This window comes from Schistocerca piceifrons, chromosome 8 (genome assembly GCF_021461385.2).
Source record: "Schistocerca piceifrons isolate TAMUIC-IGC-003096 chromosome 8, iqSchPice1.1, whole genome shotgun sequence".
Lineage (NCBI taxonomy): Eukaryota > Metazoa > Arthropoda > Insecta > Orthoptera > Acrididae > Schistocerca > Schistocerca piceifrons.
The window spans coordinates 293,409,640-293,481,728 of record NC_060145.1 but is presented as its reverse complement, the minus strand read 5'-3'; positions in this window follow the sequence as shown (position 1 = coordinate 293,481,728).

Here is a 72,089-nt window from a genome sequence, read left to right as displayed (position 1 = left end):
AGCGGCAATCATTAAAACAAAGGTGTTTTTGGTTGCGACGGGATCTTCCCATGAAATTTCAGTCACTAGTTTTCTCCTCCGATTGTGAAAACATTCTGTTGGCACCCACCTCTATAGAGAGAAAAAAATCATCACGATAAAATAAGAGAAATCAGGGCTCACACAGAAAAAATTAAGTTCTCGTTTCTCCCGCGCTCCGCTCTAGAGTGGAACGGTAGAGAGACAGCTTGAAGGTGGTCCATTGTACCCTGTGCCAGGCACTTTATTGTGAATATAGAGTAATCTCGTAAATGTAAATGTAAAAATTATGCAGGTGAACCAGTTTCTTTGGCTCTTCAGTGTATTACCGTGACTAATACGGTGCGAGAAACCCGTTGGCATTCAGACAGGTTTCAGTTGTGTCGGAATGAATAAATACAGGTCCTGTAAGATCTGCAAGGGAACCTTATACCATTCCTTCTTCAAAATAGTAGAAAATTCAGGTGACGACGATGGAAGTGAATAGCGGTTACGCACCCTTCTCTGGCGACCATGGTGGCCAGGATTGGTGTGACAATTCGTCCTCGTGCTCACTAAACCAGTACTGGGCAATGTGATGTGTGTGAACAGGGGCCCTGTTTTCTTGTAGCACATAGTCTTCACAGGGAAACTAAAGTTGTACCATGGGACGGACCTCATCATCCAAGCTGGTCACATAACCGTTGGCACTAACACGATCTTGTAGCGTAACCACGGGGCTCACGGAATACCGCGATATGGCTGCCAAATAATCGAATCCCCATGTTTCTCTCTTGGGACATAAGTTCTCCCAGAAGATGGAAACAGTGTGAAACAAGACTCGCCCCACCAACTTACACTCCTCCATTGCTCCACTATCCAGGATTTACGCCTTTGGAACCATGTGTTCCTGTTACGGTGATTTGATGAGTGGTTTTGAAATTCCAGCTGGCCCTGCAGTCCGCTACTTATGTAGTTCCCTACGTGTTATTTTGGCTCTAACAGGGTTTTCGCGACTGCGACATTCACTTCTGCTGTGCCAATTAGAGATGCTGTCGCTTATTTTCCGTCACAATTCTCTTCAATGACCGTCCGTCATGATCATTGAACACTCATTTTCATCCGCGTTGTGACTTAGCGGATGACGTTTTTCAGCTTTCCTTGCAATCGATATAACTCTTCGATACGGTGCCTCTTGAAACACCAAACACGTTGGTTACATTAGTTTCGGAAGCACACACAACAAGAGCACGAACAATTTCCCGATGTACGACATAATGTACAAAACGCTGTTGTACCCGCGAGTGACACTCGCCACATACTGAGGACGTTGCGCAGGTGCTGTTTGTGATCAAATACACTCATGCTCATAAATTAAGAATAATACTGATACATGGTGAAACAATACACTGGTGGGCGGTTTGCGGGTTTAAATTACCTCGGGGTATAGCTATGCGTGCATTTGAACTACGGTCGTCGCACGGTGGCGCTGGCAGCAGTCCACATACGCAGAAGTGTTTTGGTGCATGTCAGAGTACGGTGCAGCGAGTAAGTGTGCAGACGTTTTCAGGCTTGCTAATGGTGACTGTGTGTTGAAAATGGCTCAAAGGACACATACTGATGACGTTATGAGGGGTAGAATTCTAGGGCGACTGGAGGCTGGTCAAACACAGCAGCTCAGAGCACGGGCCCTCCGTGTGTCACAAAGTGTGACCTCAAGATTCTGACAACGATTCCAGCAGACAGGAAACGTGTCCAGGCGCAACAGTACGGGACGTCCACAGTGTACAACACCACACGAAGACCGATATCTCACCATCAGTGCCCGCAGACGGCCACGGAGTACTTTCAAAATGGTTTAAATGGCTCTGAGCACTATGGGACTTAACTTCTGGGGTCATCAGTCCCCTAGAACTTAGAATTACTTAAACCTAACTAACCCAAGGACATCACACACATCCATGCCCGAGGCAGGATTCGAACCTGCGACCGTAGCGGTTGCACGGTTCCAGGCTGTAGGGCCTAGAACCGCTCGGCCACAACGGCCGGCGCCACGGAGCACTGCAGGTAGCCTTGCTCGGGACCTTACGGCAGCCACTGGATCAGTTGTCTCCAGACACACAGTCTACAGACGACTGAACAGATGTGGTTTATTCGCCCGGAGACCTGCAGGGTGCATTCCCCTGACCGCTGGTCACAGTAGAGCCTGTAAAGCCTGGTGTCAAGAACACAGTACATGTTCATTGGAACGGTGGTCCCAGATTATGTTCACGGACGAGTGCAGGTATACTGTGAACAGTGATTCTCGCAGGGTTTTCATCTAGCGTGAATCAGGAACCAGATACCAACATCTTAATGTCCTTGAAAGAGACCGGTACGGTGGCCGTGGTTTGATGGTGTGGGGTGGGATTATGACTGGTGCACGTACACCCCTGCATGTCTTTGGCAGAGGAACTGTAACAGGTCAGGTGTATCGGAACATCATTTTTAACCAGTATGTCCCACCTTCTTCCTGATGGACGATAACGCACAGCCCCACTGAGCTGCCATCGTGGAGGAGTACCTTGAAACAGAATATATCAGGCGAATGGAGCGGCCTCTCTGTTCTCCAGACCTAAAACCCATCGAGCACGTCTGGGATGCTCTCGGCCGACGCATCGCTGAACGTCTTCAAACCCCTAGGACACTTCAGGAGCTCCGACAGGCACTGGTGCGAGAAGGGAGGCTGTATCCCAGCAGCACCTGATCCAGAGTATGCCAACCCGTTGTGCGGCCTGTGTACGTGTGTATGGTGATCATATCCGATATTGATGTCGGGGTACATGCGCAGGAAACAGTGTCGTTTTGTAGCACGTTTCGGGGCGGTTTTCTCAACTTATCACCAATACCGTGGACTTACAGATCTGTGTCGTGCGTGTTCCCTGTGTGCCTTTGCTATTAGGGCCAGTTTTGTGTAGTGCTACGTTGTGTCTCACCACTTTCTGCAATTATCCTTAATTTATGAGCATTAGTGTACATCGGCGCGACCCGCAGGCTTGTCTAGTATCTTCATTAGCTTTCTAGTGTGCCTTTCTCCAAATGTTTCCATATTTTTGTCCAACCCCTGTACGCCCTGAATGTGGCACTAAATGATTGGTAGCAGTAGTTTTCACTTAATATACATGTAGCAAATACATTCAAATATCGATCGTACATAATTTGTTGGTTGGTTGGTTTGAGGGATAAAGGGACGAAACTACAGGGTCATCAGTCCCGTACATAAATGGTTTAGAGTTAAATGTCTTTTATGTGTGGCAGAAGAGAATATCTAGGCATCTAAAAATCGCTGTTATTACTCGTTAGCCGTTAGAGCTGGAGTACACCCCTTGTTAGTGAACAAAACAACGAAGTACGAGCTTTCGAAATAGTGGACCAACTTCGTGACTGGAGAAATGTTTTTCAAGCAGACAGGTCTCAGTATGTCGTTTTTAGCTGTGTCAAATCGTCCAATCTACATGAGTGTTAAAAGCCATTACAATTCATGCTACGCTGTATATAAAGAGCTTGTCTCTGTGGGGCTGTTAGCCACTGACCCTATTGTACACAGGATCATTAGGACTGCAGGAAACCGCAGAAAGTTGCAGGAAAATCGGCAGGGGATCGGTGACTGGCTCACCGATTGGCAGCCGACACTCGCGTAAATACATTAGGCGTATTCTAAGGCCACATCTACATCTACATACATGCTCTCCAAATAACTGTGAAGCGCATGGCAGATGGTACTTAGCGCGGTAACACACACATGGGTTCCTTCCCTTTCCAATAGCATAGACTGAAGCGCCTAGAACCACTCGGCCAGACCGGCCGGTGAGAGATTATTTATCGTCGTAATTACCACGCCCGTTCCCCACTAACTGCAAAAATATATCGTTATCGGCTCTCGACATATCGAAGACAGGAACCGATATAACGGAGAATTAAATATCGATGCACCGGCTTATAAAAGTATTGGCTGCGCATTGTAAATATAATTCCAGTTTTAGAGCTGTATATTTAAGCACTGATTTTTATTAGACATTTTACACGTCAACAAGCTAGCTGCCTGCCTATCCCCACTAGAACATGAATTGAGAGGAAAACGATGCACGTTCACTCTTGGCGATAACCCCTTTGCTAACAATGGTAACTGCATGTAAGTGGCACAATAAAATGTGTCCGTCGTTCAGTTTCGTCACCTATCAGATTTGTATGGAACACTTCATGTCGGCATCCCTGTTTTTTTCATTTCTGCCAACGCCAGCGACCTAGCGTTTGTAGTGTCAGAAATGCGTCTTGAAGTTAAAACTTTCCGTTTTGTTGGTATCGTAGTGCACAGATTACATCAGCATTTCAGACGGCCGGGGTGGCCGAGCGGTTCTAGCCGCTTCAGTCTGGAACCGCGCTACCGCTACGGTCGCAGGTTCGAATCCTGCCTCGGGCATGGATGTGTGTGATGTCCTTAGGTTTAATTAGTTCTAAGTTCTAGGGGACTGATGACTTTAGAAGTTAAGTCCCATAGTGGTCAGAGCCATTTGAACCATTTTTGAACATCAGCATTTCCCCTCACACGCCGTCCCCCACCACAAAGACAAGTCTTGTAATTTAGATTTTTGCTCATCATTTTCAACAACTGTTTTTGAATAATGCTGATGTGAAGAAATAGAACGCTGGTTCGTTAATTTTTATTTATTTATTTTTTGACGCAATTGGTGTGCTACTTCTTCACGTCGGCAGTTTTGTTTTTCCACTCACACTGCCACGCCCCGTTCATCCGGATTCCTCCTTTCTGCCACCTACACTTGCTTCACACAAAGGGAAAGACTGGAAGCGATGAAAGCTCAAAAAGCAGTAAGACTCGTTCACGCAGTGAAAGTAAAATTCCCTTCTGCTACTATTTCAAAAACACAATTTCAAATATTTTCTAAAAATTGCGAAAAAATACAACACAAAATAAAAATATCGGCCCTCGATGGAGCTAATTCCATATCGATATATCGCGGGAAAAGTACCGCAGGTATATACCGATATCTCTTTGGAAAAAAATTATCGATCTATTAATAATCGGTATTTTATCAGCAGCCCTAGTTAGAACGTCTACTTCGGTCCAGACCCAAACGTCCAGAATCACTTCCTTCTGTCGTTTGCCGCGAGGAGCGGCCGCGCGATTAGAGGCGTCATGCCACGAATCGCGCCACCCCTCCCGCAGGAGGTTCGAGTCCTCTCTCGGGTGTGCGTGTGTTGTCCTTAGCGTAAGTTAGTTTAAGTGGTGCGTAAGTCTAGGGACCGATGACCTCAGCATTGTGGTCCCTTAGTAATTCATACACACATTTGAACATTTTCTTCTGTCGTTTCGGCTCTTGAGGAGGAATGGGCTGCCACTCCTCCACACCCATTTAGACATCTGACTGTACTCCCGGCCGTCATAAGGGTGAAGGTTGGACACTACCCATATTAATGTCCACTAATAGGTGTCCCAATACCACAGGTCAGATAGTGCAACTGTAGCGAATGCAGATATTAGACTGAGGTTCATTGAAATAATAACAAATAACCTCCTCATCCAGGCCATGAAGGCCCAAGGGAAGTCTACCGGCCACCGTGTCATCCTCTTCATTGCGGTATGGAGCGGCACATGGTCAACACATCGCTTTCCCGACCGTTCTGCACAGACTTAACACACCATGGAGCCGCTGCTGCTCGGTCAAGTAGGACCTCAAGTAGCATCACGTGGCTGAGTTACCCGGTACCAGTTCTCCCACGAATAAGAAGTCCGTGGCAGTAACGAGGATCGAAGCCGGGCCCTCCACAGGGCAGACATCTACGCTGACCTCTCAGCTGCAGGGGCGTAGACCACGTCTGATGCAAAAAGAGCCAACTGGTTTGCTACATTTGACTAAGTTGGAGGAAGCATGTAATATTCAGACTTTGATCCTGATGTGAAGGATAGCTATCTTAAGACGATCTCCGGTTGGATTAACAATTAGCCTCTAGCCCAAGGGCCATACAAAACACTTGACACTACCTTTCTGTCACCAGTAGAACCCAAGATATGAGTGCCGGAAGAATTCCGTTTTTAAGTGTGGCGTTTCGGAAGATATACGCACACAGCGCATGCTGTCACATACGCACCGATAAACACCCTGTGAGGCAATAAACGATTGACAGCTGAGGCGTTTACGAAGTGTGTAAATAAGGAAATGAGACGATTTTTTCAACTGTTTCAGTCCGATAACGTTACAATTTCACATTTTCCCACTCAAAGTACTTGCCCTGGTAAGCCACACAGCGCTTGAACTATTCTTCGTTTCTTCGTTGAAGTGCTGTAACTGGGCTACTGGAAGAACCTTCGTCTTGTTGGTTACAGATATTTGAATGGTACACAGGGTCCTAAAGCGATGTCCCTTGAGGCATGTTTTCAGCCTCGGAAAGAGAAAAAGTCACAGGGATTCCTGTCGGGCGAGGAGCCACAGGATTGTTCTTACTGGACAAAAAGCGGTTTACTGAAGTTGCTGTGTGACAACGCGCGTTGTCATGGTGCAACACCCAAATGTTTTTCATGTTTGGTCTCACATACATGACCCTTCTGCGCAGTCCTTCAAAAACTTCGCGGTAAATTGTTTTCTAAACCCTTGGCCTTGACGCACAAACACTTCATGAATGATTTCGTGACTATCACAAAAGCATATCAGCATGCACTTGATTTTTAATGTGCTCATTCTTGCGTTTTTGACCTTGGAGAGCAAGAAGTGTGTTATTCTACACTCCAGCGCCTTTTTCCGCGTTATAGTCAAACATCCATGTCTCGTCACTGGTAATGACGCGTTCCAGAAAATGAGCATTATTTTCGTTTGATTCCAAGAGGTCAATGCATCTGCCCCTCCTCATGTCATGTTAGTCCTTTGTGATGTTTCCAGGAACGAGTTTCGAGCAGATTTTCCTCATCGCCAGTTCATTGGCCAATATCAGATGAGCGGTGGTGTTACTAAAATTCAACTCTGTCCCAATCATTCTGACTGCCAACCGAGTGGATCTTCACGTGCGAGGTTCCGGCGTCAAAAACTGCATCGTTTCTTGAAACCGAATGTCTTCCACTGCAAGGTTCATCTTCAGCTGACTGTCTTGCACCTGAAAATGCTTAAACCCCCAAAACACTTGGGCACTTGCCAAGTCAAGCATTCTGTCCAAGTCTCAAACCCGATCGCACGCGGTTATTCGAGATTCCTTTCAATCATTGACAGAACGCACAAGAAAAACCCCCGTGACTAAAAAAAAAAAAAAAAAAAAAAAACATACAGACAACCAACGTAACTCTAGCTCGGTTCAGCATGTGCTGATGATGGTGATGATGTATCGTATGTTCACCTGTCTCCCCTCCAAGTCCGGCGTCACTAGCGTTGGTGGATCAAACACTTCGCTGTCGGCCCCCTTACTTTATTTACACACCTTTTAATTCACTGTTTATCGTTATGTGAAACACGATAAAAAATGGTTCAAATGGCTCTGAGCACTATGGGACTTAACATCTGAATTCATCAGTCCCCTAGAGCCTAGAACCACTTAAACCTAACTAACATAAGCCCATCACACACATCCATGCCCGAGGTAGGATTCGAACCTGCGACCGTAGCGGTTGCGCGGTTCCCGGCGGAAGCGCCTAGAACCGCTCGGCTACACCGGCTGGCAAACACGGTACTTCTTTCCTCCGCAGTAATACAGTTACGAGGTGATAGTAACGGCAGTCAATGATAATCGCTCAGTTTTGTAATCATGGTTGTCACAAATGATGGATGTGGATTTACTGTGTCGGTGTTTTGGGTGACGTGCAAATTTTGATAATGATGGGATGATGACGGCCAGTCATGAGCCCCATGATGGTAGCCATAGTGCTTATTCATTTGGTCGCTTCGTAAACAAGTCTGCGTTGGAGCCGTGCTTTCTACGATGTATTAATGTCCGACTCTGTAAATACGATTTTTGCGCTATTACGTTCCTGCTTAACCACGCACTAGGAAATCGTGACACATTCGTAGGTAAAAATCAAATTATTTATGTCACACAATAGTGTAAATATGCTTCCTATTTAAGCTGTACTATTAGGTTCCTGACGAACCACATACTAGAAAATCGTGACATATTCGTAGAGACACCACTCCACTATCTCATTTTTGAAATGAAATCGATCCTATATGAGTTATGAACGATCACAGAAACTCATTAAATGTTCTCACGAATAAAGAACACGCCGAAAAATACGAAAATACCTGACCTTAAAATCCATCGTGACCAAGTTAGCGTACATAATCTTGAAACAATCCATCTCGAATCGAGGCTAACGAACTACCATCTTCCTCCGAAAAAACGAACAAAACAAGAAATATACATTCAGCAGATATCATTACCTACTGTGGACTCACTGCATATGAAAAAAAACAAACTAAAAGATTGTATCTAGCATAAAACCTAATAGTACAGCACTAATAAAACTCAACATAAATTATAAATTCCTGCGAGGCAAACAAAATATTAGCTAACTTTATTTACTAAACCGAGGAAATGAAAAACGATATTCTCATTGATTATCAACACGACACAAATAAAAATTGTTTCGTTTAGGAAACGAAAGAAATGAAGAACTACATTCTCAATGGCTATCTCCATCTGGGTCACGATTGGCCGTCTGATTGCGCCGTTAGCAACATCTACAGGTAATAAAAGACTGTGATTAAATTGGGACCTAAAAGCGCAGCTTAAGTTGGTACTAGCGAAAAGAGCAGCAATGAAATTTATAACCTTCGTTATACCAAATATTTGACTGTTTTCTTCCGAATGTGTTACCATTTCTGAGATATGGTTATGTTAAGACCTAATATCTCAGCTTAAATTGCTGCAAACGAAACAAAATTCTAGCTAAATTCATTGAGGAATTATAGGAAGTTTGCCGGCCGTTGTGGCTGGACGGTTCTAGGCGTTTCAGTCTGGAACCGCGCGACCGCTATGGTCGCAGGATCGAATCCTGCCTCGGGCATGGATGTGTGTGCAGTCCTTAGGTTAGTTAGGTTTAAGTAGTTCTAAGTTCCACGGGACTGATGACCTCAGATGTTAAGTCCCATAGTGCTCAGAGCCATTTGAACCATTTTTATAGGAAGTTTAGAACGAGCAATGTGATCGTCTACCCACATTCGACTCACGATTCGCTTCGCATCATTCATTACACTACTAACAGCAGCACACAACTCAAAAGCCGCGCACACCGTGAGTGCACTTCACGCTGTTCCGGTTAGTTGAAACTTGTTTCTGATGACCGTTTACTGTGACTCTGACCATTTCTCTCTTCCCTTTCTGTGAGACACGAGAGTATTCAAGGAGCTGGTATTTATACACTCCAGGAAATTGAAATAAGAACACCGTGAATTCATTGTCCCAGGAAGGGGAAACTTTATTGACACATTCCTGGGGTCAGATACATCAGATGATCACACTGACAGAACCACAGGCGCATAGACACAGGCAACAGAGCATGCACAATGTCGGCACTAGTACAGTGTATATCCACCTTTCGCAGCAATGCAGGCTGCTATTCTCCCATGGAGACGATCGTAGAGATGCTGGATGTAGTCCTGTGGAACGGCTTGCCATGCCATTTCCACCTGGCGCCTCAGTTGGACCAGCGTTCGTGCTGGACGTGCAGACCGCGTGAGACGACGCTTCATCCAGTCCCAAACATGCTCAATGGGGGACAGATCTGGAGATCTTGCTGGCCAGGGTAGTTGACTTACACCTTCTAGAGCACGTTGGGTGGCACGGGATACATGCTGACGTGCATTGTCCTGTTGGAACAGCAAGTTTCCTTGCCGGTCTAGGAATGGTAGAACGATGGGTTCGATGACGGTTTGGATGTACCGTGCACTATTCAGTGTCCCCTCGACGATCACCAGTGGTGTACGGCCAGTGTAGGAGATCGCTCCCCACACCATGATGCCGGGTGTTGGCCCTGTGTGCCTCGGTCGTATGCAGTCCTGATTGTGGCGCTCACCTGCACGGCGCCAAACACGCATATGACCATCATTGGCACCAAGGCAGAAGCGACTCTCATCGCTGAAGACGACACGTCTCCATTCGTCCCTCCATTCACGCCTGTCGCGACACCACTGGAGGCGGGCTGCACGATGTTGGGACGTGAGCGGAAGACGGCCTAACGGTGTGCGGGACCGTAGCCCAGCTTCATGGAGACGGTTGCGAATGGTCCTCGCCGATACCCCAGGAGCAACAGTGTCCCTAATTTGCTGGGAAGTGGCGGTGCGGTCCCCTACGGCACTGCGTAGGATCCTACGGTCTTGGCGTGCATCCGTGCGTCGCTGCGGTCCGGTCCCAGGTCGACGGGCACGTGCACCTTCCGCCGACCACTGGCGACAACATCGATGTACTGTGGAGACCTCACGCCCCACGTGTTGAGCAATTCGGCGGTACGTCCACCCGGCCTCCCGCATGCCCACTATACGCCCTCGCTCAAAGTCCGTCAACTGCACATACGGTTCACGTCCACGCTGTCGCGGCATGCTACCAGTGTTAAAGACTGCGATGGAGCTCCGTATGCCACGGCAAACTGGCTGACACTGACGGCGGCGGTGCACAAATGCTGCGCAGCTAGCGCCATTCGACGGCCAACACCGCGGTTCCTGGTGTGTCCGCTGTGCCGTGCGTGTGATCATTGCTTGTACAGCCCTCTCGCAGTGTCCGGAGCAAGTATGGTGGGTCTGACACACCGGTGTCAGTGTGTTCTTTTTTCCATTTCCAGGAGTGCAATATGCACAGTGCCCATCAATTTAAAACGGAATATAAATTTCTCACCTTTGTCTCCACGTGCTTTACGGGGAACCACACGTGATGGACTACTGACGTCCGACGGTGCTGAAGGCTCCACGCACGGGGCTGCACGATCAACTGGACCATCGCTAGGCAACGGTTCGCTCCGAAGTGATTGTTTGGCTCAAGCATCATCGGTGAAAGACAACAACGCCGATGTTATGTGTTCTCCGTGGTGTTTGACTCACTTCTGCCCAGCACATTTTTTTCACTCCGAATTGATGCTATATCTCTAAAGCCCATGTCGACAAGCGGCCTTTAAGCCCTAATCTTTCTCCCTACTTTAATGACTTTTGAGATAGTATAGTGGCCGTATGAATGTAGTAGTCAAGGCAGACTGCTATATACACAGTTAAATGTGGAACAAAAGTACCACCTATCTTCATCATTTCCAGTCAAAATCAAGACCATTCAGCATACGCTGTCTCATGAAAAGTATCTGGACATCCCTTTCTAAAGCGGAATTGAGCACTAGATATCACGAGACGCGGAACGGCCTGTATAAAAGGAGACCCGGAGCATTGTGTTCTCTGTAGAGAAATACTAATAGAACAACGGGTCGGTTAGGAGAGCTCAATGGTTTTGAACGTGGACTAGTCATTGGGTGTTACCAGATTAACAAATCCATCAACGACATTTGAACTCTTTTAAAGATGCCCAGGTCGGCTGTTGGGATGTTACTGTGTTGTGGAAACATGAAGGAACAAACACAGATAAACGAAGACCGGACACATCTCATGTACTGACGGACATGAACCGTCAAACATTGCTGAGGACAGTTGCAGAAAGTCCTATGAAACTAGAGGAATGAATAACTTCTGGGTTTCAAAGTGTTACCATCAGTCCAGCAGCCCAGTGTCCGTGCGGAGGGAGATAAAAAGAATAGGGTACCACGGTCGAGCAGCTGTACATGAGCCACACATTTCTGTACTCAGTGCTAAGCGGCGCTTAAGGTGATGTAAAGAGCGAAGCCACTGGATAGTGGATGGCTGGAAAAGAGTTGGTTGGTTGGTTTGTGGGATGAATGGGACCAGACTGCTGGAAAAGAGTGATTCGGTGTGATCACTCGTGATGTACCCTGTGGTGATCCAATGGAGGGGTGTGGGTCTGGCGAAATCCTGTAGTACGTTTCCTGCCATCATATGTGCCAACAAGTGTGCCAACAGTGAAGTACGGAGGAGGTGGTTTACTGTATGGGGATGTTCTCCGTGGTTATGGTATGGTTTCTTTATCGGGCTTAAGAAAACAGTATGTGCGGAAGAATCTTACAGCAGTATGAGTTGACTACAATCGAGGAACAGCTCGAAGTCGACGACTACTTGTATCAGGACAACATTGTACCGCGCCATAAAACAGTATCTGTGAGACAAAGGTTTGTGGGCAATAACATGACTGATATGGTCTAGCCTGCCCATACTCCCAATCTGAACCCAATGAAACGTCTTTGGTATCAGCTCGAACGTTGACTTCGCTGCAGACCCAAGAGTCCAACATCACTTCATTCTATCGTTTCGGCTCTTGAAGAATAATGAGCTCTCTTTCCTTCTTAGACTTCCAGACAACTTTAACCAGAACAGCTCGTGCCGTCATAAAGGCGAAGGACGTACACACGCCTTGTTACTGTCCATTAGTAGTCATCCGGTTTCGATCAGGTAAGCGCTTATTTACAACATAAATTGCCTTTCATAGAAGCAAAGAAAAAGTTGTTTTTATGATAGTTTATCACTGAAGTATGTCTGGGATCCATTTAAATATAGAAAACTGTGTTTTACTTCTGATAATGATCTTGTAGTACTTTACTGCGAATCAAATATTGACTTAAAATAGTGACTTTTATAAGCAACAGAATGCTCTCATACAACGAAAAGCTTAAAGTAAAACCCACAGAATCACTCGTATGAAGAGAACAAAGTAGATTCAAAAGAGCTGGATCTGACTCAGAAAATATTTTTTACTTGTAACTTACGGATCTATATTTTCGTTTATTGACTCAGCGAAGACATTTTTGTGATGGTACCCGGAAAAAAATTGGAAACCATGTTATGGAAACGATCCCACCCTAAACTAAAGGTGAAAATGAGAAAAAGCATTATAAATTTAGGAACACACAATTCGGATGAAATAATGATGACTAAAGAAATTAGGCAACCTACCCTATGTCGCCAGCACTTGTCGACATCTTAATATGTGACATCTCCCACAACTGGACACCAAAAATGACAGAACCCAGAACTAAACGACGGTAATATTTTAGAGACTTTATTACATTCAGATGTTTATCCAAGGTTCTGAAAACGAACTGCTATGTCCCGAACACAATCTCAGTCAGCACTGTTAAAAATGTGGCATAAACATACCCATTTGCAAGTCTGAGATAATGATTTACTGCGAAAAAGGAGACACCAAGATCCAAAATAGTCTTTGAGAACAAAAATGTAGAACAAATTTCCACATTCAGTTATTTACGATGTAAAATCTTTAATGATTACAGCAGAGTCACCGTGGAAAAAATTAACTTCAAGATGTCAAGTACTACGTGGAACCATTCCTAAAAACTACAGTAAACAGAATAGGTAGAAAACCAGAATTAATTTTTTCAGTAGCATGACAGCTGTAACACCGCTGCATGAATGTGAGGACTGGTTACCTACACGAAGACAAGAAGTGCAGAAACGTGAAATTATACACCTAACGAGAAGTAAGGTGTGTACAAGGGCACACAGGTTTACGAATGCAAATACAAAACAAGAATTATAATTACAGGCTATCAATAGAAGAATCCATTAACACATCTACATGTACCCACTGTAAGACATCTTCGGTGAGTGGCTGAGGGTACTTCATATACCACTTCCACGTCCCTCTTCCTCATTAAAGCAGTGAACTGTGCACTGGAAGAATGATCTTGGTAAGTGCAGTATGAGTTCCAGTATCTTTAATTTATGGTCTTTTAGCGATTGGTGAGCAGAAAGAAATAAAATCTTGTTTCACCTTCCGATGGACGTACACTTTCAAAATACACACATCAAAAAAAGTTTTGCTTCATCCCGGTTCCCAAAACTCCTGAAGATAGACGTTGACTGTGCATATTGTATCACAGACACAGTCCCTTTGACTGTTCAAAGATGTAAACAACCATACATGACCAGCGCCTATTAGACGAAGGAGGTTCAACAGCCGATCAGTTCTTCATTCCACCAGGAAGGAGGTACACGGCTCGTATTGTTTGTTGTACAACCATGCCTAGACGGTCAATACCGCGGTTCGATCACCTCCACATTGTTACTTCGTGCCAGGGAGGGCTCTCAACAAGGGAAGTATATAGGCGTCTAGGGGTGAACCAAAGCGATGTTGTTCAGACACGGAGGAGATACAGAGACAGAAACTATCGATAACACGCCTGTTCAGACCGCCCAAGCGCTACTACTGCAGTGGATAACCGCTACCTGTGGATTATGGCTCGGAGGAACCCTCACAGCAACGCCACCATTTTGAATGCGCCTTCAATCAGACAATCGTTGGAGACGTGTTTGGAGGCAACCGGTCAGGCTGAACGCCTCAGACACACTGTCCAGTGAGTGCAGCAAAGTGGAGGTTCACTGACGTTTTGGGGTGACATTATGTGGGACCGACGTACACCGCTGGTGGTCATGGAAGGCGCAGTAACGTCTGTACGATACGTGTATGCCATCCTCCGATCGATAGTGCAGCATACTGGCGAGGCATTCGTCTTCCTGGACGACAAATCGCCCCCCCCCCCCCCCCCCATCGTGCACATATTGTGAGTGACTTCCTTCAGGATAACGACATCGCTCGAGTAGAGTGGCCAGCATGTTCTCCAGACATGAAAGCTATCGAAGATGCCTGAGATAGAGTGAAAAGGGCGGTTCATGGACGACGTGACCCACCAACCACTGTGAGAGCTCTACGTCGAATCGCCGTTGAGGAGTGGGACAATCTGGTCCAGCAGTGCCTTGATGAACTTGTGGATAGTTTACCACGACGAATACAGGCATGCATCAATGCAAGAGAATGTGCTACTGGCCATTAAAAGGTACCGGTGTGTACAGCAATCTGGACTACCATCTCTGAAGGTGTCGCTGCATGGTGGTACAACATGCAATGTGTGGTTTTCGTGAGCAATAAAAAGCGCGGTAATGATGTTTGAATTGCTCTCTATTCTAACTTTCTGTACAGTTTCGGGAACTCTCGGAACCGAGGTGATGCAAAACTTTTTTGATGTGTTTAATAACAATAGTAGGTCACACCATTATCCACAAAACCTCTCCTGTTGCTTAGACTTCTGGAGGATAAGCTAACCGCGACACTTTCGCTTTTACTAAACGAACTCATGATGAGATCAGCTGCTCTTCTTAGTATCTTCAAATGCTCTTTATCACTTCTACGAGCTATTGGCCGACCATGGATTTGTAAACTACCTCTTCCGACAATGGATCACAAATCACGAGCAATCTTCTAATAAATCTTAGTCTGTTATCTGTCTTTTCTGTGAAAGTTTTACGTGGTGTCTCCGCTGTAAATCATTCCATACGCATACTTCCAGGTACTTTATTGGTCCGAGTGTTTCTAAATATTGATCGTCAGTCGTAAAATCAAATAGTAATGGCCCTTTCCACCTATTTAAGAGCTGTCTGTTATGTTGGTGGTGAACGTTCAATCCTTGTACTAAGCGTCTATGATCTCTTACATTTGCTTATGCTGAGGGTCACTTGTCAGTCGCTGCAGCAAACGTCGATCCTCCGCAGGTTTTCTTGCAATTTGCTACTATTTTCCAGCGTCCCGACTTCTCTGAATACAATATCATCGACGAACAACCTCAGAGAGCTTCTCACGTTGCATATGTAGACACTGAAGGAGCAGCACGTAAAGGGGGTGGAGGGTACGAAGCTCCCAGAGCCATTTCAATCTTAAGCGCCTAGAGGGGGAAGGCATTGGAGGAGATCTACATCCACACTGAAACTCCGCAAGCCATCGTAACAGTGCGTGGCCAAGGGTACCTGATGATGGAAAGAGATACTGTTAAGACCAGACAGTCTTAACACTGAAGTGAAGGAAGCTGGAGGACTTGGAGGAGGAGATAGAGGAAGTGAAGAAAATAAGAAGAAAGAGAAGAAGGTTGACCGTACACAGAAACTATATAGTGTCTTATTATTCTAATGACAAGGGACAGGCGATATTAGATCCGTGTGAAATGTATGGCTCTACCAGGAAAAACATATCAAGATAATTGAAGCAAGTGGCAGAGAAAAGTAAAAAGAGTCCGTTGCTTCCAGAAATTACCCCAATACAACGAAAATGAACTCACGTATTGCGAGGCACATAATGGTGAAACAGTGTGCGGAGAAGAAAGGTGATTTTGACGTCCAAGACCGGCAGAACAGTGGATGAGAGAAGGCTTTCAAAGCTACTGAGAACGACGGAAGCAATCACAGGAGATTTTTATCGAAAGCTGTTGATGCATTTGAGCCGAGCACTGGAAGATGAACTGCCACAACACAGCTATAGACTTGCAGAGGTGATTTTGCTGCATGACAATATCCGACACCAAGTCGCAACACCCGTTAAAACTTACTTAGAAACATTGACATGTGAAGTCCTACCCCCTCCGGCCGCATTCTCCAGACATTGCTCTCTCTGACTACCACCTTTGTCGACCACAGGCCCACGGTCTGGCTGACTACTACTTGCAGGCATGATAACAATTGCTAAATTGGATCGATTCATGGACCTCCTCAAAAAATGGTAAGTTCTTCCACTGCGGGATTCGTATGCTGTCAGAAACACGGGAGCAGGCAGTGGGCAACGATGACCAATTCTTCGTAAGCGATCACCAATACTTTGTAAATTTTTCACAATAAAGCCTCTAAGTTTGAGAAAAACCTGCGGCAGTAAAGTTGTAGACCTAATAACTGACTGGCTCTAAGTGCCAAGAAAAGTTTGTGTTTCAAGTGTCATTACCACTTAGACATTAAATTTTACTTGTGATAATGCAAGTTCAGAAATACAGCAGTAAAGTTTCAACTAACAGAATTCTAGACAAGAATAATAATTTCTCATTCCTCTTAATTTTTTTACAATGGGACAACAAAATCAAATTCAAGAAAAAAATCTCTCAATATTGACTTCTGTTTCTTACAGAACTCCAGGCATGGAATCGGACGTTACAAAGATTCCAGCAGGGGCGATGTTTACTATGAAATAATAACGTCGTCAACAGGTCTTTCTGTTTGTAACTAATAAAAATAAATGGACGTTACAAGGATTCCAGTAGATATACCTGCTATGTTTAGTATGAAATATCAACATCGTCAACAGATCTTTAAGTTTGTAGCTGATAAAAAAATGGAGATTGCGATGAAGCACAGTGCTATGGCCTTAACTCTCTTTTCCCTTCTTCTGTTCCACAGAAAGAAGTTTTAATAGCTATTTGACTTTGATTGGTACGGGACACTTTGTTCTTACTGCATATAAAGATTTTACACAGTTTATGGCTTTTCTTGTTATTTAATGGATCTGTGGCTGAAACCATTGCCTGCTGCCGATTGCCCCCATCTCCCATTTCTGGGCACTTACATCGAAGGGGGCTGGCCAAGGCTCGGTCTGTCATTCGGCTTTCCTCGGCCCTTCTCGGAAGTACACGGAAGAGCTCGAAGTTTCAGTTAGCATTGCGGTGCGGCATTTGCCGGCGGGTGCAGCTCTCTGAGTTCGCCAGAATCAAGGTGCTGTCATTGCTGTTTAACCTTCGCTATTAGTTCATGACGTGAAGGACGTTCGCAGGTCTAGTAGCTGTTTGCGCAAAAAAAGGCGATCTAGCGATCTATCTTCGCAATCCTTTAAAATGAGCCGGAGTGACGTAAGAGAGGGATGAAAATTCTGCGTTTGCATAACCGACGGGTGAAGCGCCCACTAAACATGCTGGGCAGAACAGGTGATTATAACTGTGGAAAGGGCCAAATAAGGTGTCGGTCAGAGTTCCTCAAAATTGTAATTTATTGTAATTTAATAAAACCTTTCAACCATAACGGCACATAGCCGTACCTTTAGAACTACGAGTTCCAAAACGCCAATTATTCCACGGCTAAATAATCCAGTAAAAAGAAGAATTTTTTAAATAATTGGCTATGATAGGTTATAAACAGACAATTAAACGCCGATAAGGACAATGAAGAAAACGGCACTCGGAAGCCTCTAGGGAGGTCGGTCTGCCCTCGTTCACTTAGGTGAGACAGGTGGTGAGCCCATCTGCACTTGTTCCGTCGGAACCCAACCAGCGTACAGCCATGGACCGACCGACAAAACGACTTGCTTGCCACCAATGGGTACATGAGAACTCAAAGACAAAGTTACGAACGTGATTGACCAGAATGAAATATGTATTAGCTGTCAAAACTACACACCATGTTGGACAGCGACAACAGATGAGGAAAGGACGTTGCCTGAAGTTATGTTAGTGGCCAGGGCTGGTAACCGGAACACTAACGGCTACAAGGCAGAAAATTCCGCTGGTGCACTTGAATTGTAGTCAACCAATATAGTTAATTGCACCGCATGGGGGCTAAATTTCAGTAATAGAAACACTCGGTGTTGTTCACAGGAAAATTTCCCCAACAGCCAAATACCGAAACGAACCACACAACGTGAATGGACGTGGCTTGGGTAGTTGAAACCACTACTCAGCTTTGACGTCCTGGGTTGGTGAACCACGAAGCTCGTAGCGATCGGACAGCTCCACACACGCTCCGACACTGCGCAGGGACCGCCAGTGGATCCATCCGACTGCACCGCGCGGGGATAACTTCCCTGGTCCGCAGCAACCGACCGACTCACTCAGAATACCAACAACATCCAAAATAGTCGTCCGTGGAAGTAACGCCAACTACACACACAACCTGATAAACACTGCACGAAGATCTGAACGATACCCAACAGTAACTAAGCACGCCCGAAGACAAATCTGGAGTCGATGCACATACACACACAGCCGACTCATGAACTATCGGCGAGCCAAGAGGCGTCATCCGGTAGGACGACCGACCGACGATCCATCACGACCGTGGCCCGGCTCAAGTGATGCGTGACGGTAACGGTCTGGCGAGCCATGGACATGCGGGCCACACTGCTGCTCCACCCGACTGAACTAGCGCCACGTTCCAGCTCCCCGACTGGCAGGTTCGAATTGCACTCCTGGAACGTTCCAACTAATTGGCAGCCCGAACTAGCGACCCGAACTCCCTTAGACAGACATCAACCGGGAAGTAATACCAGTCGAGCAAAGATACTACAAGAGGGCATTTATTGATACGCGTTGCTAGCGCCGGTCACGGTCAGGCAAAGCGGCAATTCAGTGACGAAGTATTTTAAATTAACGTAGTGAGGGGAAAATACGTTAAAACAGGGTGTAAAATACATTATGGCTGGATCACGAGCCACGCACGGCTCAACAGGTACTACATATTTGCTATGAAATGACGTTATAGCACCATGCAAAAGGAACATAATGATTTATTTGACAATGAAAGAGCAAAAAATTACAACGATTGACGGAAGGGATATGTCGTTCTGTAAATCAGCGTGAAGATATTGATGGTACCAATAGTAAAATTTCTGAAGTCGCATGCATTATTCCATTGTCAGTTGCAACAGTTTTCAGTGGAACTGAATGAAGAATATGGATACTTCATAATTGCTGCAAAGTATCTTAGTTAAGCCAAGAGGCTCGCCTGGAACGATTTTTCATTTTATAGCTCGCTATTGTTGAATTTATGAAGGATAGAAGATGGCAAGAACAAAACTCAGAACATCCGAAATGGAGTGTAGACTTCGCATTTTAAGTGGACTTGACTGAACACTGCCGACAATAAGACACGGCAGGGTAACTTGTTTCTGATTTGCTGTGGCAGCATTTAAAAAGAAAATCGCATTGTAGAAGGGATTTTTCTGGCAAAGACTGTCGAGCTCCGTTAGCTCACTGGCGTTAAAGGAAACGTAAAGTTTGAAGAATTCATTATGGCCATGAAAGAATTACAAGGACAGTTTTGTAGAGATTTTGAGGAGACTGTCAATCTTACATCTGTTTCCGGGCTCTTTTCGAGATCGAAAGTGCCACCGTGAATGTGTAGATGGAACTGATTGACTTGCAAGCTAATTCCAGTTTTAACAATAAATCTTTTTGCATTAAACATGTGCATTGCTCTCCTCAGGTAGAGTTTCCAAGTCTAAATAATGAGGTTGTAAAAGTGCTTCAACATTTCGATCGACATAATTATGTTCGACCTGTTTGCGATTATGAAACTAAATAAGTCACGATTAGGTGGCAACTTGAGGGTGAAACTCTGTGAAATTGTCTCCATCTGTCCGTATATTGACAGTTTGTACCAGATAAAAATTATACTACGGCTTCAGCGGGCTAAAAATAATTAAGTAATAATGGAAATTTAGTTTATATTATTATATAAAACCAAGTAATATGTAGTGTGACTGTACTGCCATTTTAAATGCGGCGCGTTCGCATTTCTCCCCTCTTGCCCCTCCTCGAGCTAAGAAGCGGTGGCTTGGTGGTGGGGGAAATGTGAAGCAATGCTGAGAGCTTCGGCACTTTTGGCCACGCACGCACCACGAGCCAAAATTTTTGACGCCCCTGACTTAAATAATAACATATTTCTACCTCAGGTGAAACGTTCATCAACACAACATCTCCGAAAATACCCAATATAATTGACTAAACTGTCTCATTGTGGCCCTAAATGTGAATCTCTCTGCATAATCAAGGGAGGTATTCATTAACCAAAACTTTAAGGGCTAAAACACACTTCACAAAACTTCCTGCACGCAGTATCGACAACTGCAGGAACTCCTATCGACTTTCGTTAGCGTTCGATTAGGGTCTCTCTCACATGGATAACAGCTCACAAGACTTCGTGCACAAGTGAAGTCATTCGAAGGCACACATACTATCGAAGAACTGTAGAAACACGTTGTTCTTGGTACTTCTGATTATAATAATTATTATAATTAAACGTCACATAACTATTTATGGGTGGATAAAGATTTTATAAGAGTGAAATTAAAGCACAAAGTCTTAAGTTCAGCGTTAGAGTCGTGGTGTAGTGGCTGATCACTATAAGTTGGTAGTAACATCAATATCCAGCCATTGTACCATGTCGCAGACCCGCAGGGGAGCGACGCATTCACAGGGCATACCGTGGCCTGTAGGCAACGCACGAGATTTGCGAATATTAAGGATGCTGAATGAAATTTTCTCTCTGCAACGGCGTGTGCGCTGATATGAAACTTCCTGGCAGGTTAAAACTGTGTGTCGGACCGAGACCCGAACTCAGGAAATTTGTCTACCGCGGGCAAGTGCTGCACCAACTGAGCTACCCAAGAACGACTCACGACCCCTCCTCATAGCTTCATTTTCGCCAGTACATCGTCTCCTACCTTCGAAATCACAGAAGAACTTTTGTGAAGTTTAGAAGGAAGCAGGCGGGGTACTGCGAAAGTACAGCTGTGAGGATGGGTCGTGAGTCTTACTTGGACAGCTCAGCTGGTAGAGAAATAGCCCGTGAAAGAAAAAGGTCTCGAGTTCGAGTCTCGGTCCGGCACACAGTTTTGATCTCCCAGGAAGTTTCATATCAGCCCACAATCCGCTGCAGAGTGAAAAATTCATTCTGGAAACATCCCCCATGCTGTGGTGAAGCCATGTCTCCGCAATATTCTTTCTTCCAGAAGTGCTAGTCTCGCAAGGCTCGAAGGAGAGATTCTGTGAAGTTTCGAAGGTTGGAGACGCGTACTTGCGGAAATGAAGTAACGAGGACGGGTCGTGAGTCGTGCTTGGGTAGTTCAGTCGGTAGAGCACTTGCCCTCGAAAGGAAAGGATCCCAAGTTCAGTCTCGGCCGGCACACAGTTTTAACCTGCCAGGAAGTTTCATTAAGGACGCTGCTGCCTGGACATCGTTGTCGTTGCGCAGGAGGAAGACCAGGTCGTCCCCATATGCCGTGCAACAAAAAGTGTATCCGCCAAAAGTCATCGAGGTGTGGCGTTGGCAGAGACCGCGAAGTAACGGTTCCATGGCGAGAGCGTACATGATAGCGGAAAGATGGCATCCTTGCCGTACCGATCGATGTACAAGGACGGTCGGCGTAAGACGACCATTGTACAGTATTCTAGATGTTCGCTCCCCGGCGTAGACACATTACGACCTCCAAGAATTTGTCTGGTTACGCCATATTCCGCATCACCGCTGTCAGATAGGAGTGATCAACCCTATCGAAGACCTGACTGAAATCAAGGAAGGCCGGGATCACTGTGAAGTGCCGCGGCCGCGCAAGCGCGATCATGTCACAGTATCGACTTAAGGCAGTCCAGATGATGTGATCACTTCCTAAAGAGGCCTGATCGTGAGACACGACGTATATGGCGACCCTCCTGCGACGTGCTGCCAAAAGCTGGGTAAAGATTTTCACATCACAGTTCAGGAGCAACAGGGGGCGATAGTCACTGGTGGAGGATCCACCATTTGGTTTATGATCGAGCAATCCTTCGAGGAGGACACCAGATAGCTGTACTTCAGGAGAAACCAAGTCGCGGCATATGTCCGTCCAGGCAGGCGTCGGTAATTGGTGGCAGGTCCTCTAAAACTGAATTGGGAGGCCGTCGGGTCGTCGGGACTTGTAAGGCGCCCCGGCCAGTACAGCTGATGTGACCTCCTGCTAAGTCACGCCCTCACTTAATGCTATCTGCGCGTCTCGCGGTAGTGTGCCATATGTAAAGCGAGATATTTCTTCAATCGCGTCTGGAGGGTGACGGTGGTCCGCGAACAGTTGACAATAGTGGTCGTGAAGACCATTTCCGATAGCACGTTGTATTGTGACACAGCGACCGTCGGCTGAATTTACAGCATGGATCAGCGCCCGTCGCTGATGCCGGCGTTCCTCGATGATGTTATACAACGACAGCCCTTCGTGGTCCATTCTACCCATGGTACGCGTAAGAACAATCGCCCCTTCAAGGTGCTGCCTCTGAGTTTCGTTTTGCGCGGTTTGTTGCTTGCTGACGAGCAGGATAGTGCAGCACTGCAGAACAATCACGCAGAGTGCGGTAATAAAAATCTAGTGAGTACCGCCTCCAGGCGGTAATCTCCCTGCCGTGATCAGTCAACGTCTTCCTAAGAGGCGTATACCAGCCAACAAGACAGTGCGGCAAGGTAAGCCACTCGCCCACTTTGTCTCCACGAGCTGTCGGCATTCAGGCGATTGTAGGTGCATCACGTCAACATCCAGGGGCCTAGCCCGTGCCATACCATCTGGCGGTACAAGGTGACTGTTCATATATTGACCGATTGGTCGGGAAAAGCAATGGGCCATATTTCAGCGGTCCGTGTGCCCCGAACAATAGAGTGCGTAAGATGGACACGACCGGTCTGTACGGTTGGATGAGTGGCTGGTATACTGCGCGAAACCCGTGCTATCCCCATGTACATACTCCCACGCGTCCGAGTCTAAGGTTGGTTAAGATGGTGGAGAGCACCGGACATGGAACGCAGTGTGGCTACTGCTCCTTCGGCGCCTGGTTGGAGCTGAAATCCCCACCGAAGATTTGTATCCTTGCGTTTCACAAAGAGGGGCACGACCGCGTCTGCGAAGAAAGCGGGCCGTTCACGACGTCGTTCCGATCCGGAGGGAGCACAGATATTAATGATTCTGACGTCATGCAGAGTGAGCGCCATGCCTCTCGCGTCAGGGAGAAATGCGATCTCTTCGCCAATTAGCCCATCACGGAGAAGGATTTCGAAGCCACTGCCAGTAGCAGACGCGTGGGAGACGTCGGCAGTCTATCCGAGAGGGCCTATAAGTCCTCAACCTAGGTATATATCAAATGGTTGAAATGGCTCTGAGCACTATGGGACTTAACTTCTAAGGTCATCATCCCCCTAGTAGTTAGAACTACTTAAACCTAACTAACCCAAGGACATCACACACACCCATGCCCGAGGCAGGATTCGAACCTGCCACCGTTGCGGTCGCGCGGTTCCAGAATGTAGCGCCTAGAACCGCTCGGCCACCCCGGCCGGCAGGTCTATATCCGCCGCATTCAGCGTATCTTTTGACATCGTCTGTTTATGGCACGGGTGGCACTGACATTGAGAGTGACTCCTCCCGACTGTTCCTCTGGTTGTAGTGATGTGAAAAGTGTTAGAGTAATCTCGACGATGGTAGTGATCACCTGCGATGGGTCGCGTGGGTCGTGCGGAAGATCGGCAGTTGTTGGTGCGATGACCACTGCGTAGGTGACAGGAAGAGCTGTCGACGGCACAGTGGAGGCGGAGTCGTTGAGTGGTGTCTGTACAAGACCGCGCTGGAGACAGTTTTGGCGGACTTGCTTTCCTAGCCGCAGCCAGCGCTGGTACGGTGTTGTCCGTCATACATAATGATGGCCTTGCATTCTTCTACAGACAAGAAAGACGGCACATCCTTCACCAATTCAATTTTCACTTGACGGCCAGGTGACTCTAGACATAGCCATACGGCTCAAAAGCCGACATGACGACGTCGGGCGGGAGGTCGAACGGGAGTTCGACATATACAACTTTCCCAGTGACGGGAAAGTGAATGCCAATGACACCCTGTGGGTCCAGATGAAAATCATCTCGTGTAACGTTCTCAATTTTGTAAATTGTTAGTCGTGCATTTTATGCGGGGAACGCGATCTTAATCGTTGATCGGCGGTAAGAGTGTGCTATAGTTGGCTTGTAAGAGGGAGTCAGTACACGAAGCCGCAGCGAGAAGTAAACAACGCGCGCGCGAACTCCACAACAGGCGGGAAGCAGCGGACGTCCGAGCCTCACGGCTGCGCGAGCCGAACTGTTACGCTACAGCTTATTCATGTGACGTTTGCCTCAACTCTCGGTTATCATAGCTCCTCTTGAAACACTTATATCCCTCATGCGCTATTAACTGATGTTTAATAATAAGGGTGACATGTTCGCGATACATTTTCCGTGTGCCGTTGCCTTGCATACCGCAAGTTATAATACAACACAGCTAAATATACCAAAATAAATATGACATCTGCCGCATCGATTGTCGATATTGCGTGTGACGTCAAAACGTCGTCATGACTGCGGAAACTGCTGTGAGGTGAGTGTTACCCTCAAGCATGAAGTCCAAAGCATCTGTACCTATTTCAAGGAAAAATGCCCTCCTCTAATTTCACGTGTCATTCTTCACTTCAATTTAACCTGTACTGAGTTTAATAAACTGAAAATCACAGTCACTAATACGCTGTCAAAATAACAATGAAAACGAGGAAATACTGGAATAACACACCAACGCGTTTATTGAAAATAAATGTTACAGGCACTGCGCTTGGTAATCCCCTTGCTAACTCTTAATATTTGGTTCACTATTAAGACAGTCGATGTAGACGGACCGTCACAGACTGCAGTGGCAACAATATTCAAACAGCATCTTTAAAATCATAGAGAGTCAGTTCGTATGCGTTGGAATTATATGGAACGTTTTCATAGCATTACATGATTCAGAAGTGTTGTGTTAATCTTGGGGAGCAAAGGTATTGCTTAACTTTCTTCGTTTCTCTAGAACTGCAAAATCTGTGTCACTTTTAAAAAAATCTGTGCGCACTCACCTAAAGCTTCTCGTGTTATTTCTTCAAACCATCCCTCTCTAAATGGGCCAACCGTCACGAATGACAAAAGGGAACGCACAAATGACGACAAACGAAAGTCAGTAGAGATTTGTGCGTCTGTGAAAAGATCTATGGGCGAAGCGTGCAACAACTACCACCGTCACACCTTATCCACAGACCTGACAGAAAATTCTGGTCTCGCGTAAAATTGCTAAATGGGTCAGTCCCATGCTGACCAGTTTGGTGTGGCATTCTAAGATAGCAAAACAAAAGCCGAAGTTTTAAAGTTCTAGTTCAAGAAATCGTGCACACAGGTGAATCGTACAAACATACCATCATTTGTCCATCGAACAGACTACTTTATGGACAAAATAGTAATAAGCATCCCTGGCGTAGAGAAATCACTCATAAATTTGAAAGCAAATAAATCACCAGGTACTGATGAAATCGCAGTGCAGTTTTACAAAGAGTACGGCTCTGGCCCCTTACCTAGCCTGCATTTATCGTGAATTTCTCGCACAGCACAGAATCCCAAACGACTGGAAAAAGACACTGGTGACTCCAGCATATAAGAAGGATAAAAGAACGGAACCGCAAAATTACAGACCAATATGCCTAACTTGTGTTTGCTGCAGAATCCTTGAAGATATTCCCGTTTCGAATATAACAAATTTTCTTGAGACGCTTATGTCCACGAATCACCGTAGTTTTAGCAAGCATTGCTCGTACGAAACTCAGCTTGTCCTTTTTTTACATGGTATACTGCGAACTTCGGCGAAGAACAACAGTCTGATTCCACATTCCTGGATTTCCGGAAGGCTTTTGACACACTGCCCCATTGCACGCTGTTAACGAAGGTACGATCATATGGAATAAGTTATCAGATTTGTGAGTGGCTCGAAGACCTCTTAAGTAATAGAACCCCAGTATGCTGTTCTCGACGGCGAATGGTCGTTAGAGACAAGGATATCGCTAGGAGTGCCCCAGGGAAGTGTGACAGGACCGCTGTTATTCTCTGCATGTATAAATGACTAGGCGGACAGAGTGGGCAACAGTCTGCGGTTGTTGACTGATGATGCCGTGATGAACGGTAAGGTGTCGGAGTAGAGTGACTGTAGGATGATGTAAGACGACTTAGACAAAATTTCTAGCTCTGTGGGAGCTAGCTCTGAACGTGTAAAAATACAAGTTAATGCGAATGAGTAGGAAGATCAAATCTGTAATGTTCTGATACAGTATTACTAGTGTCCTGCTTGACACAGTCGAGTCGTTTAAATATCTGGGCGTAACGTTGCAAAGCGATATGACATGGGACGAGCATGTGAGAACTGTGTTAGGTTCAAATGGCTCTGAGTACTATGGGACTTAACTGCTGTGGTCATCAGTCCCCTAGAACTTACAAGGGAACCTCCCCATCGCACCCCCCTCAGATTTAGTTATAAGTTGGCACAGTGGATAGGCCTAGAAAAACTGAACACAGATCAATCGAGAAAACAGGAAGAAGTTGTGTGGAACTATGAAAAAAATAAGCAAAATATACAAACTGAGTAGTCCATGTGCAAGATCTGCAACATCAAAGACAACCTGAGCTCAGGAGCGCCGTGGTCTCGTGGTTAGCATGAGCAGTTGCGGAGCGAAAGGTCCTTGGTTCAAGTCTTTCCTCGAGTGAATATTTTAATTTTTTTATTTTCAGACAATTATGTGACGCACATGCCATCACCAGTGTCGTATAGAATATATCAGAAGTGTTTTCCTGTGGAGGAATCGGTTGACCTATGACCTTGCGATCAAATGTTATCGGTTCCCATTGGAGAGGCACGTTCTTTCGTCTATTAATCGCACGGTTTTGCGGTGTGGTCGCAAAACACAGACACTAAACTTATTACAGTGAACAGAGACGTCAATGAACGAACGGACAGATCATAGCTTTGCGAAAAAAAGAAGTAAATTTTTCACTCGAGTGAAGATTTGAACCAAGGATGTTTCGTTCCGCAGCTACTCATGCTAACCACGGGACCACGGCGCTCCTGAGCTCATACTCTCCTTGAAGTTGCTTATCTTGCGCATGGACTACTCAGTTTGTATATTTTGCTTATTTTTTTCATAGTTCGACACAACTTCTTCCTGTTTTCTCGATTAATCTGTGTTCAGTTTTTCTAGGCCTATCCACTGTGCCAACTTATAACTAAATCTGAGGGGGGTGCGATGGGGAGGTTCCCCTGTTAGAACTACTTAAACCTAACTAACCTAAGGACATCACACACATCCATGCCCGAGGCAGGATTCGAACCTGCGACCGTAGCAGTCGCGCGGTTCCAGACTGCAGTGCCTAGAACCGCTCGTCCACTCTGGCCGGCGAACTGTGTTAGGGAAGGCAAATGGTCGACGTCGGTTTATTGGCAGAATTTTAGAAAAGAGTGATTCACCTGTAAAGAAGTTCGCATATAGGGCGCTGGTGCGACCTATTCTTGACTACATTTCGAGTGATTGGGATCCGTACCGAGCCGGATTGAAGAAAGACGTACGAGCAATTCCGAAGCGGGATGCTAAATTTGTTATCGATAGGTTTAAACAACACCTAAGTGTTACGGAGATACTTGGAGAACTCAAATTGCAATCCCTGCACGGAAGAGGACGTTCTTTTCGAGAAACACTATTGACAAAATTTAGGGAACCGGCATCTGTTGCTGACTGCGGAACGATTCTGCTGTCGCCAGCATACATTTCAAGTAAGGACGATGAGAAATTAAGGCTCATACGGAGGCACACAGACAGTCGTTTTCCCGTCGCTCTATTTGCGAGTGGAAACAGGAAAGGAAATGAGTGGTAGTGGTACAGGGCAACCTCTGCCACCAATAGTATTGTGGCTTGTAGAGTATCTATGTAGATGTAAATGTAAATGCAGAACTCCGGAGGGAAGAACTGTTTGGCACAAAGAATGCTCGAAACCTCTTCTCCATGGTTTGACCCTTGTAATAAATCTAGGGGCACGCAACAGTGTACCAAGAACATAATACTACTGAAAACAACTTCTGCAGAAAAATTGCGTTTCGGAATTCATTTCCTCTCCTCACTTCAGTTTTGGAAAATTCTCCTTAGCACTTCCATTTACACTAGATGTTGATAAATTCCTCGTTTTCAGAAATGCTCTTCTTCCTATAATTGTTGTATGACTCCTACTGTCTATCGCCTGCATCACCACTTGCCGCTACTGCCATCTACTGCAAAACGCCGTAAGCAAAGTTGTAGACCTAATACTTTCTAATTTGCCTCATTGTTTGTTGCGGTGACGATTGAGGAGAATTATTCCGTGGTATGAGAATACCTTCTGAGTTATTGGGGCACGATTAATTATGTGCAAATAGTGATATAATGTTTTCTGATTCTCCCACAACTGTGAGATTTTGCACTAAATTCGTATGACTTTTCCACTCTTCACTTGTCTGGAGTGTAGCCCTGTACGGAACTCAAACGAGGACGATGATTAGTTCAGACGGGAACAGAACAGAAGAGCTTGAAATGCGACGGTAAATAACGATTCTGAAGAGCAGATGGGACCAATGAGTGCCAGTAACTAAAGAGATGCGGAAGCTAACTGAGTGAAAAAAAGAAAGAAAAAAATTGTGGCATAGCTTAACGAAAGAAGGGATCGGTTGACAGAACACAGCCTGAGGCATCAAGAAATAGTCAGCTTGCTAATGGAGGGAAATGTGAGGGGTAAAAATTGTAGGGAGAAGCCGAGGGATGAATAGATTAAGCAGGTTCAAATGAATGTAGGTTGCAGTAGTTATTAGGAGACGAAGTGTCTAACACAGGATAGAGTAACTTGGAACGCTGCATCAAGCTAGTCTTGCACTGAAGACCACAACACTTTCTGCGACTGTGCCTTCCGTGAAAAACTTGGGATACTCATCAGCTTCCTTCTTTTGTTATTTCGTTTTTACTTCGCAACTTATTGCTTCATTCTTTTACCGAATGAAAACCCAGAGCTGAAGACAAAGGTACGCAAAACCGATGGAATTCATAAACGAAATTACAGTGTTAACGATAAAATTACGAAATTGAGTTTCGGTCAGCCGAAAATTCCAATAATTACTGTCAGCAGATCCTCTCTAAAAATTTGTCGGTAGCGAGTTACTCGGGCGACTTGGAGTTGTCTAAATTGAATACTCCGGCAAACGAACGCGAACTGCCGCTGTCACCCCGTGTGCGATAAATTTCAGCTGTCCAGCAGTCCAGCTGACTGAAGAGACGTCTGATTGCATTAAACGCGTTGTCCGTGACGGTGGGCTTAATGGAGCCAACAGTTCACACGGTGCAGATATACTGTACTGGCTGCGCCCGTGCCCTCTGTCAGAATCGCAGAGATCCCACACATAAGCTTACTGCTAATCCGGTGATATCGATCACGCGTTGCAACATACACTGACCAGCCAAAATATTATGATCACATACTTAACAGCTTGTTTGACCGTCTTTGGAACGAAATACATCACTGGTTCTGGGTATCAGGGATCCGACAATTTGTTGATAAGTTTCTGGAGGTACGTCCACACACAGCTCATTAAACGTTCCATATTTATCACGTTGTAATAAGGACACTAATGACCATAAGAGTACCAAACGCGGTAGCATTAATGTCCAGAATATGGGGTGCATGATTTTCATGTGTAACAGCGCCACTGTCCAGTTCCTACTGTGGCCACCAGGTGCCGTGATCAATCATGCTGATTCATAGTCTCACACACTTGATCAGTCGCAGTGCACTTATTGACGTGTCAGTATCAGCTTGTACAAAAGGAGCAGGGCATTATTGTTGAGCTCTATTATCAAAACAACATTAATGCTACAGCTGCACTTCGAGAATATCGCCGGCTGAAAGGATCACGAAAGAGTCTTCTTTCTCCACCTGCTGTGCGGAGCATGATGAAGTTCGAATCAACAGGAGAACTGAGCGTCGCTCCCGGAAGAGGCTGACGACAGATTGCACCACAGGCGCTTGACGAAATTGCTGTTGCTATGGCAGACAATGCTGGGCACGATTCCCGATCGACAGAAAGTGCGCGTGCTGTGTCACGAGAGTTCAACATCTCGTGGTCCACTGTATGGAAGGTGCTTCCAACCATTCTCAAGTGGTGTCCGTACAAGGTCCATATTATACAGCAGCTTGGGCCACAGGAGGCATAATGACGTGTTGATTTCGCTCTCCACTTTCTCGTAAGGGCTGAAGTTGACAAGGGCTGGCCTTCGACCATCTTAAGGACAGACGAAGCTCATTTTTCTCTGACGGTTGAGGTGAACACACAGAATTGCCGGGTGTGGAGATCTAAACCTTCAGTCAATGTGCATAATGTTCTTCTGTATGGTGAACGTGTCACTGTATGGTATGGCTTCACGACTATGTTTATCATTGGTCCATTATTTTTTGAACACGTTGGTGCTCGAGAACCATAGACGTGCTGTGGGACTGGCCAGTATTACTGTGAGGTGCTTCGCCAGCATGTCATACTCGCCCTACAGGAGAGAGACGCATTGAACTCAACAGTTTTCATGCAAGATGAGGCCCCAACTCACTTTCTCTTGAAGTTCACCTACTTCTCCGAAACACATCTGGAAACGATCGAATTATAAGCCAATCGTTTCCAAATGCTTGGCCAGCACGATCACCTGATCACCTCGCTGTGATACCAGGTTGTGGGTCTACCTAAATTATAGGGTTTACCAGGGGAACATTCACACATGCGCGGATCTCAAGCGCAGCACATCAATAGACGTAGCCAGAATACCTACGGACATTCTTCGTTCTACTGTGCAAAATACAATCCTGCGCTTTCAGACTCTTCTGGACACAGATGGGCGCCCCTTTTGTAGCAGTAATTTTACCAGTATGTAATGGTGTGATGTACCGTAGAAGCACATTACAAGTGTTTCAGTTGAACTGATTCTGCATTATTTTTCTTCCTCATGTCCCTGACATTAATGGTACCCAGTTTAGTCCTCGTACGGTAATTAATTTCCGTGTTATAACGTGTTAGGGAAAGTTTAACTATAATCACCCTGGGATTCCCGTAAATAAAGGGCCGCTACTTGCGTACTCGGTGATGGTGCCCGATAGCTAATCAGATGGATTCCATAGGATTTATATAGGTGAAACTGGTCTCCGAGACATTAACGTGAGTTCACTACAATACTCCTCAGACCACTATAGCACGATTCTGGCTCCGAGACACAGAAAATTACACTGCTGAAAGATGAAAATGGCTCTGAGCACTATGGGACTTAACATCTGTGGTCATCAGTCCCCTAGAACTTAGAACTACTTAAACCTAACTAACCTAAGGACATCACACACATCCATGCCCGAGGCAGGATTCGAACCTGCGACCGTAGCGGCTGAAAGATGATATCGCCATCGGGGAAGACATCAAGCATGAAGGGATCAGGCGGTTCACAGCTGTCAGCTTGTCTCTGATTGCTGCCACAGGTCCAAGGCAAGTGCAGTAGAATGTCTCCCATATTATAATACTGCTTCCATGTGCCTGCTTTCGCGGGGAGCTGCACACTTCGAGCCATCGTTCATCTCGAAGACGACGTTCGTGGAGACGACCAGCAAACTAGACTAGTAAAAACGTGATTTAACCGAAGAGTCGACACGTTTCCATTGATCGACGGTCGAATCCCGATGGCGCCGTGCCCACTGAAATTGTAAATGACGGTTTTGTTGGGACAATATGTGAACACGTAAGGATATCTGCTGCAAAGCTCCGTGTTCAAATATGTACAATGAATTTTGTGCTCCAGAACACTTGTGTTCTTTCAGCAGAGATCTCACAGATCACCAACTATCCTACTTTACAGAGCAGAAAACCCTCGGAACCTTACGTTCTGTGAAGAATCGTGGACATTCAACAATTTAGCGTCTACTGATAGTTTCTCTTTTCTGCCTCTTTCCGAAGATGCTCACGAAAGTAGCACGTGAACATTCGACCAGCTTCGCCGTTTTCAAGTTACTCGTTACAGGCTCTGAGTAATAGTAATTTGCCCTTTGTCAAACTCGCTTATCTCAATAGATTTCTCCATTTTCAGACCATATCTTCGCCAGGGAGATCCCCCTTCAGCGTATGCTCCCCTGACACACTTTTGCTACCGACTCACATACCTGCTCCGCCACCAGGCGGCATCCAACGTCGCGGTGGGCAGTGGTTATATAATGTTTTGGCTTATCACTATACTTCTACAGTCTGGAAAACTTAATTGTAGTACTCAGTAAAATTAAGCAGTTAAAAGAAAAACAGTTTAAAAAATGAAAACAGTGATGATATGTATATTTTTGACTGAGCAGCAATTATCTGAAAACTGTGGCCGCGCAGTATTCGACTCGCAAGTCGCCGAAGTGACGTCAAATCGAAAGACTTGCACCAGGCGAGCGGTCTACCCGACGGGAGGCCCCCGTCACACGCCATTATTATTATTATTATTATTATTATTATTATTATTATTATTTCCATGAACGACATATCTACTCATCTAATATCTGGACTAAAGATATGTACACTGACGAGGCAAAACATTATGTTCACCAATTTAATAACTTGTTGGTCCATCTTTGGAACGCTGTACCTCACCGATACTGCAGATCATGGGTCCTACAGTTTGATGGTAGATGTCGACCCACAAGTCACGTGACTTCCTTAAACAGCTGACCGATGATTTTTATAAGCGATGATGGTGCCTAATAGCGACACAAATGGGTTCCATTGGACTCACATCAAGCGTATTTTGGGTCCAAGACGTCAACTTGGTTACATTATCATGCTCCCCAAACAACGATAACACCGTGCCGGCTGTGAGAGACGGCCGATTATCCTGCTGGAAGATGACATCGCCGACGGAGAAGACATCAAGCATGAAAGGGTGCAGGTGGATCGCAGCTGTCAGTGTTTCTTCGAGTACTACCACAGCTGCCATGCGATCGGAGCAGAGTGTCTCCCACAACATGTTACTGCTCTCACCAACCCGCGTCCATGGCGCTTTGCACATTTCGAACCACCGTTCGCTTGGATGGCGGCGTTTGTGGAGACAACTATCGACCTTGTGTAACAAAAACGTGATTCCTCCGACGACGCGACATGTTTCCGTTGATCCACGGTCCACCTCGACGTTCTCTAAGCCACTGGAATCGTAATTGGCGATGTATGTAAAGTACACCAGTGGCAGAAAAAACAATCAATACCGTCACTGCACGATAGCGATGGACATGTTACGGATGACTGTGCCACTAAAGCGGAGTTACTAAACATAGTTTTCCGTAATTCCTTCACGAAAGAAGATGAAGTAAATATTCCAGAACTCGAAACCAGAACAGCTGTTAGCACGAGAGACATAAAAGTAGATATCTTAAGTGTTGCGAAGCAACTCAAATCACCTAAGAAAGGCAAGTCTTCCCGTCCATATGGTATACCAATCAGGTTCCTTTCAGAGTATGCAAAACACAGTAGCGCCTTTCTGAGCAGTCATATACAACCGCTCACTTGACGAAAGGTCTGTTCCTAAAGACTGGAAAGTACCACAGGTCACAACAATATTCAAGAAAGGAAATAGCAGTAACCCATTGAATTGCAGACCCATATCATTGACCTCAATTTGCAGTAGGATTTTGGAGCATATACTGTACTCGAACATTATGAATCACCTTGAAGAAAATGGCTTATTGACACATAACCAACACGGATTCAGAAAATATCGTTCTTGTGCAACACAGCTAGCTCTTTATTCCCATGAAGTAATGAGTGCTGTCGACAAGGGATCTCAGATCGATTCCCTATTCCTAGATTTCCAGAAGGTTTTTAATACCGTTTCTCACAAGCGACTATTAATCAAATTGCGTGCATATGGAGTATCATCTCAGTTGTGTGACTGGATTCGTGATTTCCTCTCAGAGAGGTCACAGTTCGTAGTGATATACGGTAAATCATCGAGTAGAACAGAAGTGATATCTGGCGTTCTGCAAGGTAGTGTCATATGCCCTCTGCTGTTCTTGATTTACATAAATGATCTAGGTGATAATCTGAGCAGCCCCCTTAGATTGTTTGCAGATGACGCTGTAATTTACCGTCTAGTAAAATCATCAGACGATCAATTCCAATTACAAAATGACCTAGAGTGAATTTCTCTACGGTGCGAAAAACGTCTAGTAAAATCATCAGACGATCAATTCCAATTACAAAATGACCTAGAGTGAATTTCTCTACGGTGCGAAAAGTGGAAATTGGCACTAAACAAAGAAAAGTGCGAGGTCACCCTCATGGGTACTAAAGAAATCCAATAAATTTTGGGTATACGACAAATCGCAAAAATCTAAGGGCTGTCAATTCGACTAAATACCAAGGATTTACAATTGGGAGCAACTTAAATTGGAAAGATCACATAGATAATACTGTGGGGAAGGCGAAACAAAGACTGCGCTTTCCTGGCAGAACACTTAGAAGATGCGACAAACCCACTAAAGAGACAGCCTACATTACACTTGTCCGTCCTCTGCGGGAATATTGCTGCGCGGTGTGGGTTCTTATCAGATAAGATTGACGGAGGACATCGAAAAAGTGCAAAGAAGGGCAGCCCGTTTCGTGTTATCGCGCAATAGGGGTGAGAGTGTCACTGATATGATACGCGAGCTAGGGTGGCAGTCACTGAAACAAAGGCGTTTTTCTTTGCGGCGAGATCTATTTACGAAATTTCAATCACCAACTTTCTCTTCCGAATGCGAAAATATTTTGTTGACTCCCACGTACGTAGGGACAAATGATCATCATAATAAAATATGAGAAATCAAAGCTCGGATGGAAAGATTTAGGTGTCCTTTTTTCGAACGCGCCATTCGAGAGTGGAATGGTGGAGAAGTAGTATGAAAATGGTTCGATGAACCCTCTGCCAGGCACTTAAGTGTGAATTGCAGAGCAACCATGTAGATGTAGATGTAGATGTAGATGAACTCGTAGGAGTCGTCTGCTGTGGAGCCACTGGTTCAACAGTGTGCGATGAAGGTTGTGCTCCGAAACACTTTTGCGTGCATCAGCATTATGCTATAGTTGTACTTGAACATTCGACCAGCTGCGCCGGTGTCGAGATACTCGATCACAGGCTCTGTGTAATAATAAAATCACCTTTATCGAAATTGTTTATGTCAGTAGATTTCCCCATTTTCAGGCGTGTGTCGCCGGTGGAATGATTCCCCATCCGTCTTTGATCCACTTATATACTTTCCTTAGCGTGTCATGTTCCCGCAACGACACCAGGTGAAATCCAACTTCTCGGTGGGCAGTGGTCACAATTTTTTGGCTATCCGTGCACATAAGGTTCTAGTCTTCGTAACGATGACTTTTCTCTATTAAAATGTAGTAGCATTTGATTACGCGATTAATCAGTGACAACTTAAGTCAGCCGTGTCATTTAAATACCTTTTTTCCCCTCTTGGAGGACCACGGCCATGTAGAACTTTCCGGGAGAAATTTCCCTTATTCGATTATAAATTACAATTGATTTGGTTCACTCAGACATGACTTCGGCTTTATAAACATTCTCAAGTGCATGTTAGACTGAAAATTAGTAAAACGTACTTAGATAGTACGTCTATAGTATAAGTCATAGGAAGAATAAATAATTACTTGTTTGAAAACGTTATTTTTATGTTACAATACACCTGGCGTAAGTGACATGTCATCGTCGAAGAAACATATTTTTGGCCTTATAAACCGGTTGTATTACAGGATAGGAGCACATATCGAAGAAACATAATATGGCTGACACTGTGCACAGTGAATAGCAATTAATATACAGCATGGCGTATTTAACAATCAGTACACTGCTGTGAATTGCATTCATCTCAGCTGTCTTTACATTAGTCAAAACAGCAGCAGATATCGTAAGAAAGCGGGACAACTGTGCGAGGTACATTGCCTTTGAATTACTAGAGGCGTTACCAGGAATGGGAAGACAGATACTTATTTGTCTGAGTGCTTAATATAGTCTAGTAATACACGTTCATAACATCCTCTTACAGAGATATGATGCAATACTCCGTTCTCAGAGTAAAAATATAGCCGTTTTAGATGAACAACAAAATTTGATCTCGAAATGATCACGTTTTCGAGGAGTGTGTAAATAATGTCATTGAGCAGGTTCCGGCTCAGGATTTTTCAGATGTGACAGTTTCTGAGTTGAGTCTTGTGGCATTGCCGTCAATTCACGTGTACCCTGCGTGTTGCTGCATATGTGCGATTACTTTTATTTTAGACTCCAGGAATCAGTTGCTTACGAATTTATATACAGATGAATGCTGATGATTAGATGGGTAGATCACATAACTAATGAGGAGGTATTGAATAGAACTGAAGAGAAGAGAAATTTGTGGCACAACTTGACTAGAGGAAGGGATCGGCTGGTAGGGCATATTCTGAGGCATCAGGGGATCACCAGTTTAGTATTGGAGGGCAGCGTCGAGGGTAAAAATCGTAGAGGGAGACCAAGAGATGAATACACTAAGCAGATTCAGAAGGATGTAGGTTGCAGTAGGTACTGGGAGATGAAGAAGCTTGCACAGGATAGAGTAGCATAGAGAGCTGCATCAGACCAGTCTCTGGACTAAAGACCACAACAACAACAACGAATTTATAAATTCGCATTTGTGCGATCAGTTTTGAGATCTAATTTTGTTGCGTGTACAAAATGGCTATATATACACTCTGACTTCGCAGTATTACATTGTGTCTCTGTAAGAGAACGTGTATTACAAGAATATGAGAAACACATTGCCAAATAAACAACCGTCTTCCCTTTCCTGATTATGCATGTGTTTCTAAGAGTTTAATTATAACCACCTGATAGAAACTGTGATTATTTAATGTTTTGCATTTGTGCGCTATCATACCCAAGTGACAGCACACGCCTGTAACCCATATTGCTCACATATTTTCTCGCGAAGTGAGGTGTTTGTTACACTCTTCCAGGTTCATGTAATTTCCACTTGTTTTTGATATAACTGTTACAAAACACTGCAAAAAGTAAGTATTCCCTGTCTCTGTAATGCTCCATCAATTTCACTCTCTGGTTACGTCATTAGTTGATGTTGTTGTTGTTGTTGTTGTGGTCTTCAGTCCAGAGACTGGTTTGATGCAGCTCTCCATGCTACTCTATCCTGTGCGAGCTTCTTCATCTCCCAGTACCTACTGGAACCTACATCCTTCTGAATCTGTTTAGTGTAGTCATCTTGATGTTAACATTGTGCATAACAGAGCATTTCCTTTAATTTAGGCCTAATCCGGATTAACTTTCATAGGTAATCTGCATCGTCTATGACATCCATAGTACGAACTTTTAATCCTCTTGTACATCATAAGTATAGGAGAGTTTCTATTATTATTGCCAAGCGGTCAAGACCACTAGAATATCCACTGCAAGCTATTCGGACCGAGTTTTGTCCGTAGGCTTTAACCAATATCTACATCTACACAGATAATCCGCAAGCCACCTAACGGTGCCTGGCGGTGGGTTCCCTGTACAACTACTAGTCATTTCCTTTCCTGTTTCACTTGCAAATAGAGCGAGGGTAGAATGACTATCTATATACCTCCGTACGAGCCCTAATTTCTCGTATCTTATCTTCGTGGTCCTTACGTGCAATGTAGAAACCTTCGGCTGACAGCTTCAAACACCGGTTCTCTAAATTCTCTCAGGTTTTTTTTCCCTCGAAAAGAACGTCGCCTTCCCTCCAGGGATTCCCATTTGAGTTCCTGAATCATCACCGTATCACTTACGTGTTATTCAGATCTACCAGTAGCAGAGCTAGCGGCCTGCTTCTGAATTGCTTCGGTGCCTTCCTTCAATCCGACAGGGTACGGATCCAAAACACTCGAGCAGTACTTAAGAGTAGGTCGCACCAGCGTCCTATATGCGGTCTCCTTTATAGGTGAACCACTCTTTCCTAAATTTCTCGCAGTAGACCGAAGTCCACCATTCGCCTTTCCCTACACCAGTTCTCACATGCTCGTCCCGTCTCATATCGCTTTGCAAAGTTACGCTCAGATATTTAAACGACAGGCAAGGCACATACTACATTACAGATTTGATCTTTCTACTCATACGCATTATATTTTTCCACTTTCAGAGCTAGCTGCCATTCATCACACGAGCTAGAAATTTTGTCTATGTCGTCTTGCATCTTCCTACAGTCACTCAATTTCGACACTTTTCCGTACACCACGGCATCATCAGCAAACAACTGCAGTTTGCTGTCCACCATGTCCATCAAATCATTTACGTGTATAGAGAACAACAGTGGTCCTGCCACACTTCGAGGGTGCACTCCTGTTTATACCCTTGTCTCTGATGAACACTCGCCGTCGAGGATAAGATACTGGGTTCTATTATTTAAGAAGTCTTCGAGCCACTCACATATCTGAGAACTTACTCCATATGCTCGTACCTTCGTGAACATCCTGCAATGAGGCACCATGTCAAATGCTTTCCGAAAATGTAGATACGAGTGCTATTCGGAAAGTAAGGAACGATAGGTCGCGAAATGGAAACCACGGTGAAAATCAAAACTGTTTTATTTGCTACAATTAGCTACAACTTCCAGCTACTTATATTCATAGTCGCCGATCTGACATAGCCGTTTCTCGTAGCGTTGTACCAACTTTTGAATACCCTCGCTATAGAAGGCAGCCGCTAGTGCTTTCCGTCAATTCTCTACGCTGGCCTACAGCTTGTTGTCTGTTCCAAAATGTTGTCTTCATAGCCAGCGGTTCATGTGAGCAGAGATGAAACTCAGAGGGAGACAATTATGGGCTGTATTGTGGGTAATCAAACATTTACAATTGAAAACGATGCAGGAGCATCTTCATTGCCCCAGCAGAATGCGGCTGAGAATTGTCTTGAAGTATAAACCGCACGACAGTTATGTAATGTCGGCTGCATAACTTCAGGCGAAATTTCTCACGAGGCCCTCGTACTTGGCGGCAGACACTATGGTTCTAGGCGTCTTTGTGTGCTCCCTGTGTGTTCGAAACTAAAAAGAACGACGTAACGCGATTGACGGACATACTAGAGACAATGTCCAACACACCTGTGCAAAACTTTATCGGATTTTCACTATGGTTTCCATTTCGCGACCGATAGTTCCTTACTTTCCGAATAACCCTCGTATATGGAATCTACTTGCTGCTCTTTATCCTTAGTTCGCAGTATGTGAGAAAAGGGCAAGCTGAGTTTCGCACTAGCAATGCGTCCTAAAACCATGATGATTCGCTGGCGTAAGCTTCTAAGTATCAAGAAAATTTTTTATACGTGAACTGAGTAGATCTCAGATCTCTAAGACGGTAAACGGGAACCCAGGCCATCAGGATCAGTTGCCAGGTAAGATAGACATTACGTTAAATAACAGTCACAACTCGTAACACGAATAAGGCAATGCAGTAGAAGGGATGCCCAAAGCAGTTGCACATAGTGTTAATATAGCCTTAACCTCTTATGCAAGACATTGTGCACTGTTGGTCGCCCTTCACAGTTCTCTGAACAGCATACGCACCGATTCTGACTGACCCATTGCAAACGCCTTTTTTAGCTGGTCCACATTGGCGTCCGAACAGAGAGGCGACCCGCCCCTTTTTTATGTAGAACAATCCTGTTTCCACAAATGATGTATGGCAAGCCCCAATAGTTGGTCCAGACAGTGGTTACCTTCCATACCGTGATCGACAGTTTCGTCGCACTTGCGTGTGACACCATCTGTAAGAACCAGACTACACACTGAGGTTTCTCCTGCGGCGTCTACAGTTTATTAGGTATTCAACTTCAACTTTGCATCACAATTGGGTCATCTAGAAATTGAAAGGAAAAACTTTATGAGTTATCTGATCACATGTTGAAAATCATTTGTTAATATCTAGTATGCCTTAACGTTATTAAAGTCTTAAGTTGTAAACATAATTTGTGAACACCCTGTACTTCGTACTTCTGCGTCTTCGTATGACACACACAAAGTATCTTCCCAAACATGGACCTGTAGTTCGCTGCACTTTAACTGGTAGGTGCATTATACGGTGTGACGCTGTATTTTTCATCAGTCTTACGAATTGTTTATTCCTCTCTTCTCTTGTGCCAACCTCTTCATCTCAGGGTAGCACCCCGCTTTGCAATTACTTGTTGGATGTATTCCAAACTCTGTTGTCCTCTACAGTTTTCTTTCTTGACTGTTTTACTCGAGCTGTTCCTCATTTGGCTTTGTGAACCGCTTTCCAAACCTTATAGATATTGCATACGGTCATCAGGAACCCAAGCCCTCAGTGTCAGTCACCAGCGAAGATAGGCTCTCAAGCAAAATAACAGTCACATCTGGAAATACAAATGAGGTGGTGCGATAGAAGGGATTATCATTTTTATTATATACTCTGAAAATATCCACACCTTATTCCTGCATATTTTACAATTTCAAAAGCGCTTGCTTTATAGAACTGATTAGGAAACGGGCTTATAATTTTTTTCACAACTTGCTCTAATTATTGAATATTTTGATTTTGTTGTTAACTGAGGAGAGGTAAAAATATATTAACGTCACGCGTCAATGAATGCAAAAAATGAATGCAAAGCAGAGATGTCAATCAGCGAAGATGACACGGTACATAACATTATGAAGGTGCAAAAGATACATTTCCTGAGCCCTAAATAGTACCGGAGATTCTTTTGGACCACTAAATTGCTAATGTTTTCCTTGAACTGTATGTAATTACGGGAATTGATTGGTACGGAAACAGAGAGGTAAGGTAGTACTTACAAGGAGGCGAGCGTTTACTTATGAATGAGGAAAAGGTGGCTCGAATATACGGTAGAGAAGGGAACAGGTCAGCTGAGACGCTTATCCAAGGACGGCGGAAGTCCGTGAGCTTTATATTAACTGCATGATTAAGGCTGTTCCGGGAGAAGTGGATAAAATATTCCGTTGGGATGTTTCCGTTCGTCTTTCATCATCCATAGAGCCATGTTCAGCGGAATGACAAAGTCGCGTGAATTGTAGGGTGCTACCGGAACAACTCTTTCTCATACCTCTCCGCAACGGCTCAGTCTTTCACGGCAACCACTGCTTAGAGTATAATAAAGTGTGAGGATAATTTGATTTAAGAGATGAAACGAAATAATAATATTTTCCCCAATCAATCAATACTGGTACGAATTTAAAATCTTAAGCAAACCGTTGTGCAGGAGATTTTCACTATTTCAAAAAAAAAATGTTTACAGCTGTTGGGGGAATTTTCTTTCACATCCAGGATATACCAAAATTTTCAAGTCAGTTACTAGCACATAACAGCTGCATTGCGAACAAAAACATGAAGTTATTGCAAAGAAAAAAAGCGGCATTTAGGACACATATCCGATTTTCCGGTACACCGAAGCCACAAAGAACGTGTATTTGAATTAAACAACCGGGCCACTATTTGAGTTGATCACTATGACACTTTGACACTATGTTATTTAGCGATGCGCTGTAAACCGTGTCGAAGCTTTCTGATGTGTGGAAATCTGGGGAAGAGGTGTTGGCGAAATGAATTTTTGCGTAGGACAGTGATGCCTAAACGGATGGCTCAATTGTAAAGGTCCGATTTTGAGCCATCATTCGGCACACACTTTTGCTTATAAAGAAACTTTAGCTTATTTTTCTATCAAATACGTAACCCACATAGTTCCGAACAGGACTCATATAATAATCTCCTCATACATTAAACATTCGACATCAAGAATAATACATCCGTCAAGCATCTAAAACACAATTCGATTTTGATATGGAATTTTATGCAAGGTAAACTAGAGCTATCTGATATATGACGTGATTTCGAGCGGCAACTGCAAAACACCTTCATGCACAGTTACAGAACCTTACTCCAGTTGGTTGTTCAAATATTTCTTTAAACACAGCGATGAGCTTTAAAATATTCTTCATTTCGATTACTGTTCCACGTGCATTTAGCACAGTATTACTGGTTTAAATAACTTTGTTAAATATTCAAAGTGACAAAAATAAAACCGAAAAACGAAAAATAAAATCAAAAGTTAGAACCAAAAAAAAAACGAAATAGGTCCATGCCATGCATGGCTCGCTTATGATCCAGGGTCTTTCTCACGTGTCTGCAATACATATCAGATATGATATAATTAAAATACAAAATAGAGAGAACCATTGGTTCTTTCATCGTCAGAATGAAAGAAAACCTTACAGAGTGTGCCCTCTAAATGCACGTACTTGGGTTATAATCAAAGTACTTCACGTTACACAAATGTTATTTTAACCACTACTTATTTGTGTGGTAGAGCAGTGTGGATAGGGCCCCCTTATGAATCTTGTTTAGTACACGTAATAAAGAAACAAATCATTCCTTATCATTCAACGAGTGTATTGCTCTACGTCACTTTCGTGGTTAACATATATTAGACATACATCATAACCTTCCGTTCGGGTTTATCTCTGACCAATCACGCATGAGCTGTCACTGTCATAGTTCAGTACACTCTTATATCTGTAAATGACAATGTTCTGTAATTACTGTTTTTTAACACTTGGTGTCGTAACTATGATTCTAAAGTCCGATAACGTAGTTAAACTACGAGTATTTATTGTAGCATGCTCTCCCTCACTGTATAGTTAGAGCTTCTAACATTACTTAATTTGTTATTACGTTTATTATATATCAGGCTGAGCTTTGCGACAGCACATAAGAGAATGTCAGTCATTTGTGCATATAGCCAACAGGCTACGCCCAAAATGTTTCTCTTATAGTACTTCAGAAATCTACCACACTATGATGTGCTCGATAGAGACATAAACTGTATTATGCATGTGATACTCCTGACGAACATGCACTGATGTACATCCCAGTTTTCCAGCATGAACCAGTAAAGGCTATCTATGTTAGACCATGGTATGCTAAATTCTGTTTGGTGTTGGTCATGATTAAAAGAAATTGTAAGTGGGCTATCCGTGGTTACTTTGAAGTTTGTCAGCCTGAAATTGGATTATTTATATTCTTTACGTAATCATAATATCCTTTTCTTCTCCTCTCCCCTTTTTTTACGCGTGAATTTGTGTGAAGCCCATCTAACAGCATGTTCAGATTGTCACGTAATTACACTCAGACTAGAAAACTGAAAAAGTGACTAATTATTCAAATTCACACAGTAATGGTCGATAATGCTGTACACGTGGATATGGAATCAACACGAAGCACAACTTCTTCAGCCTCATAACTCACAGAACATAAAGAATTTCGATCTTGCATTAAGCGCGATTGCTTTTCCTGACGTAGTTCTCAAAGACAACAGCGAATTTACTTCACATGGGCCACTTAGCCTCATCATCACAAAGCACTTCGGCGAAACTGAAACTGAAAGAGGTCGTTTGATTACAAAATCATAGGCATTTCAACAAATAAAAGGCCAACTAACATCCCGAAGTTTTAGGTAAGATGGTTAACCAGAATATTAGCACATTTAAGGAACATTGCAATATCTTCGTTGGGCCCACACCTCCAGTGGCCACCAAAGTCCCCAGACATGAACATTATTGATCTTATCTGGGATGTCTTGCGACGTGGTGTTCAGAAGAGATCTCCATCCCTTCTGCTCGTACAGATTTTTGGACAGCCCTGCGAGATTAATGCTGTCAATTCCCTCCAGCACTACTCCAGACATTAGTTGAGTCCACGCCTCGTTGTGTTGCTGCTCTTCTGCGTGCTCGCGGGGGCCCTACACGCTATTAGTCAGGTGTACCAGTTTCTTTGGCCCTTCAGTGTATTTATGTGCGTTTTTATCACATTGTGGCTATGTGGTTAAACTTTATCATGTGTGTGTTTTAGAATAACTAATCAGAGTTACCAAGCGATGTCTGAGCTAAGCTCAAGTTGGTTACCTTAAGTCAGTGCTTGAGAAAATTTGAAACGTATTTGTTCCAGGTCGTTGAATGAGAATTTCAGTTTGTCCCTATTTTCACAGTTTAAACTTTGTTATAATTAACTCTCTTTTTATTTATCGTATTGAAGAAATTAGCTGCGCTAAATTTTGAAGATAGTCTTTAAATGTGTAATGACTGGAACGGTAGTGACCTGCGTTGAGACTTCCACTGTTGTCGGGATGATGGAGTGTAGAGTGCAGAGGAGCAGACCAGTCGGCACACTGGGTGCTAATGACATAACATTTATTCATTAACATATACAGCCATACATATTCTCATACCTAGGTCATCGGCGGTGCAGCATCGCGTCCTCGTTAGTTTCTGTGGTGTCTCAGAGAATTCCTGCAGCCGTCGCCCTTGGAATGCGTCTCAGGTAATCAAGGTGTTGTGCATGCAGGTGGCAAGCCTCAGAGGCGAACGGCGCAGCCCGTTCGAAAGGCGAGGCTGACCAGAATGGACACTGCGAATTACCAGAGCACTCACGTTGGCGTCGAAGGCTTTGTGTTCTGACAACCCGTCAACAGCTCTACATGGTGTGGAGATAGTCCACAGCAAAGCCTTTGCACCAGAGAAGGACGGTTTGTCGATGACTGCTTACAGTACCAGTCAAGTGCAGCAACAATTAGGATGCATGCTAAATAATGCGACAGGTGTGCAGTGTGTCAAGCACCAGACTTCGGCTCAGCAAGCTGTAGGGAGAAGGCTTCCAGCAGAAGACTTCAGTGGTTGTGTGGTCGGCAGTTCACAGCATCTGAGTCTGGTAGGACAGACAAGTAGCATACTCGAAGGTGGACGTCATCTTGGCGAACGGTAGCAGCGCATCACAAGCTTCACCTCATAGCTGGTGTACTGCAACGTAAAGATTGAATTCAAAGGCTTGGAAGGCCAAGTATTTATTGCTACTGGTTTGGGGCTGTGAAGATCTGTCGACGTGGCAATGGGGCTCTGGCAGACGGAAAAAAAATCACATTTCCAAAAAATAATTGATGTAGAGTAATGAAATTTCGAGAATACATTTGTCTAGGTGACATATTTAAGTTATTTACATTACAGGGTCAGAGCTTGATGTAAGCGCGAAATAAACCATTGCAAATGTGAAATACTGGTACTTTAATAAATGGTGTAACCGACAGGCTGTTGAATGCAAGCATCCAAACATCCATGCATTGTAACTTCCTGGCAGATTAAAACTGTGTGCCGGACCGAGACTCAAGCTCCGACCTTTGCCCTTCGCGGGCAAGTGCTCTACCATCTTTTTTTCCATTTTGTTCGTTGTTGATCGTTGTGTTTGGTCGTTGCGGACGTCACATGATATCCGTTCAAGTTCGTTTGTTGATCTTTTCACTCAGCTTTTTTTTATTACAGCGCCCAACCGGCTCTCTGACCGAACACGCTGAGCTACCGTGCCCGCTTCAACTGAGCTGCTCAAGCACGACTCACGACCCGTCTTCACAGTTTCAGTTATGCCAGTACCTCGTATCCTACCTTCCAAACTTCACAGAAGCCCTAAAAATGGTTCAAATGGCTCTGAGCACTATGGGACTTAACATCTATGATCATCTGTCCCCTACAACTTAGAACTACTTAAACCTAACTAACCTAAGGACATCACACAACACCCAGTCATCACGAGGCAGAGAAAATCCCTGACCCCGCCGGGAATCGAACCCGGGAGGGAGAAGCGAGAACGCCACCACACGACCACGAGCTGCAGACTCACAGAAGCTCTTCTGCGAATCTTGCAGAACTAGCACTCCTGCCAGGAAGCTTCGTATCAGCGCACACTCCGCTGCAGAGTGAAAATCTCCTTCTGGATCCATGCATTGTATTGTACAGATGCTGGATGTCAGTTTGTGCAGTAGAGATCCACGGCCGTCGGTCAGTACGGGGACGGCTAATGTAGTTTGTGAATCGCGCTCGCGTTGTTATCAGATGATGTCCCACACGTGCTCGATTGAAGACAGACCTGGTGACTCAACAGGTCAAGGCAACATATCGATGCTCTGTAGAGCATTTGGGTTACAACATCAGTACTTGGGCTAGCGTTATCCTGTTCGAAAACACCCCATGGAATGCTGTTCCCGAATGGCAGCACAACAGGACGAATCACCAGATTGACGTACATATTTGCAGCCAGGGTGTGAGGCATAACCACGAGAGTGCCACTACTGACATAAGAAATCACACACCACACCATAGCTCCAGGTATAGGTCAAGTGTGTCTGACATGCAGACTGGTTAGGTGCAGGTCCTCAATTGACTTCCGTCAAACCAACACACGGCCATAAATGGCACCGAGGCAGAACTGACTGTCATCAGAAAACACAACAGACATCTACTCAACCCTATAACAGTTCTCGCTTGACACTACTGAAGTCCAAATGGTGGTGGTTTGGTTTTGTCCTTGAAGTAACCGATTTGTAACAGTTCCTTGTGTTATTATGGTGCCAACTGCAGCTCAGATTGCTACTGAGATCCTGGACTCGCATTCGGGAGGGCGACGGTTCAATCCCGCGTCCGGCCATCCTAAATCGCTCCAGGCAAATGCCGGGATGGTTCCTTAGAAAGGGCACGGCCGACTTCCTTCCCCGTCCTTCCTTAATCCTATGAGACCGATGACCTCGCTGTTTCTTCTCTTCCCCCAAACAATCCAATCCAATCCAATCCAATTGCTACTGAAGTTGCAGTGGAACACTCCAGAGCCACACGCGGAATATGATGGTCTTCCTCTCGGTAGTGCCACGTGGTCGCCTGGAACCCTATCTTTTTAAAACCGCACATTCACGTGACCATCACTGCCAACAATCACGTATAGTGGCTACATTCCTCCCATGTCTTTCTGCAATATTTCGGAAGGAAGATCTAACTTCTCGTGGCCCTGTTACACGACCTCGTTCAAACTCAGTGAGGTTTTGACAACAGCATCTTTGTAGCCTTGAAGTTATTCTTTACTAGCATCAGCTCACCACGACCAGTCTCAAAATTAACTAACGCTCACGACCGTTAGCGCCTATATTTAAAGCAAACCTGATTTGCATCCTCGTAGTGGTGCTACGAGGGCCTGGCGCGAAAAGTGTGCAGAGAACATTTTTCATATGTAGAAAAACGCCTACTAACTTTCGTTTATGTCACACAATTCTTTCTTGGTGTTGCGGTTTAGTGGTGGTGGTGGTGGTGGTGGTGGTTAGTGTTTAACGTCCCGTCGACAACGAGGTCATTCGAGACGGAGCGGAAGCTCGGGTTAGACAAGGAAATCGGCCGTGCCCTTTCAAAGGAACCATCCCGGCATTTGCCTGAAACGATTTAGGGAAATCGCGGAAAACCTAAATCAGGATGGCTGGAGACGGGATTGAACCGTCGCCCTCCCGAATGCGAGTCCAGTGTGCTAACCACTGTGCCACCTCACTCGGTTGTTGCGGTTTAAATATAAATAAAAAATATAAAACTTTTACCTTTGAATTCTTTACAGAAATGTGTATTAGTAGTTGTTACCTTTTAAATCACCTGTAACATGTTGTGTATAAGGTGATTGGGTATCATCTTGTGTGTGAAGTAGTTGGATATAGCTCACAGACTAAGGAAAGCTACAGAGTCAGATACCACATGCCCGTCCCCTAAAATGAGGGGAAACGTCATACCGACAGTTAAAGAATTTTTGTCTGCAGTTATTTACGTTTTACAACTTCCATGTACTAAAACTACGCCGTTTTAAAGCAACGTAACATTAAAGATCCATCAGAAATGTATCGTTCTCGGTAGTGTTTATTGTAATTTAATGTCGGCTAATTACATGTAAGTGATTAAAGCGTTCAGAAGATCTTAACATAAAATACAAGATGACCTGTTGTAGCGTAGTTGGTAGAGGCGCCGATTTACAAAACGTCTTTCTGTCACTGAGACGTGAGCGGCTCGTGTTCATGCCGTTTCTTGCTTGACAGCTTCTGTTTACATAACTGTCACCTCGTTTCTTATTCGATTTACTGGCGTCACTAAGTTGCTGGCTTGCCTGCCCGTGAGTGGCAGCAACAGCGCGTATCGATACGAGCACTGTCGTATTATCTTTGAAGCGACCGCTAGTATTTCCGGCTCGTCATGTGTCGGGGGTTCAGTCGGGACGCAGAGCCAGTGAGGTCCGGACAGCCAGTACTCGTCCGACCGCTGGCGACACACATGCACTGTCCGACGGAAGGAGACTGGAGCGGGAACGACCGTTGGTTGGTCGTTCGGTCGGTCGTCTCATCGGGCGACATGTATTTGGTCATTCGACCGTTTCTGGGCCTCGTCAGTTGGTCATCTTGCCGGACGTGGATAGTTTTCTTCCTTGTGCAGAGATGTCGGGTGCCCAATGGGCAAGTATTCCCTCTGCATGGTTGGGTCGGAGCCAGTGTGCCCAGGCCGCCGTGGCTCCGAGTTCCGAACAGACATCGAGTTGAATCTGGATGGAGCTGCAGTGGACTCTGGACAGCCGAGACTCGCCCGACCGTTGGTGACGTACATGACTTGAGTGGAGACGACCTTGGTTGGTGGTTCGGTCGGTCGTCTCATCGGACGACGTGTATTTGGTCGCCGACCGCTTATGGAAACTCTGCGTGTGTCCACTTGTGATTCGTCCTTGTTGTTCCACAGTGATTGCTTTTAGGATTGTCGGAGTTCTTGGTGCAAGTGTCTACGTGGAACTGTGTGTAGCTTGTGTGATTTGCACTGAGCAGTTATGAATGCTTTCTGCGTACTGGAGTAGGCATTCGGTCGGTTGGGGCAGAGCAGCGAGTGTATGTTTCCTGGCCGTGTTGATGTTGTCCGGCACGGCGTGTAGTTCGACAGCCTTTGGTGTTGTTCATATTTTTGAGTGGTTATTGTGGCTTGACTGTTTTTAGACGCCAATTATTAAGACATAGCCCTGCTGCGATCCTCGTCCTCGCTGATATTTTTGGTTGTCGTGTCGTTGGTCGGGTGGAAGGGAGTTGATTGGGTTGTTGGTTGGTCCTTCAGCCGTCCCTAGGTCGTGCTGCCACCCGATTGTTTAGTGTTGCGCTTGGCTGCCTGTCTCACCTAAACTGGAACCGAGCGACCGCTACGGTCGCAGGTTCGAATCCTGCCTCGGCCATGGATGTGTGTGATGTCCTTAGGTTTAATTAGTTCTAAGTTCTTAAGTCGCATAGTGCTCAGAGCCATTTGAACCATTTTCACCTAAACTGTTCTTAGAGTTTCCTCCCCAGGCCAACACTTGGAATACTTCTGAACACCACTGTTCTGTTGTTTGTGATTGTGATTTTCTTTTGTCGCAAGTACTGTGCCAGGCCTTCAGCCGTGTATTAATTTTTTCTGTTCTATGTTCAGTATATGGCCTTCAGCCGAACCTTACGTGAAGTATTTTAAGACTAGTGCTTCAGCAGTGTTTTATTTAAAATTCTTGTTTGATCTGTATCTAGGCCTTCAGCCGCCTTTGTTTTGAAACTGGTGGCTTACAGCCGTAATGTGTAAATTCCTGTCTGTAAGGTTTCTCTTCAATTATCTTGAATTTTTAAAATGGCATTCAGCCACACTGTGTAAATGCTTATCTTAAGGTTTGTCTTTAATTATATTGAATAATTGTTTGGGCCTTCAGCCGTCAATATATTCCAAGTTTTCTTAAGATGATTTTCTGTTGTACTGTGTAAATGATTGTCTTTATAGGTTGCCTTTTACTATGTTGAAATATTATTTGGCTTTCAGCCGAGGAATTAATTTAAATTTTCTTAATATGGTTCTTGGCCGAGATTTGTAAATCCTTGCCTTTTAAAGAATTTCCTTTGCTGATTTGAAATATTATTTGGGCCTTTAACAGAGAAAATATTTTAACTTTACCTGAGTAAGGCCTTCAGCTGTTTGTCCAAATTATTGTGCCTTAAAAGGAATTATTTGAGGATATGTTAATTTTACTTAAGTAAGGGTTTCAGCCGCTTCTCTAAATCCTTGTGTTTTAAAAGGGATTATTTAAACTTTATTATTGAGAAGTTACTTGGACCCTCAGCAGTCAATTGATCCTTGATGTTTTAAAGATAAAACTGTGCATTGGTTTTCGAGGAATAAAGTTGTGTGTTCTTTTGTAAGTAACAGTAACTTTCCACAACCTGATACGCTATGTCCTGCGAAATCAGATTTCAGTCACCTAATTCGTTTTTCATCTTCACATTTTCTAAAATGTTGTGGGACTTAAGTATTAAATTCACTGAAATATTTCGTGCAGTATACGATGTTATGCAACTACACGGCGTTTCAGAAAGTACGTCCTGATTTCAAAAGTCCGTATTTATTGACTAAGGATATGCTACAAACATGGAATAAGTTACAAAATATTCAAACATCAGGAAGTTTTAGATATGTATTACAAATGCTCTGTGTGTCCAGCAGCACGAACGACATCTAGACGATAGCACGAACAACATGAAGACGATAGCACAAACTTCACACGATGTATCTACTTTTACAGAAGTTATGGCGGCTGTTATTCTGTTCTTCACTTCTTCTGTTTCACGAAATAAAGGAGAGATGAACGCACTTTCCTTCACACATCCTCGCAAGGAAACATCACATGCAGTCATGTCCGGCGATTTTAGAGGCCAACAATGCACTGACGTACGTGGTTGATCCAATGTGGAGGAGCACCATCCTGTCGGAAAGTCATCGGAGTCCACCAGAAGTTGTGGAAAAATCCAGTATTGGCAGATAATTCAACACAGGATAGGGCCGCCGGGACCCCAGACACTGCCCTACGTTCTTGGCCTCCAAGATCGTCAGACATGGCCTCACGCGATTTTTTCTTTTGGGGATGTGTGAAGGAAAGTATGTTCATCTCGCTTTTACCTCATGAGATAGAAGAAGTGAAGAACAGAATAACAGCCGTCATAACTTCTGTAAAATCAGATACACTGCGTAAAGTTTATGACGGATTTAGCTATCGTCTCTGTGTTGTTTGTGCTACTGCTGGACACGTAGAGCATTTCTAATAACACAGTTAAAACTTTAAGATTTTGCTAGTATTTTGCAATTCGTGCCATGTTTGTAGTATGTTTTTATGAATAAATATGGTTTCTAAATCGGGTCATTCTTTCTGAAACAGCCTGTATATGTGCGCCCTCTCTTTGGAGTGAGTTTGTCCGATTTTTTGCCGTTTTATAAGCTGATATTCTTAATGACAGGACATGGCTCGTTACTGTTTATCTTATAACATGTTTATGTATATCGAGCCTTTTATCTATACAGAGGGTCCAAAAATATGTATCCACTGTTTAAAAGTTCATAACCGGCAAACTAACTGACGGAGTTGTCTCATCTTTGGTAGTGTAATACTTTGTAGTTCCAGGATCGTCACACAAGCGTTGTATTGCGTTGTTTTGTTTTGTCAGATGACAGTCGCCAGATAGTCAGTGTTTTGTTCTTAGTTGCACCTAGTTACTCGGGTAAACATGGCTGGCGCAAGACTTACATTCGATGAAAGGAAGTCAGTTTTGAAGTGGTATTTTAAGTACGAAAACATTAATGAGGTTCAACGGCAATGGCAAAATGAGTATCAAACAGAGCCACCGACACGTTTAACGATTCGTCGCATTCGAGGCAAATTTGAAGCCGAAGACTGTGTTAAAGATGTACACAAACAACGATCTGGACGACCTGTAACAGTAACAAGTGCAGCTAACTCCCATCGTTTGTTACAACAATTCACTCGTTCACCACAGAAGTCTGTGAAACAGTGTGCCCGTGAAACTGGAGTGAGTCGCTCAAGTGTTCGCGAATTTTGAAGACAGCAAAGTGGACGTGCTACATTCGACGACTGCTACACGCAATGAACGAGGACGACACAGATCGTAGAACGAAGAACTGCGAGTGGTTTACTAACATGGTGCGCAATGATGAAGAGTTTGCAGAAATGATTGTGTGGTCTAATGAGGCACAGTTCAAACTCAATGGTAGAGTAAATCGCCACAGTTGCATCTATTGGGCCGCCGAAAACCCGAACGTACATGTAGACAAAGCCGTGAATTTGCCAGGAGTAAATGTGTGGTGTGGGTTGTCTTACCGGGGCTTGATTGGGCCATTCTTCTTTGACGTCCAGTTATCGGTGAGCTGTACCTTCAGAAGCTTCAGACATCCATTTTACCTGCCATCCGAGACTTGTATGGAGACGGAAAAGTTTACTTTCAACAAGATGGTGCCCCAGTTCACTATCAAAATCGTATTAGGGCGTATCTCGACGAAAATCTACCAGGAAGATGGATAGGCCGTAGAGGTGCTGTGGAGTATCCACCACGTTCCCCAAACCTAACTCCTCTGGACTTTTACCGAAAAAGGACGTCGTTTATCGACAAAAGCCACGCACATTGGATGAACTTCGAGAATCCATCGTAAATTCATGTGCAAATATCCAACTGAACACGTTGCAGTCAGTAGCTCGTGCTGCAGTTCGAAAAAAAAAAAATGGTTCAAATGGCTCTGAGCACTATGGGACTTAACATCTATGGTCATCAGTCCCCTAGAACATAGAACTACTTAAACCAAACCAACCTAAAGACATCACACAACACCCAGTCATCACGAGGCAGAGAAAATCCCTGACCCCGCCGGGAATCGAACCCGGGAACTCGGGCGCGGGAGCTGCAGTTCGGAGGCATCGTTTGTGTGTGGATGTTAATGGTGACCATTTCGAAAAGCTACAGTGATGTCTTTAAGTTGGACTTGAAGTTACACTTTCACCAAAAAAGAGATAACTCCGTCAATTAGTTTGCAAGTTATGGACTTTCAAACAGTGGATACATTTTTTTTGGCCCCGTCTGTATATACTGCGGACAGAGTAACAGGAAGGAAATGTGCGTTTCTTACGCAGTACCTTTACGAGCGTCTGTTTTTGTAAATAATTTGTGTCTCTTGCGAACCAAATAGATCCGACAGCTGACGCTGCGGAGGGCTACAGACGCAAATCGCGTTAACCAGCGCGTCCCACGTGACGCGGGCGCTGTTGTGTCGCCCGGCTGGGTTTCACGTCCGCGTCTACGGCAATATTAGTTGCCTCAACCAAGTGTGAGGACGACTTTTCTGGGCGCTCACCAGCCACGCTGGAAACCACGTCCGCGTTAGTGTTGGCGTCCAGTGTGACTCTGATTTGAGCCACGGTTCCCTGTATAAGCGCTTCCAGAGCTGAAGTTACGACCGGCGACCGCGTTAGGCATCCTCGTGTTTCTCGGAACGCCGAGGGTGTTCTACGGCTGCCTGCGCTGGGAGCCGCTGTCAGGACTCGCGACAGCGCATGCGCCGCGCCAATTTATCAGCGCGGACGGCGCGCGACAGCTACACGTCCCGCGCAGCGCCACATCGCAGCCTCGTTTGCAATTAACAGCGCGGCACAGCTCTGCCGCATGCTGTTGCTCCCCCCCCCCCCCTCTCTCCTTCCTCCTCCTCCTACCACTCCCCCGCCCCACTACTCCCTTCAGCATCCTGCCACAATCCTTCTCTTCTCTCTGCTCTTCTCTTTCCCCTGCCGCAAGGACGCCGTTCCCAACACGGAGCTCTCTGTTCACCGAGAAATTTTACGTGATAAAAGAGGAGTCCACAAACCTGATTCGAAACGTGGGAAACGACAGTTTGTACAGTCGAAATACAGCCTTCGAATATATTGGTAATTTTCCGTGCACGTCTCAAGAATATTCACTCAAAGATATCCTACGCATTGCAGTATCACAGGCAACACTGTTTCTCACTCTATGTCTCCACGTCTCATTGACACGTTCATTATTTACCAGATTCCCCTGTCAAATTTTATGTGGAACCAGTTTGCAACAGAAGATTGTAATTAACCCTCAGTTACAAGCGTGATGATTTCTGATAGGCTCACTCGCATGGATGACAGGTATCATCTACAACATAAACCGTGTTGATGGTGTTGAGACAGCAACCAGCCACAAGATTATTTTAAGTTCCTTTATTCAAAAGGTACCGTTACCGGTTTCGAATCATCACGATTCATCGTCAGACGGCTTTCATGCTTTCATTACAACATGTGCTGCGTTTTTTACTGATCAGTTATCCTAAAATATAAATAATACATAATTATAAGCACGCTACAAAGATGGTTGAGTTACAGATTTGCGTTGGGATGTGACACGTGAAATTTCGGTGAGTTTCACGTGAGTCACATCCCAATGCAAATGGGGAAAAAAATGAAAACAAGTACTCCAAACCTAAATTTCACGTGAGTCACATCCCAATGCAAATCTGTAACTCAACCATCTTTATGACGTGCTTATAATTATGTATTACTTATATTTTAGGATAACTAAACAGTAAAAAACGCAGCACGTGTTGTAATCAAAGCATGAAAGCCGTCTGACGATGAATCGAATGATTCGAAACCGGTAACGGTACCTTTTGAATAAAGGAACTTAAATTTGTGGCTAGTTACTGTCTCAACATTATCAACAATTGTATTCAAATAGCAGCCACGGTCTCCAACCATTTCATCATATGACAAAATCGCAATAAACCGTGTGTTGGGAGACTTTTAACCGTGTATGTGAATGCTATTAGGACTGTTTTAATCAACTATAAATATAAAACATTTCATACAAGTATGCAGTAAGGTATCCAATATGTGAGAAATATGAGGGTCATTCAACAAGTAATACCCCACGTTGTTTTTCTCAGAACATATTTGTTGTTAAGAGTCAGAATTTGGTGACAATATACATCATGTTTTGTTCATATCCTAGTTTTCTGCCTAATATCCATCGCGTTCTACAGCTGTCCGCCAACGTTGTGGAAGATCATGTATTTCCCGTAGCTGTAGCCATGTTTACACTGCATGACTGACACTCTCGTCATATTCAAAGTGTGTTCCTCGTAGAGAATCTAGAGTGATGTGTTCCCGGATTCTCAGACGTGTGTGGGCGTGCATTATCGTGCATGACCGACAACTGTAGAGCCAATTGTCGAGCTGTGATGCGCCGGTCGGCACGAATAATGGCATCCGCTCAATTCAGCGTGTCTGGAGCAGTGGCTGTGACAGGACGTCCCGATCGTGGCTGATCATGGAGTTCTGTTTCTGCATTTCCCGAGGCTTTAACTTTCTTTACCCATCGCCCAACTGTACTTCTGTCAACTGCAGCATCGCCATACACACCACGGTTTCTTTTTCTACACACAAGAATTCAATAACAGTACGCTGTTTGTAGCGTAGTCGTATGTAGACGCCATTTTGACGCTATAATACAGCTGTGTCATCTGCCAGAACTGTTCAAAACATCAACGGCGCAGAGAACAAACATCAAATGTGAAGCACCAACAAGGACGTTTGTCTATGCATCTTAATGGCTATTATTTTTAAAAAATTGGGGCATTAATCATTGAACGAACCTCTTATTTATAATAATTGTTCGTAAATTGCTGCAGACCATCTCTGATAGCAGCCAACTTGCTAATCTCTCTACGAACACCTCTCCCAAAGATACTACCAAATTTCAGACATCTCAAAAGCAAACCGAATCGGTTTTCACTCACGTGTAAGTAGCATGACCCAAGCCTGTTCCCTTTGAGTCGTCCCAGAACCTCCATAAATTCTTTGTAGGATGTCTCATACATCCAAAAATACATTAAAAACCAATGTAAGCTTTCACCTCTATAACATCTGTTCCTTTAGACATCCCTTTCCGTAAAAAAGTTACATGAGCCTCAATGATGTTAATATATGTTACTAAAATGTGTACTACACTCATACTCATAAATGAAGGATAATTGCAAAATGTGGTGCCACACAACGTGGCACTACACAAAACTGGCGCTAATAGCGTAGGCACATAGGGAACACACACGACACAGATCTGTAAGTCCACGGTATTGGTGATAAGTTGAGAAAACCGTCCCGAAACACATGTGCTACAAAACGCCACTGTTTCCTGCGCATGTACCCCAATATCAATATGGCATACGATCAACATGCACACGTACACTGGCCGCACAACAGGTTGGCATACTCTGGATCAGGTGGTCTAGCAGCTGCTGGGGTATAGTCTCCCGTTCTTGCACCAGTGCCTGTCGGAGCTCCAGAAGTGTCCTAGGGGTTTGAAGATGTGCAGCGATACGTCGACCGAGAGCATCCCAGACGTGCTCGATGGGTTTTATGTCTGGAGAACAGGCAGGCCACTCCATTCGTCTGATATTTTCTGTTTCAAGGTACTCCGCCACCATGGCAGCTCGAGGGGGCCGTGCGTTATCATCCATCAGGAGGAAGGTGGGACCCACTGCGCCACTGAAAAGGCGGATATACTGGTGCAAAATGACGTTCCAATACACCTGACCTGTTACATGCTCTGTCAAAGACATGTAGGGGTTTACGTGCACTAGTCATCATCCCACCTAACATCATCAAACCACGACCTCCATACAGGTCAATTTCAAGGACATTAAGGGATTGGTATCTGGTTCCTGGTTCACGCCAGATGAAAACCCGGCGAGAATCATTGTTCAGACTATACCTGCACTCGTCCGTGAACATAACCTAGAACCATTATTCCAATGGCCATGTACTGTGTTCTTGACACCAGGCTTTACGGGCTCTCCTGTGACCAGGGGGCAGTGGAATGACCTTGCAGGTCTCTGGGTGAATAAACCATGTTGTTCAGTCGTCTGTAGACTGTGTGTCTGAAGACAACTGTTGCAGTGGCTGCGGTAAGGTCCCGAGCAAGGCTACATGCTGTACTCCATGGCCGTCTGCGGGCACTGATGGTGATATATCGGTCTTCTTGTGGTGTTGTATACTGTGGACGTCCGGTACTATATCGCCTGGACACGTTTCCTGTCTGCTGGAATCGTTGCCATAATCTTGAGATCACACTTTGTGGCACACGGAAGGCCCGTGCTACGACCTGCTGTGTTTGACCAGCCTCCAGTCGCCCTAGTATTATAGCCCTCATAATGTCATCAATATGTGTCTCGGAGCCATTTTCAACACGCAGTCACCATCACCACGTGTTAAAACGTCTGCACACTTACTCGCTGCACCGTACTCTGACATGCACTAACACACCTCTGCGTTTGTGGACTGCTGCCAGCGCCACAGTGCGACGACCGTAGGTCAAATGCAGCGCATGGTCATACCCCGAGGTGATTTAAACCCGCAAACGGACCACCGGAGCGTTGTTTCACCACGTATCAGCATTATCCTTAATTTATGAGCATGAGTGTATATTTCCTTCCAAGAATAACTCCAGAGAATCTATTTCTTCTTTGTTATATGTGTTTAATTTTTTGGTTCTGCCGAACGGGTAGTAATACACGACGAGTTAAATGAAAGTGGCCCGGACAGCAAAGTTCCATGGCACAAAGAAACAACAGAGGAAAGGAAATACAGTACTAACCTGACTATAGTAAATGCTGAAAGAGACGTCTTGGCTCTTTTGGACCCTCGTCAGCCAGTTGCTGAAGGCAGATCTAAGCTGGACAGCTAGAATTCCTGCAGTCTCATCTGAAACGTTCTGCTGCAGTTCTTGAAATGGTTGTTGCGATACACCTTAGACTTGAGGGACTGACCTCTGCTTACAACTCTATCAGACGTGGAGATTGTGTAAATGTGCTCCAAGTTCCGGCCGGCTGTATGACCAGTTGCTCCATCCTATTGGAGGTAACTGTAGGTCTTTTCTTCCTTCGTTAATAATGGTACAAATGGGCTCAAAATGTTGACAATGTAACGCGCTGAGGTCAGCGTCTGATGAAAGGAGATGGGACTAGTAATAAGGCTCGCAGACACCGCACGCTATACCCCAACCTTCTGATTATTCAATGGTGTCTCGTGGAAGTTATGTGGGTTCTCCGCTGTCCAGAAGCTGTGGTTCTGTGAGTTGACATAGACACTCAGGTGAAACCAGGCTTTGTCACACATAAAGAACAGGTCCATGTCCAAGCTATTCATCGTTATCTCAGTGCACTACCACTCACAAAATGGAAGGTGCTGAGGAGCATTTGCTCATTTTAATGCGTGAACAACAGATATTTGGTAGAGATGCATGTGCAGGTCCAGGTGTCGTATTCGACCTTAGGATCGAAAACTGTCTGTTGCGACAGGCGTCGGGTTGATTTGGTGGAACTCTGAAGCACTTTGTGGTGAACTGCTGCCTCATTTTCTGGTGTGCGGACACGTTTCGGAGTGTTTTTTACTTCTTCAGAACAGATCATGTCTTACTCTATTTTCAGACAAAGCTTTGCATGACACTCATTTCTGGCACTCTGACACCTTTAAGCTTCTCGGAAAACAACTGACCACACCGTCTCCACGACTTCGTTGTCACATAACTTCCCACAACGAACGCCCGCTTCTCCACTCTGTGGATCACGTGGCGGAGGTACACGTGGTGTGCGAGTCACTGGATGTGTTCATGTGCATATATTCACGTCAAATCGTATCCGTTCGTCCGGACCACTTTTATTTGCCCCATCCCGTACTACAAGATCTGGTTTTAACATTGGTAGGAAATTTACTTTTCTGCCATTAAGTTATTCCATGTTTTGCTACAACAAATCCGTCCTCTTGTATTAGTCCTTCCTATGATTGAAATTCATCATTTTCTGGCACTTCTTGTTCTGTTCCTAAATCATGGCAGCTTTCATGTACACATTCCTCGTTTGCTGCGTCAGCAGTATGACTGTCATTATTTTCATCATCCAGCTCATGACACCATTCCAGCGATACATCAGGATCTCTGCTTAACTATGTCCTCTGACCTCTGACATTTATTCCACACACTAAAAGTAAAGAGGTAAGTATTCTAGAGAGAAACCAAGTTAACTGTAATTAGTTTCGATACCCTTAAAATGATGTACATGAAAGTTGGGTTGAATATATGGAAGTAATAAAGCAACACATACTTAGTACGTTTCACACCGTACAGGTAGAATACTTCCAGATGACCAGTGCCCTCGGCGCAATTAACAATGTTTCATAAACAATTCAACACAAAACAATGACACCCACTAATGGCAGGAGCTAACATATAGTGAGTTAACGGAGAGAACTGAAAAGGTTGCGAACTCAGTCCAGTCCAGTCGGACAAAACAGAGCAGGAAAATCGTGCCATTGACGAGTGTCCTCGCACGAGCAACGGAGGGGTAAACACATGACATATTTCCGTGCATAAAAGCAATTAAAAACCCTTCAACAGCAGTCAACCACATTGAAACGCTAGCTGACAACCCCACATTTCCCGGGTATTCATTTTGCCAATTTTCAATTAGTAATGAAAACGCAAATTAACTGTGTTTCTAGTGCAACATCGAAAAAGTTTCGTTTCCATGTATTCGTGAAAATACCTGTGAAATTATGAAACAGTCATACAAAGAAACACGCATAAAGTGCAAATGTACAATTATAGTATCCAAAATAAGAAATGCAATACGAAAAACCCAAATTCTCCCTAATATTTATTCAACTCATAACTTGATTATGAATAATATTTCTAGTTACATGTCCAGCCAATTGGCCGCAGCTGCTTCGCGTGCCTACAAGGGGCTCTATACCAACGCCCCTTCATAGCTCACAGAAAGCTTCACAGTTGAAAGCTGTCAAAAGCGCCACAAGTGTCAGGTATTTCTTTAAATTGATTCAACTGTAGGAATGTATTACTAGAAAAGAATAAAGTGTTAAAACTTCATGCATGATACGGCAGTTTTTCACGCATTTCGGTATTTGACGTCATATATCCTGAACTATGTGTCGCACAATGATACAGATCTGTGGGTACAGTCAGCGACTTATGTGGATACTGTGCAGATATATGTAGGGTGTACCGGGTACAAGTTCAGATATTTTTACTAGCGACTGACATCACTATTTACGTGATTTGTTAACTATTTATTATAGCCATTGAATGTCGTATGTTTTTAAGTTGGGTAGTATTCCAAGTAGATGTGGCAAGAGCAAGCCATTAATGCTTATTTTTCCCTGAGCAGTAGATCAGTTGCTGAACGGCTAACTTCACGCCTTGATGTTTTCAGCATTGTCATAGCTGCACCACTACGTAGATTACACCTGTCGGTGTAGAATAACCGTTTTGCATCCACACTTCAAAACTTGACGTGCTGCCTGGGAAAAAATAGGCACATACTTGGAGATGCTACCGAACCGAAAAACACACGACTTGCAATAACTATAATTATTAATCTACAGATGACGTGAATACTGATGTAATGTTGTTCAGTACACCGTTCTCAGTCACCAATAGAAATTCTGCATTTACACCTGTTACACGCTGTGCACGTACTGTATAAGCGATAACTATTTACAACATACCACAGTAGTGTCGGGAGAGCTGAAGCAATCAATTTGACATACAGTAGAACACTTGCGGTGTGTCAAGCCAGGAAACAGCTTCAAATCGGTTGATGAGAGCCACATAGGCATATGTTGACCACACGAGATTATCAATATTCTCTGGCTCTCTTACGCCACTGACTTAATCGTCTGTTTCATTAATATTATTCGTTTAAACTTTACCATGAGGGTAATAAAAGAAAAAAGACGTGTTGTAATTACATTAACAAGTGCTCATTAAAGCTCGATTTTAGCCTAAATCTCGCACAGAGGGTTGCGTTGTACTTTAGGTGACTTTTTTAGGCTAATTTGACAGTTTCCCGGCTCGATAGACCACTAGTGACATCTATCAATTTGTTCGTCTCGATTTCACTTCGACTTCAACTGTGGTACGTTGTAAACAGTTATCGTTTGCACGCTGTCTGCATGTATGTGTCTGTACATACATCTGTATACACCGAGCTAGGTGGCGCAGTGGTTACCACACTGCACTCGAAATCGGCAGGACGGCGGTTCATATCCCAGTCCACCCATCCAGATTTACGTTTTGCGTGATTTCCCTAAATCAGTCCAGGCAAATGCCGGGATGATCCCTTTGGAAAAGGAACGGCAGACTTTCTTCCTGGTCCTTTTGTAATTCAAGCTTGCGCTCCGTCTCTAATGACCGCACTGTCGACGGGGCGTCAAACTCTAAACTTTCTTCCTTTTACGTGTGTCTACACACACACAGGGTGTATCGTAATTAATAACGAAAACAAATACGACTAAAGGTGTATCCGATGATAGAAACAAAACCATTCCAGTAAACATTAAAAAAAGCTCCACTGAGCGAAATCGCAACCTGCTCTGCTTCATGTAGAAATTCTTGAATGTAGGATCAGTTTGACGAAAAGCACATGTAACGGATACTGACTGGTAGCACGTGTACCTACAGATCTTTGCAGTGAAATCTCAAATTTATTGTACCATTCACCACGACAGTGATATATTGAGAGATTTAAGATAAGAAATCGAGAGCACGGCGCCGGATGACCGACTAGAAGGAAGAAGACAGGAACCAGAAGTACAGTTGAAGTTCAAGGAAACGAGATTTAACCAATCACGATGACAGGACACTTACCCAAGTACATATAAGGATTCAGTGGATCTGTATCGCCAGAACAGATGAAAGACCATACTGATGTCCTGTAGAACTAGTTATTTATAAGTGAACTATACACCGTAAAAAAGGAGCAAAATACTTTAATTTTCTAGACAAGTTTTATGGTTAATAGAAATCTAATGAGGCACGTCAAGGATTCAGATAAACAGAGAATGTTTCTCTAGTCGATACTCCATTCATGTCCCAACAGACATAACTTACGTTCCGCAAATGGTTGTATTCGTTTGATGGATAATTCTAGTTAGCATCTCAAGAGGAAGCAGCAAGTAGAATGTGTGGAGAATGCATTGCACGCGCTGAGCTGCCCTTGGTTTACGTGTTTGTTGCGTTGATACCATTATGTGATGTTCACATATGTAACAGTTGAGCATAAATTATTCTGCCTTAACGATCAGAATACAAAGCGATGTCCCATTGCAGTACTACATTTATAAATAGGATAAGAAAACGGATCACATTATGAGAAACATTTTATAATGAATATTAGAATATTAGATATTATCAAACAAGGTACATTCAGATTTTTGTGCGTCAAGGAACTATTGACAGACGACGTGGATTGGACTGCTAGGGCAGTTGGACTGATTACTCTGGACGTACGTATTTGAGCCTGATGACATCAGGACGTATTAGAGATAATGAGCGTCACAATTAATGAGATGTAGTTCTCATTTAATTTCATATAAGCAATTTATAATTCATATCTCGTAGCAGCCAAGTAATAAATGATCCTACGATGTGTGTAACAACAGGGAATGTATTCTGAAATATATGATACTTTTTTCTGTAGTGCTAATTAGTGTAGTTCTCCATAGCTATTAGACGGCAAGCATTACAGAAGATGGTAAATAAATTGAAAATTAAAGTCACTCCTGCTATCAGAATCTATAAATACAGAAAAGTGGTATGTGTATCGCAATGACATACGTAATCCAGACATATTATAAAAATGCATACGTGTATGTGTGTATATTGCATATCTCCTTTTAAACCAAAAAAGTTTCAACAAAACTTCGTACACAAATCACTTACTGTCTGCAAAGTATCGCGGTGGGGGTGAAAATCATCTACTTATCAAAGGGGCGGGAAGGAGGTGAAAAGTAGTGCAGCCCTCGACGCGAGAGTACCCGGACTATATTCATCCAATATTTCAGAATGAGAGCTCCTATTGACTTGCAACACATTTTACACATGATTTCAAACATTTACGAAACTTTTTCTGTCCGACAACAGCCACAAAATGATGAAAGGAAAGAAGTTTATCGCTTGCTGCAGTTTTGATGTTCATGGAGTAAAACAGCCGCAGCGGCAATGACCTATTAATTTATTACTTCCTTACTACTAACACTATTCGTGACATATTTCGCAGGCAGTATGCACATCTGCCGCTGAATGAATCTAGGAAAATATATCGGTTTGTGACACATATTTCAGGAGATATGACGTCATGAACACTGGGCTGCGTGAAAAACTGCTGCATCATTCATGATGTTTAAGTCTGTTACTTCTTTGTTACTAATTCCATAGCACCACATTTAGAAGACAGCATCCACATAGGCCGCTGAATGTATCTACAAAATTATATCATTGTGCAACACGTAAATGAGGAGACATGACGTCATAAGCATTGAGCTGTGTAAAAATAAAACTGTAGCGCGAAATTCGCTAGTGATCCAGGTGAACTATGTGTACAAATATATGTAAAATATACAAAATATATGTGACTATATGAGATATGTGCGTATGCGGGAAAATCTACAGACGAAGAGCTCCTCATCTACTCCTGGATTGATTTCAGAATATTTCACAAAATGCGTTTCAGTAATTACGACAGGAAGTCGTAGGGTAGCGAACGTCAAAGCCAGGACTCCCAAGAGCAGAAGGAATTGAAGTGGTTTACAAAATTTTACATATTTGCGGATACAGAGAAAATAACTGCTAATGTGGAAGGGATAAGGGACTGGAGAATAGCATTCATCATTTTGTACCTACCTCTATGCTTAGGCTATCCAAGTCTCACTCATCGACCTCTTATAATGAATGGCAGGCTGTCACTGGGCGTTTATATGGGCCTCGGAAGTTTTACTTTGAATTTAACAAACTCAAAAATGGTTCAAATGGCTCTAAGAACTATGGGACTTAACATCTGAGGTCATCAGTCCCCTAGACTTAGAACTACTTAAACCTAACTAACCTAAGGACATCACACACATCCATGCCCGAGGCAGGAATCAAACCTGCGACCGCAGCAGCATCGCAGTTCAAGACTGAAATGCCTAGAACCGCTCGGCCACAGCGGCCGGCATTTAAGAAATTCAAATTTTTTCCTGAATATTTTCTTCATGCGTATTTTTACTTCGCGGGAATCTGAGAAGTCTGAACTCAAGATCCTTCCGGAAAAAATGGGCCCTGTGGTAATATGCGGACAAAACAGACAGCGAGAAAGAGACGAGCTAAACGAATGTGAATAATGAGTAGCTGATGACATCAATAAGCAACCTACGACTAAAGTTCTGAAGACATCTGCTCAAGCAGGATGAAGCACGAGTAACGAAGCAGACTTCTAATTTTCTAACAACATACTTCAGTCTCCAATTAATGGTTCAAGGAAATAAGGAAAGAACACAGGATCATTTGGCTGAATCAGAAGAACATCTCTAACCGATCAAATTACAGATCAAACAACAGATAAGGGATTGAGAACCTTAAGGGGGGTAGGACGTGAAACGGGCCGACTTGGAGCAGCAGAGACACCACAGGACATTTTAATTTACGCTGTCTATACTTTTACAAATAAATTCAAAAACATATCAAAACAATTTTTTTTAACATGTGAAATTTCATCATTTTTTCACTTGGTATTGGCTGCATTTGTTGCTGTAGGTACACTTTTCTTTATAAATAAGAGAGATTCTTCTATGAATTTTGCACAGCATAAAAACCATACTTACAGGTGTATCAAACTCTAGAATTTACCCAGATCTGTTAAAAACTGTGGTAAAAATTGAGATAATTAACTATAAAATTCGAGTTTTCTCTAAACGCGAAGTTTAAAACGTAACAGCCCATTCATTTTTTCATAGATTAAATAAATTCTAGAGTTTAATACACCTGTAAGTATGGTTTGCAAGCTGTGCAAAATTCATCCAAGAATCTCTTTTACTTATGAAGAAAAGTGTACCTATAGCAACAAATGCAGCCAACAGTAAGTGAAAAAAATTATGAAATTTCACATTTTAAAAATATTATTTTTTCGTGTTTTTGAACTTCCACTGCTATGAGTGTGAATCCTGAATCCTTCCTGGTCACGCTGACAAACTTTTATGAATTTATTTGTAAAATTGTAGACAGTGCAAACTAAAATGTACTGTGGTGCCTCTCCTTCTCGAAGTCGGCCCGTTTGACGTCCTACCCCCCTTAACGGCTTCTAGTACTAACAAAAGCAGAACAACGGCTGGACACAGAAGAGAAAGCAAGTTGGCCAGAGAAAGAATGAAACTACAATGAAATGAACACCCTTAGCTGCTTACAGGCGTTGATATACGTCAACGGGGACAGATGAAAATGTGTGCCCCGACCGGGATGTTCTGCTTACATGGCAGACGCTCTATCCGTATGAGCCACCGAGGACACAGAAGACAGCGCGACTGCAGGGATTTATCTCTGGCACGCCTCCCGCGAAACCTACATTCTCAACGTATTGTGCCGCACTACATTCGTAGTGCCCCCGCCAATTATACTCATTGCTGGCGGCGCGTTGCCGATTCCCGTAAGAGTTCGGGCACTGTTTGTGCATTCGCACAGAAGAAGAAGATGGTCAAGTGGCCGGTGAGCCTTAACTATATATATACTAAGATGGTATCCGTTCTTTCGGACATGTCCGCCTCGCGGGAGGCGTGCCAGAGATAAATCTCTGCAGTCGCGCTATCCTCTGTGTCCTCGGTGGCTCAGATGGATAGAGCGTCTGCCATGTAAGCAGGACATGCCGGGTTCGAGTCCCGGTCGGGGCACACATTTTCATTTGTCCCCGTTGACGTATGTCAATGCCTGTAAGCAGCTAAGGGTGTTCATTTCATTGTAATTTCATTCTAACGAGCTGCATCGTCACCGATGGTACCTGTTCTATCGGAACAGATACCATCTTAGTATATATAAAGAATGAAACGTTTTTGTGCAACAAGGAAGGCTTCCAAAAATGCCTTATAGTTGCTTGGCGCGGTCTTCAGTGACCTGAAACGAAAAATAGATTATTATCCTCGTAATACTGATTTTCAGACGACGGACGCTGTGACTGAGAATTGCGGAGACTCCTAGTTCACGCCCCGCAACAGCCAGACACATCCGCTCGGGCACAGCGCCGCGCGGCGTCTGGCTGGCGCTGCACGCAGCGCCGGAGTCCCGCTGCGAGGTCCACCGTGGTTGGCGGGCGGTGCGAGGGGTGGGGGAAGGCGGCCGCGACCAGTGCGCCCCGCCGCGGCGACGCCGGGAAGCAGCAGTGGGACGCGACGCCTCGCGCCGTTCGGTTGTGTTGTCTGTGGAGTGCCGGTCTGAGTCGCGGGCCGCCGCGGTGTAGCTCTGCGACGTGTGCCGACACAGCGGTCGCGCCTCCACTGGATAAACTCGCACCACGATCCCGGGCGCCACAGCGCCGTAGTCTTGTATTCTGCATTTTGTAAGTACTCTCGCTAGGGGACCATCCTGCATAAACCACCTAATTTGTTTCTTGTTGCAAATTAGCCCTCTGCTTCTTCGCGGCACCAGGAACGGTTTCCAGTGTCAAACGGCGCGTCAGTATTCGAGAGAAGTGTCAGCATAGCAATTCTCCCACCCAAACTGCGAGAAATGACCTGCACTGAGTTCTGACGTGTGCAGCAAGGAATATCAAGGAAAACGACCGTGACGTTACTTACCAACAGAGATGGTTTACTAGACGAGGTGGTCTGCCATCACCTTTCAAAGACGTGGACACCGTCTCTCAGAGCCAGTTATATGGCAGTCCTACAGTTTAAAGCGGAAACCGAAACACGGTGAAACTTGATTGCTGCAAATACAGAAAGCGATACCAGAGGAGCAAGGAAAAGTCCCGCCACCAATAAAGAACTTCTGATGTTTTATCAGTCATCCGATACTTGACATAAATAGACAAACAAACACAAATCGGTACTACTTATACAGCGTTCTTTTGCTCATGACCGGTATCAGTCGACTACAATTATTTATCCTCACCAGTCATCTACAAAGTATCGCTAGATAAAGCCTTAACCCAAACTTTTCCATGCACTGCAATATTCAGCTATACGCATCAACATTTCCCTTGCATGAATTCTAATGTCATTTTCCAACCTTCCTTTAGAACGTCTTCTTATGTATTGTATGCAGTAAAAGTCTTCCTTGGTTCGTCTATCTGTCATCAGTTCCCCCGACTCCCTTGAAACCTCATCCATTACAGTTTCAGAACCGTTACAAATAGGTCTTCCTCCCCTGCCACTTCCCTGCCACATTTGTTTGTTTCCTCGTCTCTTCCAGTAACTACACGAATCTCTCTCTCTCCCTCTCTTTCTCTCTCTCTCCAAGCTCATTTGCTCATTATTAGTCGACAAATACCACAGTATGCAGCTAAATGAAAATGAACCAGAGAGCACCAGACATGAGCAAAACACACACACACGTTGAACAGTGGGCGATTGTAGACGCTGTCTGGCGTATTAGTAAAAAGAGGGTGGTATTGCCCTTCTTGCATATGCCGAATGACATTTTTCTTTGCGGTCAGTTCCCCCGACTCCCTTGAAACCTCATCCATTCCAGTTTCAGAACCGTTACAAATAGGTCTTCCTCCCCTGCCAGTTCCCTGCTGCATTTGTTTGTTTCCTCGTCTCTTCCAGTAATCACACGAATCTCTCTCTCTCTCTCTCTCTCTCTCTCTCTCTCTCTCTCTTTCTGTGCTCATTTGCTCATTATTAGTCAACAAATACTACAGTATGCAGCTAAATGAAAATGAACCAGAGAGCACCAGACATGACGAAAACACACACAAGTTGAACAGTGGGCGATTGTAGACACTGTCTGGTGTATTAGTAAAAAGAGAATGGTATTGCCCTTCTTGCATATGCCGAAAGGCCTTTTTATTGCGGGTGATGTCTTTTGCATGGCACAACAGGTGTGTTAAATGATTCGTAGCCTCGATCCTGAACATCGTATATTAATAAAAGAAATAGATTTTCTGTATGAGTCCGTATTCCGTCATGAACTCTGTATGACTAAAACCGTCTTGATCGCTAGATTTTTTTTATTTATTTACTATGCCATTTCGGCTGTTACCATCATATGATTCAAATGGCTCTGAGCACTACGGGACTTAACATTTGAGGTCATCAGTCCCCAAGAACTTAGAAGTAGTTAAACCTAACTAACCTAAGGACATCACACACATCCATGCGCGAGGCAGGAATCGAACCTGCGACCGTTGCGGTCGCGCGGTTCCAGACTGAAGCGCCTAGAACCGCTCGGCCACACTGGCCAGCTGTTACCATCATGAAGTATAAAAAGAAACTTTGAACTTGCTCAACCGTCAACATCAAAATCAATGTGCAATCGGTGTTAGTTGACGGCCCTATTAAACCTATGTTTTAATATCGACGCTAAAGCCTGTTTCTCAAATTCAAAGTTTCTTTTTAATATCTGATGATGGCAACAGCCGAAACGCTTGATAAATAAAGAAATTTATTTAATCATCAGTACGGTTTTATTCACACGAACTGATGAACATCCGTCACAATGTCCTCTAAAGTAGATGTGTACGAGTCCGGCGTAAAATTACACCTCCCTCCGCAACAGCAGCGCCTGGAACGTCTCATAGGCGACGATGCCCGCTCAGCTGTCCGGAAATACAGCGGATGTGATGCGTCCCGGCCCGCTCTACCCCGCGTTTTAACTAGCGTCGCATCGGGCGACGTGTCTACACGTCTTTTCTTTTAAGAGCGCGCGCGTGACAAAAGCAACGAAAGACGTTAATGAGCTTTTATTTTTGGAGGCCGCCTCCAGCGTGCGTGCAGCAGCCGCACGGCAGACCCAACTGCGCCGCTCTAGCGGCGTCGCGCACCAACGGGAACACTTTTGTTTGTTTCCTCCTGCCAGAAGGAGCCGGGCAGGCAGGTCTCGCGAGCGTCGCCAAAAAGATACGGGCGCTACGTGAGGGGGCCCGCTGACTGCGGGACCCGATCGGCGGCACTCGGGCGGCGGGGAGGTGGGAGGGGCTGTATCCGGCGACGTGCCGGGCGCCTTTAAGAGAACGGCCCGGCGATGGACGGCAGGAAGTTCACCTCGCCCGGGGCGCGATCGGCCGGATACACTAATAACTGGCGCGCCAGTGTGTGAGTGCGTGTGCTTGTGTGTGTGTGTGTGTGTGTGTGTGTGTGTGTGTGTGTGAGAGAGAGAGAGAGAGAATGTCTGTGCGTGAGAATGTGTGTTGGTGTGTCTGTGAGTGCGTGTGCGTGTGTCCGCGCTCCGGGAAATGGACGGACAGACGGCGGAATCAGATCGTAATTTGTACGTGGGGCTATGTTTCCCGGCCGGCGGTGCGTGACGCGAATGCTGGGTCGGATGGCGGCTTCCACTGGACGCGAACCGCATGGTGGGTCTCCATTAAAGACGAGAGCCGCTCTCAGCGGTACAAGCCGCCGCTGAATGAGGCCCTAGCGGTTGCTACAGTGTCGGAGAGAAGCTAAATTGTGTTGAATCTACAGGGTGTACCAAAACTAACAAAGCGCTAAAACATAGAAACAATAAATGCAGCTGTTCTTCTACGTCTCTTATGATATTTCTATCGAACACCTAAATCTACTTCTATAGTCAGAAACCCCTCCCCTCTTACGTTGTGTAGCGGAGGGTACTTTGTGCAAAACTGTCATTTCATTCCTTTCCTGTTCGCGGGGAAGAATGATTACACTAAGCCTCTATGGGAGCTAGTCTCTAATTGCACCATCATGGTCTTTTCAAGAGACATATGTCGAAGGAAGCAATACACTGTATCTTACGAACAATTGTCAATATTCAGGGGTACGACGAGAGCGATGATTAAAATCAGAAACAGTTTAGTAAACATTAGCTCTAAAATGCATACCTTAAGGGCTACTATCATTTCTTCAGTTTCGATACTGTGAAACTAATTTCTTCTGCTATAAGCTTTTTACTTTCCTTATTTCGGAGGAGGTAGTGCAGACATAAAAAAAAGAAAGAATTGTGTAGTAATCATGGGCTCTAAAACACGTAACTCAAGAGTGCTTGTTCAGTACAATAGACGTACTTTACAGTAGCGAAGATGAACAAGTGTCGCCGCGCGGGATTAGCCGAGCGGTCTAGGCGCTGCAATCATGGACTATGCGGCTGGTGCCGGCGGAGGTTCGAGTCGTCAAACGGGCATGTGTGTGTTTGTTTGTCCTTAGGATAATTTAGGTTAAGTAGTGTGTAGGCTTAGAGACTGATGACCTTAGCAGTTAAGTCCCATAAGATTTCACACACATTTGCACATTTTTTTGAACAAGTGTCCACAGCCCTTAAGGTATGAACTGAAAGAGCCCATGTATGCGGGAATTTTTTTTTTTTCTTGGTGAGTACTTCCACCTTGCAAAATATGGAAAGCAAAGAACTTGCAGTACAAGAGATTTGTTTCTAAGTGTCGAAGATGAAGTGCTCATGGCTCCAGTATGGTATTCATTTTGGAGCCCACGTTTGCTAGGCTTTTTTGCTTCGAATTATCGTTCCTGTAACACCCCTGAATATCGACCATTCCTCCTGTGACACCCTTTATATTGGATGACTCTTCTAAGAGCGTACACCCTCGGAACTTTGACAGTAAACTAGATGCAGAGCCCCTCTCTTGCAGTGTCTGCCAGTGGTGCTGGCTGAATATCTCCATGACGCTTTCCCGCTTACTAAATGAACCTAAACAAACAGCGCTCCAGCGTCAGTCACAAAAATAAACATTCAGTTCACAAGTGTTTAAGTGCAGCAAGCACTATGTTAGAAACATAGTATCTAATCCACACCTGAATTCTCATCACCCCGTACAATCGTAGAAACTACCGAACGCTGATGCTGGGGGTATTCTACAGTTTCACCTGTATTCGCTTTCGCTGAAATATAGAGTGACACACTAAGCGCAGTGTCTTTGTTAGCCGTTAATCCACACGGCAGAGCTCGAAGAGAAAGTTTAAGTTTAGTACTGTGGGAGCTCCGCTGGAATGTGGAAACCAGTCTGCTTCTACATCTACACTGTGCAAACGACTTTGAAGGGCATGGCAGAGCATAATTCCTGTTTTACCATGTATATGGGGGAAGCCTTTGGTCTACTGAGGGATTTCTCCTCAATTTTAGGCGATGACGAAACAATAGCAAGAAAATTTGGTGACTTTTGTTTGTCGTCCGAATTCCTGACTGGGTAGAATGCACGAAGGTTTTAAAGTGTTTTTTGGACGACTGGTTCGTCTTGTTAGTTTTGCGATCAGCCAGCCAACTTTATGAGGTGCATCGTTTTATCAATATTATTAACGTGTGACAACGGTATGAATAGATACTCGGAACAATGTATGTGATTTTTTTATGGTTATGGCTGTAGTTGTAATGCATTTGCTTTTCATTTTGGCAAGACTAATTATTCATACAACAGTATGACAATCTCAAGGGAGGGCGCCGATGAGCACGCTATTTAGCGCTTAACAATTTTAAATCAATCCATCCATCTGTCCATCTTCCCGCTTCGTTCTAATATGGAGTGCAAGAGGAATGACATCTTGGATTCCTCGTTGCGTGTTGTAATTGGCGTAATCTTGTGTTAATGGTCCCCACGGGAGAGACATATACGGTGTCGTAATGTATTTCCTACTGTACCGTAATATATTTCCAGGTTCCTCGGTAACGCTGATTCTTCAGACTGGCTTGATGTCTATCTTCAAGTGTTGGCTAGTTTAGTTTTTCAGCATTTCCGTCGCGCTGTCCCATAAGTCGACCAACATTTCGTGTTCCTCTTCTTTGCAAACGTTGACTAACGCTTCTTAGCCCCATA